The following is a 72,089-nucleotide window of genomic DNA, read 5'->3' on the forward strand; positions in this document are numbered from 1 at the left end:
TATACAAGGTCAGAGGTCATCTGCCTTTAGCCTAGAGCAAGAACCCAGACTTCGTCAAAGAAATTGGAAATACAGACATTGTCATCCTACAAGAAATATGGTATAAAGGAGATGGACCCACTGGTTGCCCTCTAGGTTACAGAGAGCTGGTAGTCCCATCCACCAAACTACCAGGTGTGAAACAGGGAAGAGACTCAGGGGTTATGCTAATTTGGTATAGAGCAGACCTAACTCACTCTATTAAATTAGTCAAAACAGGAACATTTTACATCTGGCTAGAAATGAATAAGGAAATTATCTCAACAGAGAAAAATGTCCTCATGTGTGCTACCTATATCCCCCCAATAGAATCCCCATACTTTAACGATGACAGCTTCTCCATCCTAGAGGGGGAGATCAAACATTTCCAGGCCCAAGGTCATGTACTAGTCTGTGGCAACCTAAATGCCAGAACTGGACAAGAACCTGACACCCTCAGCACACAGGGGGACAAACACCTACCTGGAGGTGACAGCATTCCCTCCCCCATATGCCCCCCTAGGCACAACTATGACAACATAACCAACAAAAACGGTTTGATGAAGAATGCAAAAACCTAAGAAAGAAATAGAGAAACCTATCCAACTAAAAACATAGAGACCCAGAAAACCTGAGCCTACACCTTCAATATGGTGAATCACTAAAACAATACAGAAATACACTACGGAGAAAGAAGGAACAGCACGTCAGAAATCAGCTCAATGTAATTGAAGAATCCATAGAATCTAACCACTTCTGGGAAAATTGGAAAACTCTAAACAAACAATAACACGAAGAGTTATTTATCCAAAACGGAGATGCATGGATAAACCACTTCTCCAATCTTTTTGGCCCTATAACAAAGAACAAAGCAAAAACATATACATGATCAAATACAAATCTTAGAATCAACTATTAAAGACTACCAGAACACACTGGATTTTCCAATTACATTGAATGAACTACAGGACAAAATACAAACCCTCCAACCCAAAAAGGCCTGTGGGGTTGATGGTATCGTCAATGAAATGATAAAATACACAGCACCACCTAGATCTTCCTTACAGATTCTGTCAGACCTGGGCCCTGACAGTAAATCTCAGTAAGACAAAAATAACTGTGTTCCAAAAAAGGTCAAGTTGCCAGGACCACAAATACAAATTCCATCTAGACACCATTGCCCTAGAGCACACAAGAAAACGATACATACCTCGGCCTAAATATCAGCGCCACAGGTTACTTCCATAAAGCTATGAACGATCTGAGAGACAAGGCAAGAAGGGCCTTCTATGCCATCAAAAGGAACATCAAATTCGACATACCAATTAAGATCTGGCTTAAAATGCTTGAATCAGTTATAAAACCCATTGCCTTTTATGGTTGTGAGGTCTGGGGTCCGCTCACCAACCAAGTATTCACAAAATGTGACAATCACCAAATTGAGACTGTATGCAGAATTCTGCAAAAATATCCTCAGTGTACAACATAAAACACCAAATAATGCATACAGAGCAGAATTTGGCCGATACCCACTAATTATCAAAATCCAGAAAAGAGCAGTTAAATTCTACAACCACCTAAAAGGAAGCGATTCCCAAACCTTCCATAACAAAGCCATCCCCTACAGAGAAATGAACCTGGAGAAGAGCCCCCTAAGCAAGCTGGTCCTGAGGCTCTGTTTACAAACACAAACAGGCCCCACAGAGCCCCAGGACAGCAACACAATTAGACCCAACCAAATCATGAGAAATCAAAAAGATAATAACTTGACACGTTGGAAAGAATTTACAAAAAAGCAGATTAAACTAGAATGCTATTTCACCCTAAACAGAAAGTACACAGTGGCAGAATACCTGACCACTGTGACTGACCCAAAATTAAGGAAAGCTTTGACTATGTACAGACTCAGTGAGCATAGCCTTGCTATGAGAGAAACACACATCTCCAGTCTTCCACATCAACATAGACAGCCTAGTCACTCATCATAATACTCTCAAAAAAGAGATCTGGGGCCTGTGACAGCATTGAACTGAACGTTCTCTTCCATTGGGTTCTGTGGATGAGAACCTCCAGGCGGTACTATACTGTTTAGTATGATATGACACTTACACTCAGGCCTGTACTGTCTGTCAGCCTGGTTCTACTTCCTACAGCTACAGTACAAAGGACATACAGAATGAAAGACACATGGAGCATCCCCTACCATGCAGCCAATGGGTGTGTGTCCACCAGGCTGCAGCTCTCTGCTCAGCCTCTCTGTTCTCATTAGAGAGGTTCTGACTGCTCTACTGTTGTTCTATAGCTGCCCTTCTCTCTCTCTCTCTCTCTCTCTCTCTCTCTCTCTCTCTCTCTCTCTCTCTCTCTCTCTCTCTCTCTCTCTCTTTCTCTCTCTCTCTCTCTCTCTCTCTCTCTCTCTCTCTCTCTCTCTCTCTCTCTCTCTCTCTCTCTCTCTCTCTCTCTCTCTCTCTCTCTCTCTCTCTCTCTCTCTCGTCTGCCTTTGGTGGCGTTTCTCAATAGCAAGGCTATGCTCACTGAGTCTGTACATAGTCAAAGATTTTCTTAATGTTGGGTCAGTCACAGTGGTCAGGTATTCTGCCACTGTGTACTCTCTGTTTAGGGCCAAATAGCATTCTAGTTTGCTGTTTTCTTGTTGATTCTTTCCAATGTGTCAAGTAATTATCTTTTTGTTTTCTCATGATTTAGTTGGGTCTAATTGTGTTGCTGTCCTGGGGCTCTGTGGGGCCTGTTTGTGTTTGTAAACAGAGCCCTAGGACCAGTTTGCTTAGGGGAGTCTTCTCCAGGTTAATCTCTATGTAGGTGATGTCTTTGTTATGGAAGGTTTGGGAATCGCTTCCTTTTAGGTGGTTGTAGAATTTAACTGCTCTTTTCTGGATTTTGATAATTAGTGGGTATCGGCCAAATTCTGCTCTGTATGCATTATTTGGTGTTTTACGTTGTACACTGAGGATATTTTTGCAGAATTCTGCATACAGTCTCAATTTGGTGATTGTCACATTTTGTGAATACTTGGTTGGTGAGCGGACCCCAGACCTCACAACCATAAAAGGCAATGGGTTTTATAACTGATTCAAGCATTTTAAGCCAGATCCTAATTGGTATGTCGAATTTGATGTTCCTTTTGATGGCATAGAAGGCCCTTCTTGTCTTGTCTCTCAGGTCATTCACAGCTAGTTACCTGTGGCGCTGATGTTTACGCCGAGGTATGTATAGTTTTTTGTGTGCTCTAGGGCAAAGGTGTCTAGATGGAATTTGTATTTGTGGTCCTGGCAACTGGACCTTTTTTGGTACACAGTTATTTTTATTTTACTGAGATTTACTGTCAGGGCCCAGGTCTGACAGAATCTATGCAGAAGATCCCTCATGCCAAATTGAGTCAAAAGCTTTTTGAAAATCAACAAAGCATGAGAAGACTTTGCCTTTGTTTTGTTTTGTTTTGTTTCTTTGTCAATTAGGGTGTGCAGGGTGGTCTGTATATTTAATAATTTCATTTAGGATACCATCAACAACATAGGCCTTTTTGGGTTGGAGGGTTTGTATTTTGTCCTGTAGTTCATTCAATGTAATTGGAGAATCCAGTGGGTTCTGAAAGTCTTTAATAGTTGATTCTAAGATTTGTATTTGATCATGTATATGTTTTTGCTGTTTGTTCTTTGTTATAGGGCTAAAAAAGTGGTTTATCCATACATCTCCATTCTGGATAGATAACTCTTCTTGTTGTTGTTTGTTTAGTGTTTTTCTATTTTCCCAGAAGTAGTTAGACTCTATGGATTCTTTAATTACATTGAGCTAATTTCTGACGTGCTGTTCCTTCTTTTTCCGTAGTGTATTTCTGTATTGTTTTAGGGATTCACCATAGTGAAGGCTCAGGTTTTCTGGGTCTCGATGTTTTGGTTGGATACGTTTCTCAATTTCTTTCTTAGGTTTTTGCGTTCTTCATCAAACCATTTTTCTTTGTTGTTAATTTGCGTAGGTTTTTAGATTTGATAGGGAAGCTGAGAGGTCAAATATACTGTTTAGGTTTTCTACTGCCAAGTTTAGACCTTCACTATTAAGGTGAAACGTTTTGTCCAGGAAGTTTTCTAAAAGCGATTAAATTTGTTGTTGCCTAATAGTTTTTTGGTAGGTTTCCACTCTACTTTCCTTCCATCTATAGCATTTCTTAATATTATTCAGTTCCTTTGGCTTTGATGCCTCATGATTGAGTATTGCTCTGTTCAAGTAGACTGTGATTTTGCTGTGATCTGATAGGGGTGTTAGTGGGCTGACTGTGAACGCTCTGAGAGACTCTGGGTTGAGGTCAGTGATAAATTAGTCTACAGTACTACTGCCAAGAGATGAGCTATAGGTGTACCACCATAGGAGTCCCCTCGAAGCCTACCATTGATTATGTACATACCCAGCATGTGACAGAGCTGCAGGAGTTGTAACCTGTTTTTGTTGGTTATGTTGTCTTAGTTGTGCCTAGGGGGGCATATGGGGGAGGGAATGCTGTCACCTCGAGGTAGGTGTTTGTCCCCCTGTGTGCTGAGGGTGTCAGGTTCTTGTCCAGTTCTGGCATTTAGGTCGCCATAGACTCGTACATATCCCTGGGCCTGGAAATGATTGATTTCCCCATCCAGGATGGAGAAGCTGTCTTCATTACATTTTGGGGATCTCTGTTGAGATAATTTCCTATTGAATTTCTAGCCAAATGTAAAATGTTCCTGTTTTGATTAATTTAATAGAGTGAGTTAGGTCTGCTCTATACCAAATTAGCATAACCCCTGAGTCTCTTCCCTGTTTCACACCTGGTAGTTTGGTGGATGGGACTACCAGCTCTCTGTAACCTAGAGGGCAACCAGTGGGTCCTTTTCCTCTATACCATGTTTCTTGTAGGATGACAATGTCTGTATTTCTGATTTCTTTGGTGAAGTCCAGGTTCCTGCTCTTTAGACCAAAGGCTGATGACCTCAGGCCCTGGATATTCCAGGATGAGATAGTGAAGGCTTTGTGTTCCATAAAGTGTCCAATGTTGTTAGACATGTGGTTTGGCCTCAGACCAGTAAGTGTGAGCAGAGCCTGCTGAGCAGGTCTGGGAGAGTGTCTCGCTGTCTGTTGATCTGTTGCTCCTGTGTGAGGTGTTGGGGCTGCGGTTGAGGGCGATGTCCTTTAGGGTCCTGCCTTGTATAGGTGTACCTCTCTCTCTCTCTCGCTCAGCTGCGTGGTGCTATTTCTGTGGCCAGATGAAAGCATGTGGAGGACCGGGGAGTTCCTCTCCTCTCTCTCAGACATGAACGAGGGATCAGTCAATGGATGTGTGAATGGATATGTACGGCTCAGTGCATCATAGGGGGGTCCGGAGAAGGGGAGGAGAGAGGAGTACATTGCGACCCCCAGGGAGGGTACTCATGGGGGTCTTTCTCTCTCTCTCCTAACAGCTCTTTGAACATCAAACAGATCGACTAAGGAAACAAACAAGTCTGCAGCCAAACACTTATAGCCCTGTAGTGTTCAGCACTGAGACTGGACTTTCCATGTGTCTTTACAGCCCAGATGGGTCATACAGAGGCTGGGAGAGCGCACTCAATGGATTCTGGGAGCTGTCTCTCCCAGTGGCTCAGATAAGTGAGGACATTAGCCATGGCCATACTGCTGATGATAGTGGTGGGCTAGTTATATGATAATAAACAGTACATTGGGTCTTATCCTAGAGCAATACACAGTCTAGCTTGAAGCATTTATAGGAAGACACAAGTACATGTGTATCACAACAGGGGTCTCTCTCTCTCTCTCTCCCTCTCTCCCACCCTCTCTCCCTCTCCCTCTCTCTCCCTCCCTTCCTCTCTCTCCCTCCCTCCCTCCCCCTCCTCCTCCTTTCTGGTGAATACAGCCAGGAAACATTTGTTACTTTCTTATGAAGGATCCAGTCTGAAGAGTGGACCACCTGCTCTCTCCTCAGCTCGGCCCAGAGATGTGGGTAAGGAAGAGCTGGGCCTGGCCAACACACACACTGTGGGGGATAAGAAATACACTGGCCACAAGTTAATCTCTACCAATTGTCTTAGGTACACTATATATACAAAGGTATGTGGACACCCCTTCAAATTAGTGGATTCGGCTATTTCAGCCACACCTGTTGCTGACAGGTGTATAGAATCGAGCACACAGCCATGCAATCTCCATAGACGAACATTGGCAGTAGAATGGCCTTACTGAAGAGCTCAGTAACTTTCAACGTGGCACCGTCATAGGATGCCACCTTTCCAACAAGTCAGTTTGTCAAATTTCTGCCCTGCTAGAGCTGCCCAGGTCAACTGTAAGTGCTGTTATTGTGAAGTGGAAACGTCTAGGAGCAACAACAGCTCAGCCGCGAAGTGGTAGGCCACACAAGCTCACAGAACGGGATTGCCGAGTGCAGAAGCGCGTAGTGCGTAAAAATCGTCTGTCCTCGGTTGCAACACTCACTACCGAGTTCCAAACTACCTCTGGAAGCAACGTCAGCACAAGAACTGTTCGTCGGGAGCGTCATGAAATTGGTTTCCATGGCCGAGCAGCCGCACACAAGCCTAAGATCACTATGCGCAATGCCATTGGACTCTGGAGCAATGGAAACGCATTCTCTGGAGTGATGAATCACGCTTCACCATCTGGCAGTCCGACTGACAAATCTGGGTTTGGCGAATGCCAGGAGAACACTACCTTCCCCAATGCATAGTGCCAACTGTAAAGTTTGGTGGAGGAGGAATAATGGTCTGGGGCTGTTTTTCATGGTTCGGGCTATGCCCCTTTAGTTCCAGTGAAGGGAAATCTTAACTATACAACATTCTAGATGATTCTGTGCTTCCAACTTTGTGGCAACAGTTGGGGGAGGCCCTTTCCTGTTTCAGCATGACAAGTCCATACAGAAATGGTTTGTCGAGATTGCTGTGGAAGAACTTGACTGGCCTGCACAGAGCCCTGACCTCAACTCCATCTAACACCTTTGGGATGAATTGGAACGCCGACTGCGAGCCAGGCCTAGTCGCCCAACATCAGTGCCCGACCTCACTTATGCTCGTGGCTGAATGGAGGCAAGTCCCTGCAGCAATGTTCCAACATCTAGTGGAAACCCTTCCCAGAAGAGTGGAGGCTGTTATAGCAGCAAAGGGGGGACCAACTCCATATTAATGCCCATGATCTTGGAATGAGGTTTGACGAGCAGGTGTCCACATACTTTTGGTAATGTGGTGTATATCTGTTTTAGCCTGTGGCTGTACAGCATTATTGGCCTGCTTAGTGAGAGTGGCTTGGTGGACTGTGTATGAACCAGACTACTGAAGTCTACAGAAAGACTAAAAGAGTCTACAAAAACAATATCCACAAAGGGAAAACGATCCACATGATAACCAGGAAATAGTTATCTGCTTTCTCTGTTTGTAGCTTTGATTACATTTTCATGTTGTTTTCTGCCTTCTCACTTTTGTTTAATGTAAACACGTTTCCCATGCCAATAAACCCCCTTTGAATTGGAAGAGAGAGAGGCAGAGAGGGAGAGATAGAGAGAGGCACAGAGAGAGAGAGAGGAAGAGAGAGAGGCACAGAGAGAGAGAGAGAGGCACAGAGAGAGAGAGAGAGAGAGAGAGAGGCACAGAGAGAGAGAGAGAGAGAGAGGCACAGAGAGAGAGAGAGAGAGGCACAGAGAGAGAGAGAGAGAGAGAGAGAGGCACAGAGAGAGAGAGAGAGAGGCAGAGAGAGAGAGAGAGAGAGAGGCAGAGAGAGAGAGAGAGAGAGAGAGAGAGAGAGGCACAGAGAGAGAGAGAAAGAGAGAGAGAGAGAGAGAGGCACAGAGAGAGAGAGAGAGAGAGAGAGGCACAGAGAGAGAGAGAGAGAGAGAGAGAGAGAGGCACAGAGAGAGAGAGAGAGAGAGAGGCACAGAGAGAGAGAGAGAGAGAGAGGCACAGAGAGAGAGAGAGAGAGAGAGAGGCAGAGAGAGAGAGAGAGAGGCAGAGAGAGAGAGAGAGAGAGAGAGAGAGAGAGAGAGAGAGAGAGAGAGAGACTAACCTCAAGGCTTGTAGTTTAGGTCCCTCAGTAGGCCCATCCTGCACTCTCCTCACCACCTCTTCCTTCTTCTCAGGGTACGAGGAACAGGTAGAGTTCACCACCTTAGGGACTGCACACACACACAGTTTAAATACACACTTACAGTGGCTTGCGAAAGTATTCACCCCCCTTGGCATTTTTCCTATTTTGTTGCCTTACAACCTGGAATTCAAATGGATTTCTTGGGGGTCTGTATCATTTGATTTCCACAACATGCCTACCACTTTGAAGATGCAAAATATTTTTGTGTGTGAAACAAACAAGAAACAAGACAAAAAAACAGAAACCTTCAAGTTGGATGGGTTCCGCTGGTGTACAGCAATATCTAAGTCATACCACAGATTCTCAATTGGATTGAGGTCTGGGCTTTGACTTGGCCATTCCAAGACATTTAAATGTTTCCCCTTAAACCACTCGAGTGTTGCTTTAGCAGTATGCTTATGGTCATTGTCCTGCTGGAAGGTGAACCTCTGTCCCAGTCTCAAATCTCTGGAAGACTGAAACAGGTTTCCCTCAAGAATTTCCCTGTATTTAGCGCCATCCATCATTCCTTCAATTCTGACCAGTTTCCCAGTCCCTGCCGATGAAAAACATCCCCACAGCATGATGCTACCACCACCATGCTTCACTGTGGGGATGGTGTTCTCGGGGTGATGAGAGGTGTTGGGTTTGCACCAGACATAACGTTTTCCTTGATGGCCAAAAAGCTCAATTTTAGTCTCATCTGACCAGAGTACCTTCTTCCATATGTTTGGGGAGTCTCCCACATGCCTTTTGGTGAACACCAAACGTGTTTGCTTATTTTTTTCTTTAAGCAATGGCTTTTTTCTGGCCACTCTTCGGTAAAGCCCAGCTCTGTGGAGTGTACGGCTTAAAGTGGTCCTATGGACAGATACTCCAATCTCCGCTGTGGAGCTTTGCTGCTCCTTCAGGGTTATCTTTGGTCTCTTTGTTGCCTCTCTGATTAATACCCTCCTTGCCTGGTCCGTGAGTTTTGGTGGGCGGCCCTCTCTTGGCAGGTTTGTTGTGGTGTCATATTCTTTCCATTTTTTAATAATAGTTTCTGATATTTTTTTATAACCCAACCCTGATCTGTACTTCTCCACAACTTTGTCCCTGACCTGTTTGGAGAGCTCCTTGGTCTTCATGGTGCCGCTTGCTTGGTGGTGCCCCTTGCTTAGTGGTGTTGCAGTCTCTGGGGCCTTTCAGAACAGGTGTATATATATACTGAGATCATGTGACAGATCATGTGACACTTAGATTGCACACAGGTGGACTTTATTTAAGTAATTATGTGACTTCTGAAGGTAATTGGTTGCACCAGATCTTATTTAGGGGCTTCATAGCAAGGGGGGTGAATACATATGCACTGTCACGAATTTAGCCGAGGCTGCTCCTCCTCCTTGCTCGGGCAGGCTTTGGCGTTCGTCGTCACCGGAGTACTAGCTGCCACCGATCTATGTTTCTGTGTTCTACTTGTTTTGTCTATATTGCACACACCTGGTTCCAATTACGATAATATGTTTCCCAATTTGATTAAACCCTTGTTCCATGTGTCTCTCCTCAGGCCAGTGGTAGCTGGTCCGCTCCAGGAGTCTGAGGTGCGGGAGGTCCCTCCGCCTCCACTGGACATCGAGGGGGCACCGGCGTGCTCGATCCGTTCCATCCTGGATTCGAGGCGTCGGGTGGGAGGCCTGCAGTATCTCGTGGAGTGGGAGGGGTACGGTCAGGAGGAACAGTGCTGGGTTCCTAGGAGGGACATCCTCGATCCCTCCCTGTTGAGGGATTTCCACCGTCGTCATCCGACTCGCCCTGCTCCGCGTCCTCCTGGCCGTCCCCGAGGCCGGTATCGGCGCACGTCAAGGGGGGGGGGGGGGGGGGGGGGGGTACTGTCACAGTTCCTCCTCCTTGCTCGGGCAGGCTTCGGCGTTCGTCGTCACGGAGTACTAGCTGCCACCGATCTATGTTTCTGTGTTCTACTTGTTTTGTCTATATTGCACACACCTGGTTCCAATTACGATAATTTGTTTCCCTATTTTACCCTCTGGTTCTCTCATGGTGTTGTGCGTGATTGTTCGTTGTTTTGTTGTCATTGACATGTGAGTCGGTATTTTCTTCCCTGTGTGGAAGATATGTTTATTTACTTTTGACAAGTAAAGTACGTCGTTGACTAAGTTCTGTGTCCTGCGCCTGACTCCATCCTACCGCTACACACTGACGCATGACATGCACGCACCACTTTTCAGTTTTTTTTTTTTTTTTTAAACAAGTTTTTTTTTTTTTCATTTCACTTCACCAATTTTGACTATTTTGTGTATGTCCATTACATGAAATCCAAATAAAAAACAATTTAAATTACAGGTTGTAATGCAACAAAATAGGAAAAACGCCAAGGGGGATGAATACGTTTGCAAGGCACTGTATTAGCACACAGCCCAACTGGGCATATCACACCCACATTAAATAAACATATTCAACATGCTATTCAACATGCAAATTAAACATATGTTCACACACATAAATGAATGTATCTCCAGTGAAACACCCAGGGGATGACATAAGCATAAAGACGGCTAAGCCTAAAATTGTTTTTCACATTCCACTGCACACAAAGCACTTCAATCAAATAGAACAATCATCTCTAAAGGGCTTTGAAGCAGAGAATACATAAATGTTAATTTCTTCAAACAATTCACGTATCAAACATTTCTAATTTCATTCAACTGTTGTTCATGCTGCTGCCTTGCACCAGCTGTTGATTCCAGCCTTTTGTTTGGCTACGTAGATTTGATTTCTTAAGCCAATTACTGTGAAGTTTGAACAATTAACTTAAAGTTGATGAGGCCAAATATGTAACCTATAGTAATAACTACATCATATGTGTCCTGTTACACTAGTCAATGAAAAAATGTAAATCAACTATCCTAAAAGATAAACAACAATTTATTTACAATGTGTGTAAATCATTTGTCACCACATCCCATTTTTTAAAAATGTTTTGGGCCTATAGCTGAGATGGTTGTATGCCCCATATACATAACATTCTGTTTGTGGCAAGAATTTTGTATAGTAATTCAAACTGAAAAACTCTAACTTTTGAATCAAGCGTTGTTTTGCGTATCAGTTCATAAACCATGTGCCACGGAATCAGCACATCGAAAATCTCTTCCCAACTATTTTTCAACCTGTATGGCGTTTTGGTCCTTAAGTAAACTGGTATATATTTTTTGTTGTCAATTTGGCTCTTTAATAAAGGGCAGACAAACAAGTTCCCTACCTCCTCCCCCCTTCCACTTGCCTCCTCAATTTTTGCGGTAATAATGCAATCAGTTGGTTGTTATTTTGGATAGAGCATACATTTCCATATATGTTTGTTAACTGCACATTTGACATAAAAAACTCCACCTTTCCTATTCATAATATCATTAACAAAGATATATATATATTTTTACCATAAATAATGTTTTTTTTTATTTTTTATGAATTAGTATATTTGAATTTAACCATTATTTGTTAGAATTGCAATCAGCTTTGTATGGCTCGTTTTAGGAAGGGCGATATTTTGGAAAAGGTACCATTTTCAATTAGGTTGTAATCTGGATAAAGGGAAAGGGCAACTTTTGAACAAGGGGTGAGCCTTTCGTATTAATCTACTGGAGAACCAGTTCGGGTTTAAGTATAAATGTTGTATGACTGATGCTTTTAGTGAGAGGTTTAATGCTTTTAAAATTAAAATAATTTAGTCCACCGAACTCGTATTCATTATTGTCACGTTCGTTTAAGGACGGGTCAGACCAAGGCGCAACGTGAAATGCGTACATGTTTATTTAAACGATAAACACACAAACAAAACAACGTAACGTGAAGTCCTCAGGCTAAACACAATACAAGCCTCTACACGGAACAAGATCCCACAACTAATGAGTGCCAACAGGCTACTTAAGTATGATCCTCAATCAGAGACAACGAGCGACAGCTGCCTCTGATTGGGAATCACACCCGGCCAAACTTAGAAATACACAACCTAGAAAGAGAACATAGAAAATACAACATAGAACTCCACACCCTGACTCAACATACTAGAGTCCCATAAGTCAGGGCGTGACAATTATATAAATAAGCACGTTTAATTTTGTCTGGCTTGCTGTTCCAAATAAAGCGAAATAATCTTTGCTCAAATAATTTCAAAGACAAATCATTCGGCATGGGCAGGGCCATAAGTAAATAGGTAAACTGGGATATGACTAAAGAATTAATCAGGGTGATTTTTCCACAAATGGAAAGGTATTTACCTTTCCATGGTATCTATTTTCTGTTGAAATTTGTTGTAGTAAGTTCCTTTATTTCTTTAGGGATATGAATACCGAGTATGTCCACTTCACCGTCAGACCATATTATTGATAAAGTACACATTAATGTGTTATTTTTTAGCGATCCAATAGAGTACCACAGTATGAGTTATAATACCCATAAAAACCTTGAGGTCAAACAGAGAAATGGTTCCAATCATTTTTCCACCATTAATTTTTCCCATAGGGGATTTTAGAAACACTTAAAATAATCAAAGGAATTGTATTTGTCACATGTGCCGAATACAACAGGTGTAGACCTTACCGTGAAATGCTTACTTACAAGCCCTTAACCAACAATGCAGTTTTAAGAAAAATAAGAGTTAAGAAAAATATTGACTAAATAAAAGAAAATAAAGTATAAAAGAAAAGAAAAGAAAAGAGCAACAATAAAATAACAATAACGAGGCTATATACAGGGGGTACGGTACCGAGTCAATGTGCAGGGGTAAAGGTTAGTCGAGGTAATAGAGGTAATATGTACATGTAGGTAGGTAGGGGTAAAGTGACTATGCATGGATAATAAACAGCGAGTTGCAGCAGGGGGGGGTCATTTGATTAGTTGTTCAGCAGTCTTATGGCTTGGGGGTAGAAGCTGTTAACCACTACGGGATCGGTGTCCCGTATACGGGACGGTTGAGCTAACGTGCGCTAATGTGATTAGCATGACTGTTGTAAGTAACAGCAAACTTTCCAGGAAATAGACATCTCTTATATGGGCAGAAAGCTTACATTCTTGTTAATCTAACTGCACTGTCCAATTTACAGTAGCTATTACAGTGAAAAAATAGCATGCTATTGTTTGAGGAGAGTGCACAACAACAAAAAACGTATCACGATTTGATACATTCACCACTGAAGGTAAATAATGTACTTACATTCAGTAATCTTTCTCTGATTTGTCATCCTAAGGGTCCCAGAGATAAAATGTAGCATTGTTTTGTTTTATCAAATCCATTTTTATAATCAAATGTAGGAACTGGGTTCTACAGTTTGAACCCCTGCTGTCTCTGGCTCCACACCCACCCCGCCCGGCCATCTAGATGTGTGAAAGTTAGTGTATAAGCTAATGATCCAACATGTATGACATTCCTGGGAGTGTGTAAACTTACATTTTGTATTACCATATCATTTTTCTATGTTCTCTATAGTTATATACTTGAAAATGTATCAATTGACCAATTCGGCACATTTGGGCAGACTTGAAACAAAATAGTCCAGTATTGCAACGCTTCACTGGATCAATCTGAAACTTTGCACACACACTGCAAAGCTGGATCAGGCACCAGTGGAGCGGACTGCTCTGGCTCCGGAGTGGAGCAGCTGACCGGTGCCGGACCAGGCACCGGTGGAACGGGCACGGGCCGTGCCGGACTGGACACACCCACCACTGGTCTGGTGCGAGGAGCAGGCACGGGCCGGACCGGACTAGGAACACGCACCACTGGCTTGGTGCGAGGAGGAGGAACTGGCCGGGCCGGACTGGCGACACGCACCACTGGCTTGGTGCGGGGAGCCGGTATGGGCCGGGCCGGACTGGGGACACGCACCACTGGCTTGGTGCGGGGAGCATGCACGGGCTGTGCCGGACTGGGAACACGCACCACTGGTCTGGTGCGAGGAGCAGGAACGGGCCGGGCCGGACTGGGAACACACACCACTGGCTTGGTGCGGGGAGCAGACACGGGCCGTACTGGACTTGGAACACGCACCACTAGTCTGGTGCGAGGAGCAGGAACGGGCCGGGCCGGACTGGGCACACGCACCAATAGCTTGGTGCGAGACGCAGGCACAAGGTGTACCGGACTGGGAACTGACATTAGAGATCTCCGACTGTACCAGTCTTTCACTCTCCACGCCCAGTCCTCCTCCCGTGAGGACTCCTCCCTGAGCCCCCACGAGTGCAGTGGTCGGGGCTCTTCTCCATCGATCCCCGACCACCCTTTTAGCCCCCCAACATTTTTTTCTTGGGGCTGTCTCTCGGGCTTCCTCCTCGGCCGGCGCCTTCTGTGTTGCCGTTGCGCCTCTCTAAACTGGGCCTCCACTGTCTCCTCCCAAGGACGGCGATCCATCCCAGCCTGAATCTCCTCCCATGTCCAGGATCCCTTTCCGTCCAGGATCTCCTCCCATGTCCAGGATGTCTGCTCCTGGGCACGCTGCTTGGTCCATTTTTGGTGGGATTTTCTGTCACGTTCGTTTAAGAATGGGTCAGACCAACGCGCAGCGTGAAATGCGTACATGTTTATTTAAACGATAAACACACGAACAAAACAACGTAACGTGAAGTCCTCAGGCTGAACACAATATAAGCCTCTACACGGAACAAGATCCCAACACTAATGAGTGCCAACAGGCTACTTAAGTATGATCCTCAATCAGAGACAACGAGCGACAGCTGCCTCTGATTGGGAATCACACCCGGCCAAATTTAGAAATACACAACCTAGAAAGAGAACATAGAAAATACAACATAGAACTCCACACCCTGACTCAACATACTAGAGTCCCATAAGTCAGGGCGTGACAATTATATAAATAAGCACGTTTAATTTTGCCTGGCTTGCTTTTCCAAATAAAGCGAAATAATCTTTGCTCAAATAATTTCAAAGACAAATCATTCGGCATGGGCAGGCCATAAGTAAATAGGTAAACTGGGATATGACTAAAGAATTAATCAGGGTGATTTTTCCACAAATTGAAAGGTATTTACCTTTCCATGGTATCTATTTTCTGTTGAAATTTGTTGTAGTAAGTTCCTTTATTTCTTTAGGGATATGAATACCGAGTATGTCCACTTCACCATCAGACCATATTATTGATAAAGTACACAGTAATGTGTTATTTTTTAGCGATCCAATAGAGTACCACAGTATGAGTTATAATACCCATAAAAACCTTGAGGTCAAACAGAGAAATGGTTCCAATCATTTTTCCACCATAAATTTTTCCCATAGGGGATTTTAGAAACATTTAAAATAATAAAAGGAATTGTATTTGTCACATGTGCCGAATACAACAGGTGTAGACCTTACCGTGAAATGCTTACTTACAAGCCCTTAACCAACAATGCAGTTTTAAGAAAAATAAGAGTTAAGAAAAATATTGACTAAATAAAATAAAATATAAAATAAAAGAGCAACAATAAAATAACAATAACGAGGCTATATACAGGGGGTACGGTACCGAGTCAATGTTCAGGTGTAAAGGTTAGTCGAGGTAATAGAGGTAATATGTACATGTAGGTAGGTAGGGGTAAAGTGACTATGCATGGATAATAAACAGCGAGTTGCAGCAGGGGGGGGTCATTTGATTAGTTGTTCAGCAGTCTTATGGCTTGGGGGTAGAAGCTGTTAACCTCTACGGGATCGGTGTCCCGTATACGGGACGGTTGAGCTAATGTGCGCTAATGTGATTAGCATGACTGTTGTAAGTAACAGCAAACTTTCCAGGACATAGACATCTCTTATATGGGCAGAAAGCTTACATTCCTGTTAATCTAACTGCACTGTCCAATTTACAGTAGCTATTACAGTGAAAAAATAGCATGCTATTGTTTGAGGAGAGTGCACAACAACAAAAAACGTATCACGATTTGATACATTCACCACTGAAGGTAAATAATGTACTTACATTCAGTAATCTTTCTCTGATTTGTCATCCTAAGGGTCCCAGAGATAAAATGTAGCATTGTTTTGTTTTATCAAATCCATTTTTATAATCAAATGTAGGAACTGGGTTCTACAGTTTGAACCCCTGCTGTCTCTGGCTCCACACCCACCCCGCCCGGCCATCTAGATGTGTGAAAGTTAGTGTATAAGCTAATGATCCAACATGTATGACATTCCTGGGAGTGTGTAAACTTACATTTTGTATTACCATATCATTTTTCTATGTTCTCTATAGTTATATACTTGAAAATGTATCAATTGACCAATTCGGCACATTTGGGCAGACTTGAAACAAAATAGTCCAGTATTGCAACGCTTCGCTGGATCAATCTGAAACTTTGCACACACACTGCTGCCATCTAGTGGCCAAAATCTAAATTGCACCTAAACTGCAATATTATATTGTGGCCTTTCTCTTGTATTTCAAAGATGATGGAACAAAAACAATAATAGAAACGCATGTTTTTTTGTTTGTATTATCTTTTACCAGATCTAATGTGTTATATTCTCCTACATTAATTTCACATTGCCACAAACTTCAAAGTGTTTCCTTTCAAATGGTATCAAGAATATGCATATCCTTGCTTCAGGTCCTGAGCTACAGGCAGTTAGATTTGGGTATGTCATTTTAGGCGAATATTGAAAAAAAGGGTCAGATCCTTTTTAAGAAGCCTTTTGGACCTAGACTCTGCGCTCCAGTACCGCTTGCCATGCAGTCTTTGACTAGGGTGGCTGGAGTCTTTGGGAATTTTTAGGGCCTTCCTCTGACACCGCCTGGTATAGAGGTCTTGGATGGCAGGAAGCTTGGCCCCAGATGTACTGGGCCATATGCACTACCCTCTGTAGCGCCTTGCGGTCGGAGGCCAAGCAGTTGCCATACCAGGTGGGGATGCAACCAGTCAGGATGCTCTCGATGGTGCAGCTGTAGAACTTTTTGAGGATCTGAGGACCCATACCAAATCTTTTCAGTCTCTTGAGGGGGAATAGGTGTTGTTGTGCCCTTTTCACGACTGTCTTGGTGTGTTTGGACCATGATAGTTTGTTGGTGAAATGGACACCAAGGAGCTTGAAGCTCTCAACCTGCTCCACTACAGCCCTGTCGAGGAGAATTGGGGCGTGCTCGGCCCTCCTTTTCCTGTAGTCCACGATCATCTCCTTTGTCTTGATCACGTTGAGCGAGAGGTTGTTGTCCTGGCACCACAATGCCAGGTCTCTGACCTCCTCCCTATAGGCTGTCTCATCATTGTCGGTGATCAGGCCTACCACAGTTGTGTCGTTGGCAAACTTAATGTTGGAGTCGTGCTTGGCCACGCAGTCAAGGGTGAACCGGGAGTACAGGAGGGGACTAAGCATGCTCCCCTGAGGCGCCCCCGTGTTGAGGATCAGCGTGGCAGATGTGTTGTTGCCTACCCTTACCACCTGGGGAGGCCCGTCAGGAAGTCCAGTATCCAGTTGCAGAGGGAGGTGTTTAGTCCCGCGGTCTTTAGCTTAGTGATGAGCTTTGAGGGCACTATGGTGTTGAACGCTGAGCTGTAGTCAATGAATAGCATTCTCACGTAGGTGTTCCTTTTGTCCAGGTCGGAAAGGGCAGTGTTGAGTGCAATAGAGATTGCGTCATCTGTGGCTCTGTTGGGGCGGTATGCAAATTGGAGTGGGTCTAGGGTTTCTGGGATGATGGTGTTGATGTGAGCCATGACCAGCATTTCAAAGCACTTCATGGCTACAGACGTGAGTGCTACGGGTCGTTAGTCATTTAGGCAGGTTACCTTGGTGTTCTTGGGCACAGGGATATGGAAATAAGGGCTGTGTTTTGTGTGATAGACCATGTGACGTTTTGATAACCGTGTAAATCTCTCTAGGACAAGGTGACTTTTATCAATTTATTCGCCTGTAATTAAATGCTAATTAGTTGCTAATGTGGCTATCATAAAGAACTACAAATGCCATGATTGTCTGGACGAGACTGCCGAATCAAGTCAAAGGTAAGAATCTCTATCTAATGTTAGCTAAATGTAGTAATGAATAAATAAGCTACATTTCTTTAAATGGACAATTCTCTGAACTGTCTTGTGCAAGTTTTAAATTGACACAATACCTGTTAGCAAAGGTATCAGCTAGAGATTACGTGCAGGAGCTTGAAGAGATTTGTAGTTTTGCATTATGTCTACTTTGATGCTAATTAGAATGTTCGAATCCGAGAGTAATTAGAACCGAATATATTGATAAAAGGCACCTTGTCCGAGGGAGATTTACAGGGTTATCAAAACTTCACATCAGGGTAAGTCTACACAAAACACAGCCCTTATTTTAAGTGTTTCTAAAATCCCCTATGGGAAAAATGATTGGTGGAAAAACAATTGGAACCATTTCCCTGTTTGACCGCTAGGTTTTATGGGTATTATGACACCACCACTGTGAGGCTCTTATCATAGTTCGGTTGTAATCCAGAGAGGTTAGAAAAATTATCTCGATCCTCTATGAGGCTGTGCAGGGATCCAGATTGCGGATTTAAGAGGACACTTGAGTCGTCAGCGTACAATGACACCTTTGTTCTTAAACCCTGGATTTCTAGCCCCTCTATATTATACAGTGGGGAAAAAAGTATTTAGTCAGCCACCAATTGTGCAAGTTCTCCCACTTAAAAAGACGAGAGAGGCCTGTAATTTTCATCATAGGTACACGTCAACTATTACAGACAAATGGAGAAAAATAAATCCAGAAAATCACATTGTAGGATTTTTAATGAATTTATTTGCAAATTATGGTGGAAAATAAGTATTTGGTCAATAACAAAAGTTTCTCAATACTTTGTTATATACCCTTTGTTGACAATGACACAGGTCAAACGTTTTCTGTATGTCTTCACAAGGTTTTCACACACTGTTGCTGGTATTTTGGCCCATTCCTCCATGCAGATCTCCTCTAGAGCAGTGATGTTTTGGGGCTGTCGCTGGGCAACACGGACTTTCAACTCACTCCAAAGATTTTCTATGGGGTTGAGATCTGGAGACTGGCTAGGCCACTCCAGGACCTTGAAATGCTTCTTACGAAGCCACTCCTTCGTTGCCCGGGCGGTGTGTTTGGGATCATTGTCATGCTGAAATACCCAGCCATGTTTAATCTTCAATGCCCTTGCTGATGGAAGGAGGTTTTCACTCAAAATCTCACGATACATGGCCCCATTCATTCTTTCCTTTACACGGATCAGTCGTCCTGGTCCCTTTGCAGAAAAACAGCCCCAAAGCATGATGTTTCCACCCCCATGCTTCACAGTAGGTATGGTGTTCTTTGGATGCAACTCAGCATTCTTTGTCCTCCAAACACGACGAGTTGAGTTTTTACCAAAAAGTTCTATTTTGGTTTCATCTGACCATATGACATTCTCCCAATCCTCTTCTGGATCATCCAAATGCACTCTAGCAAACTTCAGACGGGCCTGGACATGTACTGGCTTAAGCAGGGGGACACGTCTGGCACTGCAGGATTTGAGTCCCTGGCGGCGTAGTGTGTTACTGATGGTAGGCTTTGTTACTTTGGTCCCAGCTCTCTGCAGGTCATTCACTAGGTCCCCCCATGTGGTTCTGGGATTTTTTGCTCACCGTTCTTGTGATCATTTTGACCCCACGGGTGAGATCTTGCGTGGAGCCCCAGATCGAGGGAGATTATCAGTGGTCTTGTATGTCTTCCATTTCATAATAATTGCTCCCACAGTTGATTTCTTCAAACCAAGCTGCTTACCTATTGCAGATTCAGTCTTCCCAGCCTGGTGCAGGTCTACAATTTTGTTTCTGGTGTCCTTTGACAGCTCTTTAGTCTTGGCCATAGTGGAGTTTGGAGTGTGACTGTTTGAGGTTGTGGACAGGTGTCTTTTATACTGATAACAAGTTCAAACAGGTGCCATTAATACAGGTAACGAGTGGAGGACAGAGGAGCCTCTTAAATAAGTTGTTACAGGTCTGTGAGAGCCAGAAATCCACCATAATTTGCAAATAAATTCATTAAAAATCCTACAATATGATTTTCTGGAGAAAAAAAATCTCAATTTGTCTGTCATAGTTGACGTGTACCTATGATGAAAATTACAGGCCTCTCTCATCTTTTTAAGTGGGAGAACTTGCACAATTGGTGGCTGAATAAATACTTTTTTCCCCCACTGTAGTTGGATCTGATTTTAATAGCTAACATTTCCATGGCCTTTCCTGCCACGGCGCTCAGAGTACAGAGGCTGCTGGGAGCTGGATGGCCGGGGGGAGAACCGTGCGCTCCTGTCCATCGACTCAGCCCCGCCAGACACCGTGCCAATAGGTGGGTCGATAGCAACCTGTTGTTCATTAACGGTCCGATAGCGAGGTTCTGCCGGCTCTGGCAAAACTGTTTCAGCCCGATCAATGACCGTGTGATTAGAGAAGCTGGGCTTCCGTCTCACAAACACGCACACACACTCCCCCTAGATTAACATGATCCAGCCCACACTGAGAGTGGATACAATAAGACAATAAAGTGGAACTGACAGCTTTTTAACTACTTTGCAGATATGAAACAAACAGCAAATCATAATATCATTGAAAAATATAAAATTCCCATTTTATGCTACAAAATTAACTTTATAAGAGGTTTTAAAAATAGGTTCTATTTGACTCAAAATTCCATGACGTACAGTAAGGCTTGTTGGCAGAATAGATGGATGCAGTTCAATGCATGATTAATATAATTCACCAATACATTTCTTGGTAGTCAAATTTTTTTTGCTATCAGGTTGTAAATCACAGCTGGCCTGGTACGTCGTTTGCTGCTGTTTCAGTTTCAATTACTCAATATTTTGGACAAAAATTGACTAATGTAACTAAGGCTGGGAATGTCAATACAATCAAACTAGCAAGGGCAATGATCACAAGTCAGTCATAACGTGGCTAATAGGCTAGCATATCTATTTATGTAGCTATTTATTTAGCAAGCTAAAAATACAGAGCCTAACGTTAGCTGGGAGGATGTCATGCCATTGGAGGAGTGGGTGAGTGACCAACCTGTTCCCCTCATATAATTTTTCAGTGGCTACAGCTAGAGATGCAGGTGTAATTTGGTTAGCTAGCAAGAAATGTGAATCGCTTCGCTAGCTAGTCAGCTATGCTGAACAACGGTTATCCAGTTAGCATATCTCTTACATTTATAGATTCACTCGTAATTCACTTGTAGAATCTAGTACGATTTTAGAGCACTCTTGTCTGAGTGTGCCAGAGCGCAGAATACCTGATGAATTTACAAACGCGCAACACCCGCTGAATATTACCGTTGTCACTACTAAACGTTGGCAAAAAAAGTAATTCAATTGTTGCCAGCAGCACAGTTAGTCACTAACGCTCTAGATAACATGTAAACAGCCTAACCAGCTCTGCTAGGGAGAGTAAAATGGTCAGAGTAACTTCAGCCAGCTAGCTTGGGTGCTTGACTGCAATTGTTAGGAACGCTCGGATCAACCCTACTCCTTGGCCAGAGCGTCCAGTGTCAATAGTGCAGTGTGTGCTCTGAACGCTCAGAGAGCGAAACGCTCTGAATTTATGAACAGACAATCTAACACTCTGACACACTGGAGGCAATTTACAAACACACCCTTAGTTGTTAATCAAATGTATTTTGCATCGATCAAATGGGCAAGTTCCCATTCAGTTGTCAAAACGTGGGTTGGGACAAGCATGCATTGGCAGGCAAGCTGTAGAAGGACGAGCAGGCTAATATCCCCCATCGTTTATCAGTGCAATTTTGACAGCCAACTAGCTGAAAAGGTTTATCTAATGTTCCCTCATTAGATTTTAGCTCATCTCGCTAGCATTAGTTGGCTAGCATTAGTTGTTGATATTGTTGTTGTTGATGTGCATAACTGAGGGAGAGAGAGCCTACCTTTTCATAGTTGTTTGATCAATAGGACTATAAAGTTCCCAAATGTAAGAGGACCCCTGGTATTTACATATTTGCTGAAATCCATTCAGGTGAATTTTGTGGCTTTTGCCGACTGTGTATTAATGATCTAAAGTTGTGCTGTTGCTACTGCCTGTAAACACACAGTCAAGTACAAAGTGAATGGTGGCAGGCCCATGTGGCAAATGGCTTATTTGCATAAAGGCCTACTGTAGCTCTGATTGGCTATAGCCTACTGGAAGAGAGATGTTTTTATTCGGTTTTATTTACTGCAGTGTCCATTACTTTTCCAAACGCAAGGCTGCTTTCCCACTCTATATTGCTATAGAATTTTCACAAATGCCTTAGTCTACATCATTCCCAAATATTATATGAATTTATGAAAACATGAAAATGACCATACAGTGCTATGAAAAAGTATTTTCCCCCTTTCTAATTTTCTCTACTTCTGCATATTTGTGATACTGAATGTTATCAGATCTTCAACCAAAACCTAATATTAGATCAATTACAGGAACCATGTCGTCCAAAAAGTTATACTTTTGAATCATCTGTCCATAGAACGTTCTTCCAAGAGTCTTGATGATCATCCAGGTGCTTTTTGGCAAACTTGAGTCAACTTTTTGGACGAGATGGGTCCCATTATGCCTGGCGAAAACCAAACACTGCATTCCACAGTAAGAACATCATACCAAAGGTCAAGCGTGGTGGCGCAGTGGTCTAAGGCACTGCATTGCAGTGCTAGCTGTGCCACTAGAGATCCTGGTTCGAATGAAGGCTCTGTCGTAGCTGGCCGTGACCGGGAGACCCATGGGGCGGCGCACAATTGGCCCAGCGTCGTCCAGGGTAGGGGAGGGAATGGCCAGCAGGGATGTAGCTCAGTTGGTAGAGCATGGCGTTTGCAACGCCAGGGTTGTGGGTTCGATTCCCACGGGGGGCCAGTATGAAAAAATAAAAATAAATAAAAATATGTATGCACTCACTAACTGTAAGTCGCTCTGGATAAGAGCGTCTGCTAAATGACTAAAATGTAAATGTAAAATGTGTGATGGTTTGGGGATGCTTTGCTGCCTCAGGACCTGGACGACTTGCCTTAATAGAAGGAACCATGAATTCTGCTCTGTATCAGAGAATTCTACAGGAGAATGTCAGACCATCCGTCTGTGAGCTGAAGCTGAAGTGCAGCTGGGTCATGCAGCAAGACAATGATCCAAAACACACAATCAAGTCTACATGAAAATTGCTAAAAAGCAACAAATTGGAAGTTTTGGAATGGCCTAGTCAAAGTCCAGACCTAATCCCAATTGAGATGTTGTGGCAGGACTTGAAACGAGCAGTTCATGCTTGAAAACCCACACGTCACTGAGTTAAAGCAGTTCTGCATGGAAGAGTGGGCCAAAATTCCTCCACAGCGACGTGAGAGACTGATCAACAACTACAGGAAGCATTTGGTTGGAGTCATTGCAGCTAAAGGTGGCACAACCAGACTGTAAGGGGCAATAACTTTTTCACACAGGGGAATTGGGTGTTGCATAACTTTGCTTATGAAATAAATATGTAATTGTTGTGTTATTTGTTCACTTATGTTCCCTTTATCTAATACTAGGTTTTGGTTGAAGATCTGATGACATTCAGTATCACAAATATGCTAAAGTAGAGAAAATTAGAAAGGGGGCAAATACTTTTTCATAGCACTGTATCTAAGCGCTTGCTTGTCAAAAAAGAAAAAGAAAAAAAAAGTATAATATTCTTCCTGGGGGTGTATATAAACAGATTTTAATCAGATTTCATGTTGCTAAAATGCTGTCAGTTCCACTTTAATACTGTGTCAGAGTAATAATACACTTTGGTTGGGTTTGCTGTGTTTATTCAAGCTGGATCTCTAAACCAGCCCTGTGTGTGCATGAGGGAAAGGGCACAGCATTGGGAGGATAACAGAGTTGTTATTTGTCTCAGCTCCTGTGTAGCTCTATCTAACAGTAGAGTCATGCTGACCTGACCGGACCAGGAAACATTAACATTTCTAATTTAGATTTAGAGCCTCTCAGAGGGAAACTCTGCTGTAATTGCAGATTAGATGTGAGAGAGAGGGTGTGTGCACACAGACACGCGCACACCCACAAATAAAACACTCCCTCTCTCTGTAAGTTCACACACTCACACTTCAGGGTGTGGACGATGTCTCTCTTTTGCTGGGCCACCAGTGTGTCCAGCTTGGTCTGGGCTAGGGGTATATGCTGGAGGGTCAGTGTTGGGAAGTAGTGAACTACATGTGGTTCAACTAGTAATCTAACTATGCCTTGCAGTAGCTGGTGTAGTTAAACTAAATTCAAATATTGGTAGTGTTCTCAGTAGTTAATTACTTTTTTGCCGTGTAGCTACCTACTGGAACTACACACTAATTTTTTTGCAAAAAAATAAATATATATGGGTGAAGTAGGCATCAGACCTTCCTAATTCTGATTCGTTTTTGTGTTTAATGGGCTAAGTTACCCATTCTGTTAACACCTGACTCCAGAGTGATCTGAGCTTTCAATGTGTGGTCTATGACATTTCAGATTTAGATACCAGAATTTATCACGAAGTAGTTTGAATTTAGTGAACTAGATTTCAAAGTAACTTTAGTTAAGTAAACTATATTTTTCTTAAGGTAGCTTTAGTGTAGCTTAACTTCATCCAGTGTGAAGTAGTTGGTAGCTTCATAAACTATGTTTTCAGAGTAGCTTCCCCAACACTGTGGAGGGATAGGGATGTAGACTGGTGTAGTGTGTTGGGGTGTGTGAAGCTATACCTCCGTTCTCCTGCAGGGTGACACGGACCTGCTGGAGCCTCAGGTCACATGGGTTCAGAGACAGGAAACTCCCAGGGATCAGCTTCACGTCTGACCAGACAAACACACACACACACACACATACAGTAAGTCTGTAGCATGAACAAACCCACATTTGGGCTCAATAACATGCTCCCAAGAACACAACCATGTCGTGCCAACTGTACAAACTTATCTGGAAAGAAGCTAGCAACAGTTGACACACACACACAAATCAAATCAAATCAAGCTTTATTTATACAGCACATTTCAGACATGGAATGTGCTTTACAGGAAAAAACAAATAAAAAACAATGAAAATAAAAGCTGAAATATTTACTACACAAACGTAAGATAAAAAACTAAAGAATGACACAAACTGAACGACTAAAAAGCACCCTGAGGAAAAGCACAGCGAAAAAACTGTGTTTTAAATATGTCCACAGTTTCGGCCCCCCTCAGGTTCTATGGTAGGCTATTCCAGAGGCTGGGTGCATAATAACTAAAGGCTGCCTCTCCATTTCTCTTGATCCTAGGCTTTAGGATATTTAAAAGGCCAGTGCCAGAGGACCTGAGGTGCACAATCGTGGATTGTGGTTTGATTTAAAAACCAATTGAAGAATCTTACAATAATTATAAAACTCTCACACACACACACACACATGATCTTGCAGGCCATCTTGGCAAGGACCTCCTGTAGCTCCTCCCTCTGGGCGGGTGGGCGGTCGCCAACACAGACAGACTTTCGATTGGCTGTTGCCATGGGTATTGCCATGGGCGACCAGGGAGGCGGTATGTGACAAGGTGAGACCGGAGGAGGAGCCAGCCATAAGGATGTCCCCCTCCGAGGGAAACAGGGGGCGCACTACACATGGGCCCATACCACAAGACTTATCCTAGGGAAGGGTGGGTGAGAAGGGGTAGAGAGGGGAGGGGGAAGGAGATTGAAGGAGAGAGTGAAAGGGGGAGGGAGAGAAGGAAAGAAAAAACAGAAAAAAAGGAGAAAGCAAGAGAGAGAGTAGAGAGCGTGAGAGAGAAAGTTACCCCCAGCACGATCAGATTACTATGGAGATGTCCTTCAACCAACAGAGTCCCCCTCTAGAGATAATGCTGAATGTAGCACAACGCAACAGAGCCAGCTAATTTGACTTTCTCTAGTTAGTATCCATATCACAGTCTTTGTAGGGAAAAGAGAAAGCGAGAAGGGGAAGAGCAAGGACGTTGAGAAAGGAAGGAGAGAGAGAGAGAGAGGAGGAGAGAGGGGAAGTGATTAATTTAGCAGTGGTATTGAATGCTTAGTTGAATTTGGCTCCGTAATCAGATTTCACTGTGCTTGTGTGGCATTGCGCTCAGAGAGGCTGTGGCAGGACTAGAAATGAAAGTGAGAAGCCTAGAGCTCTGCAGCACTCCCAGAAACAAGGAAGAAGGTTTTATAGAGTGGCACAAATGGGTACTCTGTATTCACAATGGGAAGGGGAGCATATGCATAGAAAAGTTTACTTGGATTTATGGATGCAAGCTGTTGTACAGTACAGCCATAATTCTGTGCGTGTGCTAGCCTGTGTGTGTGTGTTCACAGTCCGCATTGTTCCAAAAGGTGTAGTTTTATCTCTTTTTAAAATCTGATTTTACTGCTTACATGAGTTACTTGATGTGGAATAGAGTTCCATGTAGTCATGGCTCTGTGTAGTACTGTGTGTTTCACGGAGTGTGTTCTGGACTATGGGACTGTGAAGAGACCCCAGGTGGCATGTCTTGTGGGGTATGCATGGTTGACTGGCCTGTGTGCTAGTCGTTTGAACAGACAGCTCAGTGCTTTGAACGTGTCAATACCTCTCACAAAGACAAGTAGTGATGCAGTCAATCTCTCTCTACTTTGAGTCAGGAGGGATTGACATGCATGACATTGATATTAGCTCTCTGTGTACAATTAAGGGCCAGCCATGCTGCCCTGTTCTGGGGCAACTGTAATTTTCCTATGTCCCTCATTGTGGCACTTGAACATATGACTGGGCAGTAGTCCAGGTGTGACAAAACTAGAGCCTGTAGGACTTGTTTTGTTGATAGCAATGTCAAGAAAGCTGGGCACATTATTATGGACAGACCTCTCCCCATCTTAGCTACCGTTGAATCAATATGTTTTGACCATGACAATTTACAATCCAGGGTTACACCAAGCAGTTTAGTCTCCTTGCTCAATTTCCACATTATTCATTACTAGATTTACAGTGGGGGAAAAAAGTATTTAGTCAGCCAACAATTGTGCAAGTTCTCCCACTTAAAAAGATGAGAGAGGCCTGTAATTTTCATCATAGGTACACGTCAACTATGACAGACAAATTGAGATTTTTTTTCTCCAGAAAATCACATTGTAGGATTTTTAATGAATTTATTTGCAAATTATGGTGAAAAAAAAGTATTTGGTCACCTACAAACAAGCAAGATTTCTGGCTCTCACAGACCTGTAACTTCTTCTTTAAGATGCTCCCCTGTCCTCCACTCGTTACCTGTATTAATGGCACCTGTTTGAACTTGTTATCAGTATAAAAGACACCTGTCCACAACCTCAAACAGTCACACTCCAAACTCCACTATGGCCAAGACCAAAGAGCTGTCAAAGGAACCAGAAACAAAATTGTAGACCTGCACCAGGCTGGGAAGACTGAATCTGCAATAGGTAAGCAGCTTGGTTTGAAGAAATCAACTGTGGGAGCAATTATTATGAAATGGAAGACATACAAGACCACTGATAATCTCCCTCGATCTGGGGCTCCACGCAAGATCTCACCCCGTGGGGTCAAAATGATCACAAGAACGGTGACCAAACATCCTAGAACCACACGGGGGGACCTAGTGAATGACCTGCAGAGAGCTGGGACCAAAGTAACAAAGCCTACCATCAGTAACACACTACGCCGCCAGGGACTCAAATCCTGCAGTGCCAGACGTGTCCCCCTGCTTAAGCCAGTACATGTCCAGGCCCGTCTGAAGTTTGCTAGAGTGCATTTGGATGATCCAGAAGAGGATTGGGAGAATGTCATATGGTCAGATGAAACCAAAATATAACTTTTTGGTAAAAACTCAACTCGTCGTGTTTGGAGGACAAAGAATGCTGAGTTGCATCCAAAGAACACCATACCTACTGTGAAGCATGGGGTGGAAACATCATGCTTTGGGGCTGTTTTTCTGCAAAGGGACCAGGACGACTGATCCGTGTAAAGGAAAGAATGAATGGGGCCATGTATCGTGAGATTTTGAGTGAAAACCTCCTTCCATCAGCAAGGGCATTGAAGATTAAACGTGGTTGGGTCTTTCAGCATGACAATGATCCCAAACACACCGCCCGGGCAACGAAGGAGTGGCTTTGTAAGAAGCATTTCAAGGTCCTGGAGTGGCCTAGCCAGTCTCCAGAACTCAACCCCATAGAACATCTTTGGAGGGAGTTGAAAGTCCGTGTTGCCCAGCGACAGCCCCAAAACATCACTGCTCTAGAGGAGATCTGCATGGAGGAATGGGCCAAAATCCCAGCAACAGTGTGTGAAAACCTTGTGAAGACTTACAGAAAACGTTTGACCTGTGTCATTACCAACAAAGGGTATATAACAAAGTATTGAGAAACTTTTGTTATTGACCAAATACTTATTTTCCACCATAATCTGCAAATAAATTCATAAAAAATCCTACAATGTGATTTTCTGGATTTTTTGTTTTCTCATTTTGTCTGTCATAGTTGACGTGTACCTATGATGAAAATTACAGGCCTCTCTCATCTTTTTAAGTGGGAGAACTTGCACAATTGGTGGCTGACTAAATACTTTTTTTCCCCACTGTAGTTGAGGTTTAGGGTTTAGTGAATGGATTGTCCCAAATACAATGCTTTTAGTTTTAGAAATATTTAGGACTGTCTTATTACTTGCCACCTATTCTAAAACTGACTGCAGCTCTTTGTTAAGTGTTGCAGTGATTTCACTTACTGTGGTAGCTGACGTGTATAATGTTGAGTCATCAGCATACATAGACACACAGGCTTTACTCACTGCCAGTGGCAGGTCATTAGTAAAGATTGAAAAAATGAAAGGGCCTAGACAGCTGCCCTGGGGAATGCCTGACTCTACCTGGATTATGTTGGAGAGGCTGCCATTAAAGAACACCCTCTGTGTTCTGTTAGACAGGTAACTCTAGATCCACAATATAGCAGGGGATGTAAAGCCATAACACATATGTTTTTCCAGCGAAAACAGGTTTTTAGAAAATCAGAAATACCTTATTTACATAAGTATTCAGACCCTTTGCTATGAGACTCGAAATTGAGCTCAGGTGCATCCTGTTTCCATTGATCATCCTTGAGATGTTTCTACAACTTGATTAGCGTCCACTTGTGGTGAATTCAATTGATTGGACATGATTTGGAAAGGCACACACCTGTCTACATAAGGTCCCACAGTTGACAGTGCATGTCAGAGAAAAAACCAAGCCATGAGGTCGAAGGAATTGTCCGTAGAGCTCCGAGACAGAATTGTGTCGAGGCACAGATCTGGGGAAGGGTACCAAACCATTTCTGCAGCATTGAAGGTCCCCAAGAACACAGTGGCCTCCATCATTCTTAAATGGAAGAAGTTTGGAACCATCAAGACCCTTCCTAGAGCTGGCCGCCTGGCCAAACTGAGCAATCGGGGGAGAAGGGCCTTGGTCAGGGAGGTGACCAAGAACTCGATGGTCACTCTGACAGCGCTCCAGAGTTCTTCTGTGGAGGCCTTTATGGTAGAGTGGCCAGATGGAACCCACTCCTCAGTAAAAGGCACATGACAGCCCACTTGGAGTTTGCCAAAAGGCACTTAAAGACTCTCAGACCATGAGAAACAAGATTCTCTTGTCTGATGAAACCAAGATTGAACTCTTTGGCTTGAATGCCAAGCGTCACATCTGGTGGAAACCTGACACCATCCCTACGGTGAAACAAGGTGATAGCAGCATCATGCTGTGGGGATGATTTTCAGCGGCAGGGACTGGGAGACTAGTCAGGATCGATGGAAAGATGAACTGAGAAAAGTACAGAGAGATCCTTGATGAAAACCTGCTCCAGAGCGCTCAGGACCTCAGACTGGGGAAAAGGTTCACTTTCCAACAGGATAATGACCATAAGCACACAGCCAAAACAACTCAGGAGTGGCTTCGGGACAAGTCTCTGAATGTCCTTGAGTGGCCCAGCCAGAGCCCAGACATGAACCCGATCGAACATCTCTGGAGAGACCTGAAAATAGCTGTGCAGCGACGCTCCCCATCCAACCTGACAGTGCTTGAGATGATCTGCAGAGAAGAATGGGAGAAACTCCCCAAATACAGGTGTGCCAATCTTGTAGCGTCTTACCCAAGAAGATTCAAGGCTGTAATCGCTGCCAAAGGTGCTTCAACAAAGTACTGAGTAAAGGGTCTAAAAACGTATGTAAATATGACATTTCAGTTTTTTATTTGTAATAAATTAGCAAACATTTCTAACAACCTGTTTTTGATTTGTCATTATGGGGTAATGTGTGTAGATTGATGAGGGGAAAAAACAATTGAATCAATTTTAGAATAAGGCTGTAAAGTAACAAAATGTGGGAAAAGTCAAGGGGTGTGAAGACATTCTGAATGCACCGTATGATCGATAATGTCAAAAGCTGCACTGAAGTCTAAAAAAACAGCTCCCACATGCTTCTTATTATCAATTCATAAATGCCAATCATCAGTCATTTATGTAAGTGCCGTACATGTTGAGTGCCCTTCCCTAAAAGCATGCTGAAAGTCAGTTGTTAATTTGTTTAGTGTGAAATAGCATTGTATCAGGTCAAACACATTTTTTACCAAAACGTTTACTAAGGGTTGGTAGCAGGCTGATTGGTCAGCTGTTTGAGCCAGTAAAGGGTGCTTTACTATTCTTGGGTAGCGGAATGACTTTAGCTTCCCTCCAGGCCTGAGGGCACACACTTTCCTGTAGGCTTAGATTGAAGAGATGGCAAATAGGAGTGGAAATATAGTCTGCTATCATCCTCAGTAATTATCCATCCAAGATGGAAATATTCTTTACATCTTCAACATAGGAATAACTAAAAAACCTATTGTATGATCTCTTATACACTATATTAGGCCCAGCCTTTGGAACTTTGGTTTTCCTAGATATGGCTACTATATTATGATCACTACATCCGATGGATCTGTATACTGCTTTAGAGCAGATTTCTGCAGCATTAGTAAAGATGTGATCAATACATGTGGATGATTTCATGCCTGTGCTGTTTGTAAATACCGTGGTAGGTTGACTGATAACCTGAACCAGGTTGCAGGCACGTGTTACAGTTTGAAGCTTTTTCTTGAGTGGACAGCTTGATGAAAGCCAGTCAATATTTAGGCCACCCAGAAAATATACCTCTCTGTTGATATCACATACATTATCAAGCATTTCACACATGATCTAAATACTGACTGTTAGCACTTGGTGGTCTATTTCAACTTCCCACAACAATAGACATTAGGTGAGGCAGGTGAACCTGTAGCCATATTACTTCAACAGCATTTGACATGAGATCCTCTCTATGCTTTACAGGAATACAACTCTGAATATAAACAGCAACACCTCCCCCAATGGCATTCCTGACTCTTCCGTAGATGTTAGAATCATATATTTGCTACCACTGTATCATCAAAGGAATTACTAAATTGGTTTCAGAGATGGCCAGTATATGAATGCTTTCTGTTTCTAGCAGGTTATCGATTTCATTAACCTTGTTTCTTAATATGGGCCATTTCTTTGCACTTTTCTATGATTCTTGATTGTTTTTATTGCTTTAGGTAGGATGATCAGAGGTAGAGTTGACAGTGATATTTATATTTGAGTTGATAGTGAAGGGTGAACTGCACACAGTGGGCTTCCTACTAGGGCAAACCGTCTCAGTGCTAACAGTATAACTCAGGTTCATAGGAACATGATTACTGCTGACAGTAGCTGTCGGATTGACAGAGGCATTTAGAGGAACATAAATTAGGTTACTTACATTATGACTGACAACACCCCTGGTAAAATGTACATTTGCAGCAGCACTATGACAACTCAGTGAAACAATGGTAGGGATTATCTGAACAGGGCTTGGGTCACTGAGAAGTAATTTTCTCAACGCGGCCTTGAAATGCGTGGACAGGGTCTAGGCACCAAGATGATTTGGATGGACTCCGTCATTCCTGTAGAGCATCTTCTACTTCCAAAAGGTATCAAAGTAATCTGTAAAAGTTATGCCAATGGTCAGTTTAGAATTAAGCCCTGCGATGTGTCTGAAATGGTACCTTGTCCTGGTTAACAATAGTGCACTATACAAGGAATAGGTGGAACTTCGTACACAGTCTTGCAGTACTAGCTACCTGTATGATGAGCTTATAGTCGCTATGCAGGTCAGCTTTGAGCTGGGGGGGACACACCAACATATCCACACAGTGGGGGTCCTGACAGAAGGACTGCCCCTCCAACTGCCAGACTGAATTCACCTGAGAGAATCCCCCTCACTTCAGGATGCTGCACACCTCATCAAGGCTTGGGGGAAGAGAGGAGAGGGGGAAGGAGGAAGAGGGAAAGAGGGATGACAGGGTGTGAGAGTCATTATATAGCATGTAAAATCCCTCTATGGCCTTTTAAAAGGCTTCTACCGCTGTTGTCACTTCTGGTAGTAAGTAATATGTTATGTGTTATGGTACCTTCAGGGGTGCGTGCTCAGTCCCCTCCTGTACTCCCTGTTCACCCATGACTGCATGGCCAGGCACGACTCCAACACCATCATTAAGTTTGCTGACGACACAACAGTGGTAGGCCTGATCACCGACAACGATGAGACAGCCTATAGGGAGGAGGTCAGAGACCTGGCCGTGTGGTGCCAGGATAACAACCTCTCCCTCAACGTGACCAAGACAAAGGAGATGATTGTGGACTACAGGAAAAAAAAGAGGACTGAGCACGCCCCCATTCTCATCGCTGTAGTGGAACAGGTTGAGAGCTTCAAGTTCCTTGGTGTCCACATCACCAACAAACTATCATGGTCCAAACACACCAAGACAGTCGTGAAGAGCGCACGGCAAGCGGTACCGGAGTGCCAAGTCTAGGTCCAAAAGACTTCTCAACAGTTTCTACCCCCAAGCCATAAGACTCCTGAACAGCTAATCATGGCTACCCAGACTATTTGCACTGCCCCCCCACCCCATCCTTTTTACGCTGCTGCTACTCTGTTAATTATTTATGCATAGTCACTTTAACTCTACCCACATGTACATATTACTTCAACTACCTCAACTAGCCGGTGCCCCCACACATTGACTCTGCACCGGTACCCCCCTGTATATATAGCCTCCCTACAGTTATTTTATTTTACTTCTGCTCTTTTTTTCTCAACACTTTTTTGTTGTTTTATTCTACTTTTTTATAAAAAATAAATGCACTGTTGGTTAAGGGCTGTAAGTAAGCATTTCACTGTAATGTCTGCACCTGTTGTATTCGGCGCATGTGGCCAATACAATTTGATTTGATTTGATTGTATTTGTTGTCCTGTGTGACAAACACACACACACCACAGGTGACCTCCAGAGTCCCAGGCCTTGCTGAGGGTTGTTGCAGATTGGATCTGTCCACTACAATGGGATTTACACCCCACTGAATCAGGCTGGCTGGAGCACAGCAGGAAAGCACACACACACTCTCACACACACACACACACACACACACACACACACCAACTGTGGATTAATGGGATGTCGGCAGGGCACCTGGATCATAAACAATTGGTCAACACCCACAACCTCAGAGATGTGTGGACGTGTGTGTATGTGCGCGTGCGTGTGTGTGTGCGTGTGTGTTTGCTGTGTGCCATCTGTGTGTGCAGTGTGCTGACCTGCTCTTGATTGTGTTGACCCATAAGTTGGCTCTCTCCTGTATCTTCCTCACAGCCTCGGGGAGGAGACAGTAGTTGGTCAGGAGGTCATGTTTGATCCTACAGTGAGCCAGGGTCTTGGTCTTAAACCTACAACAGGGAATCTTATTCAAGCAGTCCCTCATACCTCTCAGCCGACTAACACAACAACAACACACAGACTCTGTTTACACATACAGTACACCCCCCCCCCCCCTTCCCTGTTAGCTGAGGAGGCAGTTCTCCACCTCCCTGACTTCCTGTACAAGCTCCTCCCCCTGGTGTTCCAGAGGGAGGAACTTCCTGTCTTGGAAGCCGTAGAGAATCACCTCCACCAGACTCATCTGGTCATCAGGCTAGAGAGAGAACACAGTGTAGAGTTAGAACACATAGTTCAGACTCATCTGGTCATCAGGCTAGAGAGAGAACACAGTGTAGAGTTAGAACACATAGTTCAGACTCATCTGGTCATCAGGCTAGAGAGAGAACACAGTGTAGAGTTAGAACACATAGTTCAGACTCATCTGGTCATCAGGCTAGAGAGAGAACACAGTGTAGAGTTAGAACACATAGTTCAGACTCATCTGGTCATCAGGCTAGAGAGAGAACACAGTGTAGAGTTAGAACACATAGTTCAGACTCATCTGGTCATCAGGCTAGAGAGAGAACACAGTGTAGAGTTAGAACACATAGTTCAGACTCATCTGGTCATCAGGCTAGAGAGAGAACACAGTGTAGAGTTAGAACACATAGTTCAGACTCATCTGGTCATCAGGCTAGAGAGAGAACACAGTGTAGAGTTAGAACACATAGTTCAGACCAGGGCCGGATTTACCCCATTTGGGGCCCCGGGGCACCAACCTCCTTTTTTGGGAAGGGAAATCAGCCAACACATTTGGCCATGGTGCAGAGAGAAAAAAAATCTGTTTTATAATGCTATTCTACACATTTTGTCATGAGGCTAAGAGAAAATGTTACAGTTTTAAAACAAATGTCCTGCCATTCTAAACTTTTTTGCCATGGGGCAGAGAATTAAATGTGCTGTTTTATAGCTCATCTCTTGCACTTTTAAAGCTAATTTCCTGCCATTTTGCTATCATATGGTATCTGGGGGTCCCTCGACCTCCAGGGGGGCCCGGGGCACGTGACCTGCATACCCGTTTGGTAATCCTATCCTGGATCCGACTCATCTGGTCATCAGGCTGGAGAGAGAACACAGCATAGAGTTAGAACACATAGATCAGCCACACTTCAATAGCCAACAGAAAAGGAAAACACAGCAGAGTTGGGATGGGTAGAGAAGTTTTGCTTCAACAGTCTACCAGAAGGAGAACAGTATAGAGAGAGAGAATGGATAGAAATGTCACACTAACAGTCAACTGCCTTACACTTCAATAGCCATCTAACTGTCTATCAGCCAGAGAGAGAAAACAGCATATACAGCAAAGAATGGATAAAGCAGTTATTCTTCAAAAGTTACCTGCCTATACCAGAGGGAACATAGAGAGAGATTGAATTGACACGGTTCAACAATCAACATTCTTTACCATCAAACCCCAGAGATAGCCTAGACACAGTCAGGATAATTCACTGCTGCCATAGACAGTAACCACTGCCTTAAAGTAACTGTCCAGTGAAAATCTCAATTTTAAAAGTTCATATTCTGTTAACTCATACCCAAATAATGTTGGTGACTCGTCCTATACTCTTATTTGTGACAAAAGCATAAAATTGGAGAAAAAAACACTTCAAAAACCCCACCTCAAACTTGTGTCTCAAACAGACCGTTTAAAAAAATGCTTGCAATTTCCTCATAGAGGATGATGTCATCCTCCTGAGGAGGATGAGCTGGTCAATCAGTGGTCTACTTGCATTCATATTTTTAACAACCGGTATACGCCCCCACACCATTCTGTTGTTGGGGTACGCCCACAACATTCCATTACAGAAAAGCTGCTTTTTAACAGCTGCAATATGTAACTTTTTGGGAGACCCGACCAAATTCACATAAAAAATGTAATTATAGATCTGTCATTCTCATTGAAAGCAAGTCGAAGAAGTGGTACATCTGTTCTATGTGCACTATTGCTATGCTTCCCGGTCTTAAGTTTAGTTTTTTAGTCTTTTACTTTCGGTTTTGTACACCAGAATTTTAGGAACCAGGAAATGGCGGAGCGATTTCTGCATAGTGCATCTTTAATAAAAAATGTTGGGAAGGAAAACTATTTCACTCATATTGTAATTAATTATAGGTAAAGTTTCATAGAAATCTGGAAACACTGGACAGTTACTTTAAGATACCCTCCCTGTGCCTCATCAGATTAGCCCCTTAGGGCTCAGACACACCAATATAATTTGCTGGCACGAGAGTACTTAACACCTCTGAACAGAGTGCGAACCGAGTGCACACCGATTTTACATTTAGAATCGTGTGAAAATGTTGGCAGTCAGATATCAACAGCGGGTGGTCCCTAAAACACAGTACTGAACGATCGGGAGACGAACGTGTCTGTGAGCCTTTAGCGATATCATATCACTTTCATCTAGGGCCGGGACGATACTAGCATCACGATACTCGTTAGTATTGTGGCAAGGAAACAAAACACAAACCAGATTCAACTTCTTTAGAAAAACAGCCCTAATGTTGGAAACAAACATCATTATGTTGTCATCCAGAGTCACATGTATTTGTTTTCCAAGCTATAGCACACAATATTTTACATACAGCAGGTTTTTAAAGGACCAACGAGTTTGGTCTGTGTCGTGACTTCATTTTTGCCATGGAAAAAAACTGGTGATACTGGTCTCGTCACAGCCCTACTTTAATCTGTAATAACATCAAGGGAACAGTGAAGGCAGTTTGATGGATTTATTGATTAGGCTAAGTGATCCACAGAGCCGTGTAGCTCCTGTGGGTGTTTTGGGTAGGTACACAGCAGTCCCCACTCCTCCACTCAGAGGTATGGTGGAGCAGCTTTGGGATGTCCTGCCATGACCTGACTCCTACCTCTTAATTAAACACAGAAGGAATACACACTCCCTCTCTCTTTACCTCCCTCTAACACGTTCACACTATCTTTCCCTCACACTTTCTCTCGCTCCCGCCAGCTTCTTATCACCCTCTCTTCCTCTCCCTTGCACTTTCACGCTCCATCACTCTCCCTTTCTCTCTCTCCCTCTCTCTCCGTCAGGGCGCGAGGGACACGGATCACATTAGTGGCAGATGGTGTTGCATGGCAGTGTCATGACTCTCCCTGGGTGAGGATCAAAGGCTTCACATCAGCTTGGCAAATGGCCGACAACAACCAGACCATCTTACCCACAGGGGGCTGTGCCGGTCTTGACATGTTAATACTGCCATAAATTAGAGAGGATGAGCGTCTATCTCTGGCATTCTAGTATGGTGAAAGGAATGCCTTTGTTTCAGATACTTTTTGCCGCCCAAAAACTTCAACATCCAACAATGAACATTGGGACAATATATTTCAACATCCAAACGTTGGGAATGATGAGAAATGGAATATGGAAAATTAATGTATATTTTGTGATGTCATAAAAAATGGTATAAAGGCGTTATAAGGAAAACATTGTGACTTGAAGAGCTTTTACACTGTGTATATCAGGTTTACATCCTTTACCTTGTGTAGAAAATATCAAGGAGGAAGACAATGTTTTCGTGAAGATAGGAATGTGATTTTAGCTTTCTAACGAAATCATAGTGATGATAATACTTTTGCCTCGTAACTAGCCTCGCCCGAGGGAGCTCAGAGAGCGTGTCAGTATGATGGAAACACCCCTCTTTACCAGAGTGCATAAAAGATTGGGATAAGAATTATCAGATCAGACGGACCTCAAGCTGCAGCTTTTGTCCATATTGGTCCCGACCCTGAAAATCAACACTTGAGGTGAAGACGACAAAGTTGCCTCTACTAACAATCAATGTTACGGCTGAGTAGCTGTTCTAAGTACTGTTTCTAAGAAGGTGAATTTAAGTGGGACCATCCTGTTACTCTCTTCAAGCCATCGTCTACTACACTGCTCTCATCACCCCACAGGGGATCATCGACACGGCTGATTAGCCGTCCTCAGAAGACCACTTCCAGAACGAGTGAAAGTAAACAGATAACTAAGAAGAAGGACATTGTGACCTCTTGTGGACAATCTAAGCCTTACATCTAAAAGGCCATTCGAAAGAGAAGGCCCAATCAACCTCTTCCCACGACGGCCTGGGATTTACAGAGATACACGACGAAGACCTCCAACACGTAAATACATGCATTGCTTTTCTTCTCAAATGGGCGGCAGTTCGACTGGCGCAGTGGTCTAAGGCACTGCATCGCAGTGCTAGCTGTGCCACTAGAGATCCTGGTTTGAATCCAGGCTCTGTCGTAGCCGGCCGTGACCGGGAGACCCATGGGGTGGCGCACAATTGGCCCAGCGTCGTCCAGGGTAGGGGAGGGAATGGCCGGCAGGGATGTAGCTCAGTTGGTAGAGCATGGCGTTTGCAACGCCAGGGTTGTGGGTTCGATTCCCACAGGGGGCCAGTATGAAAGATAAAATAAAAAAATAATGTATGCACTCACTAACTGTAAGTCGCGCTGGATAAGAGCGTCTGCTAAATGACTAAAAAAAATAAAATAAAAAAGATTACTGTGAGCATAGATCCAAGTGTTTTCTCTCTCTCTCTTTCTTTAACTCACCATATTTTGTAACAAGTGTCATATTGTGTAGTCCGTTAGGGACCCGTTTTCATTGTATTAAGTTTCTAATCCCTACCTATACTGTGTACGTGTTTGTATCTTGTGTTATCATTTTTAATTAGTTAGTAAATAAATGATTAAATCAATTTGTGTGGTGCGGAATGATCAGTAAGACCTGGGTTCGTGCGGATTTAAAGAGCCTACGACTTTCAGAATGAGACTGATATGAGGTAAATGATTAATAAATGACAGTTAAATGATAAGAGATATCTAGATATCTTTAGAGTTCATTCGGGAAACGGTAACTCGTTAAACAACTTTTCCCGTGATGCACCAACTTACTAATGAGTTAATTGTTACATGACTAATTTAATCTAGTAACAATTAAACATATTAGGTAATTATTCGATAAATAATAGTCATCACAATAATGAAAGTCAGATCACGACAGCAGAAACAGATTGCCATGGCATCGCTGCAAGGCTAATGGTGCGAGACGCTACGCTAGGCTAATGCTAACGTTAGGCTAAAGAATTAGCACCAGCTCATTAGGGGCTTTTAATCCGATTTTGGAAAGGTCTATATCAGAGACAGGTACTGGGTCCATCCCTTCCCTCTCTCTCCCTCCTCCCCACACTGACTGTGATGGCTGTGATGGACAAAGTAATGCTGAAATGATGAGGTCTACAAATACAGAGGTCTCTGCTATGCATGATCTATCATCAGGAGAATTTTAGATACTGTGCCGTTTTAGGCTAAGTGTTTCAATTCATCTCCTATGCTTTGTCTCTCTGGTCTCTGCATGGTCACTTCGCTCTATTTCCAGCCTCAGTGAGATCTAAGCTACGTACATTTCTCTCCACTGCAATCAAATACAGTCCAGGCTTTAGTTCCCCTACCAGGTTTATCTCCCCTCTTCATCCTTTCCCTCTCTTTCCTTCTCTCTCTATCAAGGTTGAACTTTATAGATGCCAGGGGTATAATATGAGGTGAGAGTGAGTTTTAAGCGCCTCATTGTGTCTGGGCTTTATTGTCTCCTGGTGGGATGCAGAATAACCATCTGCTACCTCACCATAGAAATACCCATTAATTCCAGGCAAGGCCATATTTCACACAGGTACTACTGTAGGTCTGTGTGTGTGTATGAATGCATTAAATTGAGTTTACCCTCACATTACAATCTCCGACATCTTTATTTTAAAATCACACATTCACCATCCCTCTATTCCACAGAAAAACATATCTCCTCCAGTCCTCATAAGCTGGTTATTTAAACCTCCTCTATTTGAGGTTTATTGTAGTTCAACAATCACAAGGGAAACAGTTGCTGCTCTTTGTTTAGCCGGTTTCTTCAAACTAAACCGGGGCAAAAGCACACTCAAATCCCTGTCCAAATGCCCCTCTGATTTAAACGAGTAGCGAGGCATTGTTTTACAGTACCTCCAGGTTCATGGCGGTAGTGGGAGCCTTCTCTTTATGGCTACAACGTGTAGTGCTAATTTCATTGGGCTCACAGCCCAGGCAGCCGCTCCCAGAGTCAGACAGAGGAGGGATAGGCATCGACCAGAATACACTCAGCCTTGAGGCAGAGCACTGAGAGGCGAGCACACAGGCACAGCCCAGGGAAGCCCAGGACACCACGTACAGCATCCTGATCTCATCACGAATTAATGGAGTGTTTTTGTTTGAGAACAGAAATAAAGCATCAAACAACCGACTAGCCGAGTCTTCTATGTTCTCTCAGATGTGCTGCTCCAAAGGGAGTGATAGGCATTAAGGGTAGGTAACAACACATCTGCCACGCTGATCCTCAACACGGGAGCCCCTCAGGGGTGCATGCTCAGTCCCCTCCTGTACTCCCTGTACACCCATGACTGCATGGCCAGGCACGACTCCAACACCATCATTAAGTTTGCCGACGACACAACAGTGGTAGGCCTGATCACGACAATGATGAGACAGCCTATAGGGAGGAGGTCAGAGACCTGGCCGTGTGGTGCCAGGATAACAACCTCTCCCTCAACGTGACCAAGACAAAGGAGATGATTGTGGACTACAGGAAAAAAAAGAGGACTGAGCACACCCCCATTCTCATCGACGGGGCTGTAGTGGAACAGGTTGAGAGCTTCAAGTTCCTTGGTGTCCACATCACTAACGAACTATTATGGTCCAAACACACCAAGACAGTCGTGAAGAGGGCACGACAAAGCCTGTTCCCCCTCAGGAGACTGAAAAGATTTGGCATGGGTCCTCAGATTCTCAAACAATTCTACAGCTGCACCATCGAGAGCATCCTGACTGGTTGCATCACCGCCTGGTTTGGCAACTGCTTGGCCTCCGACCGCAAGGCACTATAGAGGGTAGTGCGTACGGCCCAGTACATCACTGGGGCCAAGCTTCCTGCCATCCAGGACCTCTATACCAGGCGGTGTCAGAGGAAGGCCCTCAAAATTGTCAAAGACTCCAGCCACCCTAGTCATAGACTGTTCTCTCTGCTACCGCACGGCAAGCGGTACCGGAGTGCCAAGTCTAGGTCCAAAAGACTTCTCAACAGCTTCTACCCCCAAGCCATAAGACTCCTGAACAGCTAATCATGGCTATCCGGACTATTTGCACTGCCCCCCCACCCCATCGTTTTACGCTGCTGCTACTCTGTTAATTATTTATGCATAGTCACTTTAACACTTTAACCCACATGTACATATTACTTCAACTACCTCAACTAGCCGGTGCCCCCGCACATTGACTCTGCACCGGTACCCACCTGTATATATAGCCTCCCTACTGTTATTTTATTTTACTTCTGCTCTTTTTTTCTCAACACTTTTTTGTTGTTGTTTTGTTTTACTTTTTTATTAAAAATAAATGCACTGTTGGTTAAGGGCTGTAAGTAAGCATTTCACTGTAATGTCTGCACCTGTTGTATTTGGCGCATGTGGCCAATAACATTTGATTTGATTTGATTTGATTTAATGAGGGGAGTAACTGTGACACAAAGTGCTTTGTGATGTGATGAAAGGTGTTATATTAATATAATAATTTGTATCACAGTTACAGATTAGTGGTATGAAAGGCTACTGGAGCAGGACATTAATATTGAGAGCTCTGGAGTACCGCGGTAGAGTCAGGAAGTTAGTTAGAGAAAGCCAAGCAGATTGAAACCAATCCAGAATTTCCTTCTTCCTGGGCGAACATCTGTTTTCACTCACCATTGGTTGAGAGAGGTAAAATCAGCTGTCAGTCATGATGTCCTCCAGGAGCTCTTGGTCTGTGGGGGAGGAGCAAAGAGAATGTTTCAATATCCTAACCAGGGCTTAAAATTAGAGGAAGAATGTGACAATGAATATTTCCATGATGTTGAGATAATGGTTCAGGAGGGGCTCTATCATCTCTACCTCTAATTATCTCTCCAGACCAGACTAGACCAGACTAGATCAATTGAAACAAACCTGAGAGTGGCACTTAGAATTATACACCTAACCCACTGAAATAAATGACTAGGGCTGAGACTCCATAACTAATGATCAGCTCTTGTCTGGAAAGGAGAGAGAGAGACCGCCTGCTATAGAACAAGAGTAGAGCAGTCATACCTCTCTAATGAGAACAGAGAGGCTGAGCAAAGAGCTCGAAACGATAATTCAATTAGATGGGGATTTTTTATTCATGCGATTAAACGCTCATTTAGTTTTTAATGGAGTTAATCAGAGATTTCATTTAGCTAGTTAATTTACCGCAGTTAATTTACTATGTCTGAAATTAAAACCTGATGTGACATTGATGACAATTATTAATCACACATTGCCAGTAAAGTAATCAGTGATTGTAATACCAAGATACAGCACATTCCCTGTGCATTGCTCTCATTAGGGGGTACGCAAACCTGCTAACCACTGCAGCCCCTCATGATTTTTTGTGTCTGACTCACACAGTCACACAAACATACACATACACAACCTCACACACACACAACCTCACACACACACAAACTTACACACACACACACACACACACACACGTAAACGGCCTCACACAGCCTGGTTCCCAGTCTCCCCCAGAACCACGAGTGTTAGCTTTCAACTACAGTATGGGAGAGAAAACAGCACTATACCTGTTTCTAATAGAGCACAACCTACAGTGAGGGGAAAAAGTATTTGATCCCCTGCTGATTTTGTAAGTTTGCCCACTGACAAAGAAATGATCAGTCTATAATTTTAATGCTAGGTTTATTTGAACAGTGAGAGACCGAATAACAACAAAAAAATCCAGAAAAACGCATGTCAAAAATGTTATAAATTGATTTGCATTTTAATGAGGGAAATAAGTATTTGACCCCCTCTCAATCAGAAAGATTTCTGGCTCCCAGGTGTCTTTTATACAGGTAACGAGCTGAGATTAGGAGCCCACTCTTAAAGGGAGTGCTCCTAATCTCAGTTTGTTACCTGTATAAAAGACACCTGTCCACAGAAGCAATCAATCAATCAGATTCCAAACTCTCCATCATGGCCAAGACCAAAGAGCTCTCCAAGGATGTCAGGGAGAAGATTGTAGACCTACACAAGGCTGGAATGGGCTACAAGACCATCGCCAAGCAGCTTGGTGAGAAGGTGACAACAGTTGGTGCGATTATTTGCAAATGGAAGAAACACAAAATAACTGTCAATCTCCCTCGGCCTGGGGCTCCATGCAAGATCTCACCTTGTGGAGTTGCAATGATCATGAGAACGGTGAGGAATCAGCCCAGAACTACACGGGAGGATCTTGTCAATGATCTCAAGGCAGCTGGGACCATAGTCACCAAGAAAACAATTGGTAACACACTACGCCGTGAAGGACTGCAATCCTGCAGCGCCCGCAAGGTCCCCCTGCTCAAGAAAGCCCATATACAGGGCCGTCTGAAGTTTGCCAATTAACATCTGAATGATTCAGAGGAGAACTGGGTGAAAGTGTTGTGGTCAGATGAGACCAAAATCGAGCTCTTTGGCATCAACTCAACTCGCCGTGTTTGGAGGAGTAGGAATGCTGCCTATGACCCCAAGAACACCATCCCCACCGTCAAACATGGAGGTGGAAACATTATGCTTTGGGGGTGTTTTTCTGCTAAGGGGACAGGACAACTTCACCGCATCAAAGGTACGATGGATGGGGCCATGTACCGTCAAATCTTGGGTGAGAACCTCCTTTCCTCAGCCAGGGCATTGAAAATGGGTCGTGGATGGGTATTCCAGCATGACAATGACCCAAAACACACGGCCAAGGCAACAAAGGAGTGGCTCAAGAAGAAGCACATTAAGGTCCTGGAGTGGCCTAGCCAGTCTCCAGACCTTAATCCCATAGAAAATCTGTGGAGGGAGCTGAAGGTTCGAGTTGCCAAACGTCAGCCTCGAAACCTTAATGACTTGGAGAAGATCTGCAAAGAGGAGTGGAACAAAATCCCTCCTGAGATGTGTGCAAACCTGGTGGCCAACTACAAGAAACGTCTGACCTCTGTGATTGCCAACAAGGGTTTTGCCACCAAGTACTAAGTCATGTTTTGCAGAGGGGTCAAATACTTATTTCCCTCATTAAAATGCAAATCAATTTATAACATTTTTGACATGCGTTTTTCTGTTTTTTGTTGTTGTTATTCTGTCTCTCACGGTTCAAATAAACCTACCATTAAAATTATAGATTGATCATGTCTTTGACAGTGGGCAAATGTACAAAATCAGCAGGGGATCAAATACTTTTTTCCCTCACTGTATATGTTTTTTTGCGGTCCGATATCGATTCTGATATATATACTTCAAATGTTGATTTCTTACATTGTGACAATAATGACACATCATGAGAATGGCCATGTGTACAGATAAGCATGAATATTGAATATCAGTTATCGGTGGAATTATCGTCCGATACCGATATAGCTGTAAAAGGCCAATATCGGGCCATAATATCGGTGAACCGATATATCGGTCAGGCTGTAGTTCCTAAACCCCCTTTGTGTTTGCCATGTGTATTCACTATATATTGGAAAGGAAATCACAGGAGCTTTATCCAACATGTTCCAGGTCATCTTGTTACAACAGCCTTTTCCTTCTTTTTTAAATCCTCTTCATCTCATTGAGAAGGAAAAAATTAAATGAGGCAGATGGGAAGGGATTTGAGTATATGGAAGTGTGTGTGTGTGTGTGTGTGTGTGTGTGTGTGTGTGTGTGTGTGTGTGTGTGTGTGTGTGTGTGTGTGTGTGCGCGTGTGTGTGTGTGTGTGTGTGTGTGTGTGTGTGTGTGTGTGTGTGTGTGTGTGTGTGGACGTGTTTAACTATTCTTGTGGGGACCAGAAGTCCCCACAAGAATAGTAAACTAACAAAAATTTGACCAACTGGGGACATTTTGTTAGTCCCCATGAGGTCAAATGCTATTTCTATGGGGTTTAGGGTTAAGGTTAGAATTAGTGTTAGGGTTAGAATTACGTTAAGGGTTAGGGTTAGGAGCTAGGGTTAGTTTTAGGGCTAGGGTTAGGAGCTAGGGTTAGGTTTAAGGTTAGGTTTTTGGGTTAAGGTTAGGGTAAGGGTAAGGGTAAGAGTACGGGTTAGGGTTAGGTGTTAGGGAAAATAGGATTTTGAATGGGACTGAATTGTGTGGCAACAACATGCATCGCTGTTTACCTATCATAACATCACAAATCACACCAACCGTCTGCTGAACATGGGCCAAACAGATAAAGGCTGGATAGGGTGCATTACACACACACACACACAAACACACACACTAAACACAGTGTGTGATTGTAACATTTTAATCAGGCCTTGCATAATTTACAGCAGCGTCAGGTCAATGAGTGTTTTGACCATTGGTCTTAAAGATAAGCCTAACAACATGGCTGCCTGGCCTGGCCCCAAAGTAAAGGAGGAAAGAACCAGAAGAGAGGAGATGGTGTGATGATGCGGTATGTGGAGGCCATTGTCTTCTCTGCTCTATAAACCAGCCTAGGGAAAAACACAGAATAGCTCCTGGTGTGAGAGATTTATAGGTGAATTTACTCTGTGGGGAAAGGGAACTGGGGATACCTAGTCGGTTGCACAACTGAATGCATTCAACCAAAATGTGTCTGCCGCATTTAACCCAACCCCTCTGAATCAGACAACTCGACCTGTAGCCAATGTTCCCTCTAAACTGTGCGCGTGAGCGGGGGCGCAGAAGCCCCGAGACTGCTGCGCAGCTCCCTTGGGGTATCAGCCCACCAAGAAGCACAAGATTGAACTTCAGTCAACTTTCTAGAGTTTTCCCTGTCAGTTAACACTATAAAAGTTTCCCTTTACTGTGGCAATTGTGATCTAATCAAGGTAATATTAGCCACTTTCAATGCAACATACCGAAACAAAACTAACAACGCAAGAAAAAAAATGTAGGCAGAACCCATCGGAGTAGGAATATATTGCATTGACACTCACAACTCTATGTACTCTACAGAGCAGTGTTGCCAACTAATTTTCAGGGGAAGTTCCTAGAGGCAGGTTGATTTGTTGCCAAATGACGTTGTGATGTCATTGCGTCATGATGTCTTAAGTAATAATGTAAAACTGCGTCATTGCGTAGAATACACAACAACGTTACTCAAATTGACTGGCCATCTCATTTGTTAGTTTAGATTGGTTTGTTTATTATCACATATTTTTATTTGTAAAAGTAATATAAACACAACACATTTCATATGATCAGATATTTTTATTTTTAAACACAACACATTGAATTATTGAACAATTACACATTACACATGATTGAACAATTACATTTTATTTATTTTCTTATTAACTAGTAAACCTACACATTCTGCACAATTATAGTTTTAAGCAGTGTATTGGTAGTTAATTAACATGCTACTTAACTGATCAACAATTATAGGTACAAGCTAATAACAAGGTATATATGCTATCTTTTTGAACAAGCAACTTAACTTAAATAATTATGTGTGCGCTAGGCATCTCTCTCCAGCTCTCTCCAGGTTGTTGTGCTGCTGCCTGTGCACGAGCTTAGCTCCTGCTGCTGACTTCACTCACAATGCACTTTTGCAGCCAGGCACGTGTGTTGAGACTGAGTGTGTGACAGAGAAAATCGTTTTTGTGTCATTTTGAGGGAACATTTTTGAATCACTTTTCAAAAGTTGCTAAAAGTTCCAAATACATTTTTAAAAGTAGCTAAATCTGTTGCTAGGTGCTGTTTGAAAAAAAAGTTGCCAGGGTAGTCTGAAAAGTTGCTAAATCTAGCAACAAAATTGCTAAATTGGCATCACTGCTACAGAGACCGGTGCGGCATAACCAATCAGAGCTGCAGTAGGCCTATATGCAAATAGACCATTGCCATATATGGATCTGTGCCATTTACTTTGAACTGGATTGTTTACAGCATGAGCGGTCATGAGTAGATGTGCTTGTTTTGAGATCAAAGTGAGAGGTGCATGTAGCCATTTTTTATTAGCCCAGTTATTAGCCCAGTTATAGATCATTTGTAGTCAGCAATAGGGGTGATTGCTTCCTACAAGAGCACAAAACGTGTACATTACTAGACATATTTGAAAAGCAAGTCAGGTAAAGAGCTTTTTTTTTGTCTTAAAGGGTCAGTGTTGTATTTTTAAACAGGCTTGAATAAGCTAAGTAGCCAATAGGCAGAGGGTAGCATAATTTGACAGATTCTCTGTAATAATGGTATGGGAATAATAATGCATTTAATTTTGTAAAGTGGTTTCTTGCATCAAACAACACAACATCTTCAGTCACCTCCTTGTCTAAAGGAGAAGTAGAAAATAGGCCCAGCATGTTGTTTTTTCTCTCCAAAATCTCATGGAATGTAGGCCTACATTGAACACCACACATTGGCTGCTACTGTAGGCTGAATGATAGAACAGCCATTTTCATTTTAAAATGTTATGGGATGCATTTTCTCCATTGTTTTTGATGGTGTGCCAATCAAATAGCCACAGCAGCTTACATGGCCACTGTTAAAACTATAACTTAAAGCAGGTACAGCCTCAGTGTTCACAGTAATCGCGCGCTGGAAGTTGCAAAGAATCTTCATAACATTTAAATTTGCTCAGTGCGTGTCTTCTTTTGTATTTTACCCCCTTTTTCTCCCAATTTCATTTACGATCTTGTCTCATCGCTGCAACTCCCCAACGGGCTCGGGAGAGGCGAAGGTCAAGTCATGCGTCCCCCGAAACATGACCCACCAAACCACGCTCCTTAACACCTGCCCGCTTAACCCGGAAGCGTGTCGGAGGAAACACTGTTCAACTGACGACCGAAGTCAGCCTGCAGGCACCCGGCCCGCCACAAGGAGTCGCTAGAGCGCAATGAGCCAAATAAAGCCCAGCCGGCCAAACCCTCCCCTAACCCGGATGATGCTCCCCTAACCCAATTGTGCACCGCCCTATGGGACTCCCGATCACGGCCGGTTGTGACACAGCCTGGGATCGAACCCTCTCAAGCACTGCAATGCAGTGCCTTAGACTGCTGCGCCACTCGGAAGGCAGTGTCAAAAAAACATTGAGTGAACATTGCCTGTAGGCCTTTCCTGCAGTCAAATGACCAAATCGCCCTCTAGTGGCCTCATGGGTGGAATGTTATTAATATTTTTCTTAATTCACTACCGTTCAAAAGTTTGGGATCACTTAGAAATGTCCTTGTTTTCGGAAGAAAAACTATTTTTTTGTCCATTAAAATAACATCAAATTGATCAGAAATACAGTGTAGACATTGTTAATGTTGTAAATGGCTATTGTAGCTGGAACGGCTGTTTTTTTATGGAATATCTACATAGACGTACAGAGGCCCATTATCAGCAACCATCAATCCTGTGTTCCAATGGCACGTTGGCACTTCTGTGATGTATATAAAGTGTAATATTGGGATGCAAACTCAATATTGAATGAATTTCAACTCTATATCTGACATGGTTAGGGTGTCTTCTTTTTTTAAGCCCATAACCATGTGTGTGGTGTATACTTTTGTTTAAAAGTAGATTTGTTTAAGACTACCAACAAACACTCTGTGTGACCCTGATTTAGCCCACTGCAGTAAAAGGGTAAGCTTTGGGTAGGAGTTGCCCTTAGGTACAGATCTAGGATCAGCTTACTCTCCCCAAATCCCAGCCTTAACCATAAAGGGTAAAAATAACAAACTGACCTCAGATCAGTGTCTAGGGGGGACTTCATGACGGCCTAGGATCTCATCACCAGGAGGCGCTAGTCTCTAACCAATTGTTTTGTTGTGGCTGTTGTCCAGGTAACACACGAAGGCCAGTGAGTTAGAAGCACTAGAAGGCCTGAATGCAATCCCACTTGGCCTTATTCAGCTCTTTGTCTCATAGTGTTCCAGATCTGTACACCCCATTCACATTAATCTAAAAGAAGCTCTGCCAACAAACCCCTGAGTCTCTATTCAGGCGAGCAGAGCAGAACCCTTGGACAGGATCTCAGCGGCAGATAGCTTTCACCTGCAGTGTTTGATATTTACTGAAGTCTCCCAGGGTAAAGAGCCATGCTCTTAGTCAAGGGCAGAACGGACATGTTCCCTCCTTCCCACGGTCTGAAACAAGTAGCTCTTCCCCAGGTCAAATAAACCTATTCCCTGCCTACTCCAGCCACATTTCAGCTCTGTGCTGGCTGTGACATGGACATCTGGAAATGGCTGCTGGCTACTACGGACAATGAGACAGGAGTGGTCTCGGAAGGATGGAAAATTGAGAGAGGGAGGGATGGAGGGATGGAAGAGGGAAATCATATCTCAGGCAGGTAGTCTCCCCCCCCCTCCCCAATGTTGCATACTGTATTTTTTGCCCTCTGAATTCACACATGAATTGGTTTGCATTGAGCAAATTATATTATGTGGGAGACCAGGGGACATAGAATGGAAACTAAAGGTTACGTGTGGACTTGGGACGGGCCTCTAGAAATGTGATCAACCCTTCAAGAGTCAAGGTGACGATTGGGGCAGTAGAGAAAGAGCGCCGTGAATAAGAGAGGAAAAGAGGAAGGAAAAGAGTGATGGGAAAGAGCCAGAGAGAGGGATAAAGAAAGAGGGAGGTAAAGATATACAAGTTTGAGGGAGGAGGGGGAATGAGACAGAAATACATCACTGTGATCTAGCTCTTCCACCCTGTAAATAATTTACATTTGGTTTCACACTCAGGGGTTCACAGTGGGAAAATGTATTACATTACAGTAACACACACTATCACTATCCTAAACTAAACCACCTCCATCCAATGAACATAAACCCGACTGTCTCCTCTGTGCTTCAGTTCTTTGTGTGATTGAATGGGGTGACGTAATCAGAAATCACTGTCCAACACACCAGTCCACATTACTGTAATATCGACTGCATTACAGGAACACTACACTTTGTCCTCTGTGTGTCGTTATGGGGTTTAGGGCTACTTTTGGTCTGAATGGATAAGAGTTATAATCACATGATCAATACCAGGGCTCATTGGCATTTTCCTCGGCGCGTTTTCGCTGCTTAAGGTTTTTTTCAGGTTCACAACTGACCTCAGCTTGATTTTGGATCATTGTCATTCGCCTGCTGTACGTGTAGGATGCATCCAGTGTGTGTGTGTGTGTGTGTGTGTGTGTCTTGTAGGCTTTATTGATCTCTGTGCCTGAAGTCATCCCGTTCATCGGAGGATGGGGGAGATTAGGGCTGGTTTCTCAGCTGTGTCATTTCATTGGTTAGCAATTTCTCAACACAACAAATGTGACTGAATCTGATGTGCAAGACAAATAGGTTACGTGCGTGTTCACCAAAGTAAGCAGTCTTGGCTATATAGGTCTGCATGACTGCAAGTTAGACAAAATTACAATGTAGCAATCCACTTAATTGTGTCTTTTTTAAGGTACATTCTATCGACCAACCAGAAAATGTCCTTCATTTTGCAAATGAATTCAGCAACACACATTGTAGTTACGGCCCATTATTAGCAGTGAGCCACAGTCCAAATGTAAATGACTACAATTAGGGAGTAGAACAACGTGACACATGCAGATATCTGGTGATTATTCTACTATGTTACCCAACGTCAGCCTCTGCTAGTCAATCTCCCCTTAATTTACTCTACATTTTTATCTTCATGACATTATCCCACTAACTGGCGCTCTCTAAATGAAATCATTCCAGGGATATGAGAGTAGGTAAGATGGGGAGAATCAGAATGAGGTGGAACTGATAAGAGAAGTTATTATCTGTCACTGCAATGAGCGCTAAACAAAAATTGGATTGCAATGGGAAAAAAATCAATGTATCTTTTTTTCTCTGGAAATAAGGTCTCCTAGCCAGAGGAATTAATAAAGATTTGTGCTATACTAAATGTAAAGTTAAGATAGGATCTCTGAGTCCTTCTATCCAACACTCAGTGCCCTATTTTGTTGTATGACCTTTGAACTTCTGCTCTTACAAACACTTTTACAGTTACAGGAAGGGAGTGATGGAGCTTGAGGCGATGGAACACTGAGTTAGTCTCATCGGCCTAATTGTGGGAAATGTATGCCAGGACCACAACAAGCCAGGAAAACCTAGGTGCAGTGGACAGATAGCATAGAAGGGAGAAAAATCCCTTCCTGACTACGAAGATACGACATGCCCCTCTCACACTGGGAGAGCGAGAGAAATCAATTCCATCTCTTGGCCTGCACTGACTGTCCTCTAACCGCCCCTCCCTTACTGCCATAGTGATTACGCGCCCCGTGAGTTTGGCCGCCACGGACCTGCCCCCCATTCCTGGTTTCACAGATAACAGATTATTGGACCAATTGATTTGTAGCACACACTGAATTCCCCATGGCCATTTAATGGGTTTTCTCTTGCACTTTTCCTTCCATCAATCTATCAGGATTAAATTCCATCTGTCAATTAATGTCCCTTAGGCTATTCATTCTCATTTTCAAATAGCTGTTTGTTTGCTTAGAATCAAATAGGTTTAAATTGCAATTTAGAGGACCTGGAATTAATGAAAATGGATGGGGGTTTCTGAATTGCCTTTGTTGGTTTCCTCCTGCATAAGTAGCTTGAGTTAACCTCCTCCAAGCAGTATTCAGTTAAATGGGGGTCATCACCGTGGGATATCACTATGTGAGGACATAACATGTATGAGCAAGTATGTGGCTCAGTTGGTAGAGCATGATGCTTGCAATGCCAGGGTTGTGGGTTCGATTCCCACAGGGGACCTGTACAAAACAACAAAATATGAAAATATATGCACTCAACTGTAAGTTGCTCTGGATAAAAGCGTCTGCTAAATGACTTAAATGTATGTATGGGCCGAAGGAAGAAATATGGAAAAGCTTTCAAAGTATTGATCTACCTATAGCCCTCTCAGCTGAGAACTTACATTTGAGTGTGTTGAAGGCCAGCTCATACACGCTCCGTTGGGATGTCTCAGGTAGGGGCAACCCTGCCCGCTTGCCATAACTGACCAACTGGCTTCTCCAGGTGAATGTTCTGGAAGATGGCAGGTAGATGGGGTCAGGGAAGCCCAGGTGGCCCTCATCAGGTGTGGGGGGTTCTGGAGGCAGGCTCAGCTCTTCGAGGCTGGATATTTGGGAGCGACCGGATGTCTTGGATACGGAAGACCGCCGCGAGCCTGTGCTGTGTTTCACCATCTTGTTATGGTTGTCTCCTCTCCCAAGGCTCACTTCGAGACCACACCCTAACCCCCGTCCCACCACTCAGGGACTGAAAGGACAAAAACACTCATACACAGGGGTAAAAAAACACAGCAGTTGTGAATTTAGGGTTCAAGGTATTATGTGACTGTTTAAACAAATACTAACTAGTTATGGACTCCTGATACAAACTGCAAAGTATGGTCAGACTCAGATGATAGTTAGCCTATGCATACAGCCTTGTCAAAAAACACCCCATACTATTCTCTTCATACTAAAAACACATTTGCTACATTGTCATAACATAGCATAGACTAGAAACTAGATGTATTATCCAATTGAAAAAGTTGCATTTAGCTACTGGATTAATCTGAGTGTATCAAAATAACCACTTTAAACGCAGTTGAAATGGAACACCTGACAGGCAGCACATTACAATAAATGTGTTACAATTGAATTAACATTACAAAATAACAATCTAGTATTATAAACTGGGTGGTTCGAGCCCTGAATGCTGATTGGCTGATAGCCTTGGTATATCAGACCGTATACCACAGGTATGACAAAACATTTGTTACGGCTCTAATTACATTGGTAAACAGTTGATAATAGCAATAAGGCACCTCGGGGGTTTGTGATATATGGGCAATACCACGGCTAAGGGCTGTGTCCGCATTGCGTCGTGCCTAAGAACAGCCCTTAGCCGTGGTATATTGGCCATATACCACACCCCCTCTGGCCTTATTGCTTAAATATACGGGTTGCGTTCTTTAGAAGTTCTCGCTCTCAGATATCCAGTAAGTAACCAGCACAAACCACTGTCTTTCATGATGTCCAAGCAGATGTTTAGGCTAAGTTACGGGACCAAAAAGTGAGACCGAACATGAGCACCGGCTCAATCAGGCTTCCTTCTTTTCGCGATGTGCAGACTCCGGGAGATGTTTTGTAACGTCGCAATCAAACAGCGGTAAAGAAACATGGTTGTTTTACTCTCAAAAGCTAACAGAATAGATCTACTTATTAAATTGCTAGCTAAGAAGTTAGCAGAAAACGTCCTCAAACAGCAATATTATCAAAGATTTGTATAACTAAATCTCATTGTTCTGTGATGTTATCGTGGAACACCTTGGAACAGCGAGCTTCCATCACCATGGTAACTACAGTGCATTCAGAAAGTATTCAGACTCCTTGACTTTTTCCACATGTTGTTAAGTTACAGCCTTATTCTAAAATAGATTTTTTTTAAATATATCTAAATAAAGCTACACACAATATCCCATAATGACAAAGCAAAAGCAGGTTCTTAGAAATGTTTGCAAATGTATAAAAAAAAAAAAACTGAAATGTTACATTTACATAAGTATTCAGAACTTTTACTCAGTACTTTGTTGAAGCACCTTCGGCAGTGATTACAGCCTCGAGTCTTCTTGGGTATGACGCTACAAGCTTGGCACACCTGTATTTGGAGAGTTTCTCCCATTTTTCTCTGCAGATCCTCTCAAGCTCTGTCAGGTTGGATGGGGAGCGTAGCTGCACAGCTATTTTCAGATCTCTCCAGAGATGTTCCACCGGGTTCAAGTCCGGGCTCTGGATGGGCCACTCAAGAACATTCAGAGACTTGTCCCAAAGCCACTCCTGCGTTGTCTTGGCTATGTGCTTAGGGTCATTGTCCTGTTGGAAGGTGAACCTTTGCCCCAGTCTGAGGTCCTGAGCAGGTTTTCATCAAGGATCTCGCTGTACTTTGCTCCGTTCATCTTTCCCTCGATCCTGACTAGTCTCCCAGTCCCTGCCCCTGAAAAACATCCCCACAGCATGATGCTGCCAGGCTTCCTCCAGACATGACGCTTGGCATTCAGGCCAAAGAGTTCAATCTTGGTTTCATCAGACCACAGAATCTAGTTGAGAGTCCATTAGGTGCCATTTGGCAAATTCCAAGCGGGCTGTCATGTTTCTTTTACTGAGGGGTGGCTTTCGTCTGGCCACTCTACCATAAAGACCTGACTGATCGAGTGCTGCAGAGATGGTTTTCCTTCTGGAAGGTTCTCCCATCTCCACAGAGGAACTCTGGAGTTCTGTCAGAGTGACCATCGAGTTCTTGGTCACCTCCCTGACCAAGGCCCTTCTCCCCCGATTGCTCAGTTTGGCCGGGCGGCCAGCTCTAGGAAGAGTCTGGGTGGTTCCAAACGTCTTCCATTTAAGAATGATGGAGGCCACTGTGTTCTTGGGGACCTTCAATGCTGCAGAATTTTTTTGATACCCTCCCCCAGATCTGTGCCTCGACACAATCCTGTCTCGGAGCTTTACGGCCAATTCCTTCAACCTCATAGCTTGATTTTTGCTCTGACATGTACTGTCAACTGTGGGACCTTATAGCGACAGGTGTGTGCCTTTCCAAATGATGTCCAATCAATTGAATTGACCACAGGTGGACTCCAATCAAGTTGTAGAAACATCTCAAGGATGATCAATGGAAACAGGATGCACCTGAGCTCAATTTCGAGTCTCATAGCAAAGGGTCTAAATACTTATGTAAATAAGGTATTTCTGTTTTTTATCCGTAATAAATTTGCTAAAATGTATAAAAACCTGTTTAAGCTTTGTCATTATGGGGTATTGTGTGTAGATTGATGAGGAAAAATAATAATTTGATCCATTTTAGAATAAGGCTGTAACGTAACAAAATGTGGAAAAAGGGAAGGGACCTGAATACTTTCCGAAGGCACTGTATATGCTAATTACTGGAATCCCAATTTTTATACCTGCCACAACCTCAGACGAAATAGGCCTACCACAGAACATCAACATTTCAGTAACACTAACACAACTTGAATGTTTTATTAAATAAGCTGTTCCACTCTCAGCTCCTGGACTCCTGCTGTAGTCTCATCTCTTCTGGCATTTTTTTTTTTTAGGGAAATTATAGCGGAAATAACCATTGTTTTGGGGATCTATTCTGAAAACATAGTTTACCAAGCTATCAATTACTTCACTTCACATTGGAATAAGCTAAGCTACACTAAAGCTACTGTCAAAGTCGCGTCAATTCAAATCTGGTATCAGGAACAAAAGAGGTCAACACGACTTCTAAGGTATACTAGTTATTTTAATTAATGCAAAAACCTTCAATGGTAAATATGATGTTTCGTATATACGGGCTCTCTGATATGCCTCGCAGGACATTCCAGAGAACTAACTCCTTGCTCTAGAAACAATACCCAAATACTCTGACAGAGGAAGTTTCCCACTTCTCTGCTGGCCAATTAGAGTAAAGACTTGAGCGTGGTTTACACTATCTCAGCCAATCCGTTGATGCAGTGGTTGCTCTCATCTCCTCGGCGCCATTTGTTGCACACTACAGCCAGGCACAAGATTATCACAACAACCCATCATAGTGAGAAGAGCCAGCTCCCTTAGACATCATTCCTATGTCAAAGGAAGACTTACAGCTCACAAAGAACCATTATAGTCTAGCATTTGAAGACACAATCCTTATCTTATTTTACACACTAAAACAGACCTTCACATCAATCACAGCCTCCCCAGGTGTCACAACCTACATTAGCCCAGTCAAGAATGCACTCCTTCTAAGTTAGTCATCCCATCAATCTAAGAAAATAATAAATCCCTAATACTACATTAAGAAAAATACAATTTACGTAACTAAAGTTACTTTTAAAAAACTAGTTCACTACATACAATCTACTTCGTGAAAAATTATCATATGTAAATCTGAAATGTCATAGACTACAAATTGCAAGAACAGAACACGTTTGGGTCATATGTTAACAGATTGTGTAATTTAACTTATTAAACACAAAAATAATGTTTCAAGTGAGAATTAGGCAGGTCTAATGCCGAAAAGAAAGAAAATGATTGCCTACTTCACCCATATTTGATTTTAGCAAAGAAAAGGTAGTGTGTAGTTCCAGTAGGAAGCTAAACTGCTACATGTCAAAAAAGTAATTCACTACTGAAACCACTACCTAGATTTAGTTCAACTACCACCAAGCTACTGCAAAATGTTAAAAATTACTAGTTGAACTGCAAAATTTAGTTATTTTACTAGTTGAACTACATGTAGTTCACTACTCCCCAACACTGACAATAGTATACGTAGACTAGAGTCAAGTTAAACCATGAAGAGTTGAAGAACAATTAAGAGTATAATCTCCAACATTAGACCTGTCCTTTTGAGCCATGCCTCTGCTTTGACCCAACCTTCCCACAAACTATAATAGCCCCCCTCTCCCATTGTTAAACAACAATACAAATAGGTGAAAATGTATCCTTAAACGATGCTTTCAATCTTTTTGTAATGAACCCCTTAAAACGAGTGTAAGATCACGTCTGCTCAATATTTTGACTTTTATTTTGTTTGTAAGAGCAGGCCTTTTGCCTTATCTGTTTTTATGTTCAAAGGGAATATGGGAAACGGGCGCGAGAAAGAAAACCTTTTTGTTAAGGTTGTTCAAGCGTCCAAAAAACAACGTCATGCTTAACACCTACCTGGAAAGAGAACAAGTTATTTACTGACATTCAATATTGTTTAAGAAATCTATCAAATTATTTTGAACGTGTACTGAACGGATATTTGTATTGTAGCCTAATTGATGTGCTGAGGTCTGCTAGCAATATGACGTTGTTATCTGTAGCCTAGCTGCACTGTTTGTTCTGGCTAATATTAGTTAATCTTGCGCCACATTAGCAAACTGTTTGCACATAATATAAACTATTTGGGTAGAAATCGTTATGCAAATTGATGAATTTGATGTATGAAGCACGCTAATGTGAAGTTGTGTAAAAGTGTATTGTTTGTGGACTGTATTGTTTCATATTGTAAGATACAAAAATATATATATATTCTCTTATGTTGTGTTTATGGACCGCATTAAACTTTCACAAACCATCAGTTTTAGAGTTGACCATCATTCAACTGGGGATGCTACAGTCTGCGTAGACTCAGTTTCTCATAGGCCTATCATGGGTGTTGTGAGATGATTTAATCTGGTTTGTCAAACAAATCACTTCAAAAAGTAGGCTACCTGCGCAGTTCAATCTACAATAACTAATTTACTATAATTTACTACTGGCTACTTTTACCCCTAATTTAGACAAGTTTCTGCTTGTAATTTCCGACATTTGTTGAGGCCATATAACAATTTCCGACATTTGTCAGGCCATTTTTTTGTCAACTATGTTTTGATACATGCAGGAAGGTGTTCTTAATGTTTTGTACACTTGGTGTATATCCGTGTAGCGAACATTCATGTAAACTCGCAGGATCAGGCGGCTTGTGAGGCCTTTTGTGGTCAGTGGGTAACAATATTGTAGCCTACTCAACGGAAGATCATTTGGATTTAAAGGGGCACTTCACCACTTTTCAATATCATATTCATTATCTCCAGAGCGATCCCAGTGTCTAGATGTGAACATTTAGATATTCTTGTTTTGTAGTAAATCTTTTTTTCTCACTTTTGATGATTTCATAGAAAGTACATTTGCAATAAAAAAATGAGGGTGCAGAAGGAGAAGTCCCAACCTGGTTGGACTTTAAGGACAGCTCTCCATTCTAAAGCCCATAGACATTTAGCCTGTTGGCTAATATAAGCAATCCATTGAAAGGAGAGTCTTGATTTTGCCATGTTGTCATTGCATTGATGATAACGATTATCTACCCTATCGTTCGTTGACATGACGTGAATGTTTTCTTTAATTGAAAGAAATTACTGCAATAACATATAAAACATTTTCAGAACCAATGATGCCTTACTTTGATTATACAGTATTAGCCAATAGGCACAACGTGTATAGGCTTTAGAATGGAGAGTTGTCTTTAGCGCTCAACCAGACATACTCCTTCCTTCTGCTCCATATAATAGTGGTCAAGTTCCTGCCCGACTAGATGCGCAGGCGTTGCATTGCATCAACCAATGGTTGCTTGCCACGTTATTGACTGTGCAGTCGGGCATCAGATTGCTATGTCAAATGACGTGGTTATCTGATAGTTAAACACCTATCCAAGATCTGACCTATTGAGATCTGCCAGGCATCTGCAATGTAATCGGGCAGTAACTCGACCCTTCAAAGACTACAGTCACGTTCCCCTGCCCAGACGTTGCATACATCAACCAATGGTTGCGTGCCACGTCATCGACTGTGCCGTCGGGCACCAGATTGCTATAACATGATGTGGTTAGTTGATACATAAAATACCTGTTCAGGCGTTTTAAGATCTGGCATGCGTCAGCAACGTCTGGGCAGAGGAACAGACCTAAAAGTTTCGAGGTGAAGTGGCGAGCAGGTTGGAAACTTGTTGTAGTTATTGAAAATCAAACCATTTCTGTATGGACCTTGCTTTGTGCACGGGGGCATTGTCATGCTGAAACAGGAAAGGGCCTTCCCCAAACTGTTGCCACTAAGTTGTCGGCTCTGTTTTTCTCTAGTTGGAGGTAAGCAGGAGGTAAGCTTCTCATATGGTGTTGAGTAAAGCTTAACCATGTATTAGATCGTAGGTAGGTAGTTAGCTGTAGTTAGGTATTGTATTTATTATAGGTTAGTATTGTTGTTATTGTAGCTTTCCGTAGGTAATTGTAGGTTAGTATCGAAGCACGAGGCTAGCTAGCTAGCGGGTAGCTACTGGTATCGATTAGCAACGCTGGAGAGCTGTTTCCAATGTTAATGTAGTCCTAGCCATCGTTTAATTTTTGCTGCGTTATGCGTTACGAAAGGAACTAGACACGGACTTGAATTATCTGTTTAGTGTGCTAACACACTCTTGGCAGTTTGTTGTAACCAAGTATTGATGCTAAATTGTGTGTTAATGGATGCTAGCTTGCAAGTTAGCTACAGCGTCATAGCTAGGCATCGTGGGTTGTTGTGGGTAGTTACTGTGTCTTGGCAGTGCCGGCTGTAGCACGAAGCGAGCTACCTAGCCGTTTTTTCGAACAGAGTCAGAGTCAACACAATAGCCATTGTGTGCCGGGTGTAGCACGAAGCTAGCTAGCTAGCCGTTCTTCAAACAAAGTCAACACAGTGGCCATTGCTAGCTACCAAACACGACCAGCTAGCTGTACGGTAGTAGCTAAATACAATATACTTGTCCTAGCTAGCCAACGTCTAATCATTGCTGCGTCATGAAAGGAACTTGACACAGACACGAATGATCTGTTTAGTGTGTTATCACACTATTGGTGGTTTGTTGTGACCAAGGGTTGGTGCTATACGGTGTGTTGTTGTTATTGGATGCTAGCTTGCTAGTTAGCTATGGTGTCATAGTTGAATAAAGTGGGTTGAGTCTATTCCTTTAAACATTGAACCGCTGTGGTTCACAACAATTCTGATTTCTAAAGGTGGAAGTTGGGAGAGTTTTTGTTCGGGTGGTTCAGTGAAACAATTTTAGTTTCTGAGTTAGAAGTTTTTGGTGAGGGAGGCCCTGCTCTCTCTGCTCCCAGATGCTTAGCTCATTTCATTCCGATCTCCTCTGCATTTTTGTAGCCATTTGCTACAGCCTGTCAACTATGCCTCTGCCTATCCCTGTTCTCTCCTCTCTGCACAGGCTACACAAACGCACCACACCGCGTGGCTGCTGCCTCTCTAACCTGGTGGTCCCTGCACGCACCACCCACGTGGAGTTCCAGGTCGCAGGCAGCCTCTGGAACTGCCGTTCTGCTGCCAACAAAGCTGACTTCATCCCAGCCTATGCCAACCTCCAGTCCCTCGACTTCCTGGCGCTGACGGAAACATGGATCACCACTGAAAACACTGCTACTCCTACTGCTCTCTCCTCGTCTGACCATGTGTTCTCGCATACCCCGAGAGCATCTGGTCAGAGGGGTGGTGGTACAGGAATCCTCATTTCTCCCAAGTGGACATTCTCAATTGTTCCCCTAACCCATCTGTCTATCTCCTCATTTGAATTCCATGCTGTCACAGTCACTAGCCCATTTAAGCTTAATATCCTTGTCATCTATCGCCCTCCAGGTTCCCTTGGAGAGTTCATCAATGAGCTCGACGCCTTGATAAGTTCCTTCCCTGAGGATGGCTCACCCCTCACAGTTTTGGGGGATTTCAACCTCCCTATGTCCACATTTGACTCATTTCTCTCTGCCTCCTTCTTTCCACTCCTCTCCTCTTTTGACCTCACCCTCTCACCGTCCCCCCCTACTCACAAGGCAGGCAATACGCTTGACCTCATCTTCACTAGATGCTGCTCCTCTACTAATCTCACTGCAACTCCCCTCCATGTCTCCGACCACTACTTTGTTTCCTTTTCTCTCTCGCTCTCCTCCCACACTACTCACTCTGCCCCTACACAGATGGTAATGCGCCGCCGCAACCTTCGCTCTCTCTCTCCCACTACTCTCTCCTCTTCCATCCTATCATCTCTTCCCTCTGCTCAATCCTTCTCCCTCCAATCTCCTGATTCTGCCTCCTCAACCCTCCTCTCCTCCCTTTCTGCATCCTTTGACTCTCTGTGTCCCCTATCCTCCCGGCCGGCTCGGTCCTCCCCTCCAGCTCCGTGGCTTGATGACTCATTGCGAGCTCACAGAACAGAGCTCCGGGCAGCGGAGCGGAAATGGAAGAAAACTAAACTCCCTGCCGACCTGGCATCTTTTCACTCCCTCCTCTCTACATTTTCTTCATCTGTTTCTGCTGCTAAAGCCACCTTCTACCACTCTAAATTCCAAGCATCTGCCTCTAACCCTAGGAAGCTCTTTGCCACATTTTCCTCCCTCCTGAATCCCCCCCCCCCCCCCCCCCTCCTCTCTCTCTGTGGATGACTTCGTCAACCACTTTGAAAAGAAGGTTGACGACATCCGATCCTCGTTTGTTAAGTCTAATGACACTGCTGGTCCTGCTCACACTGCCCTACCCTATGCTTTGACTTCTTTCTCCCCTCTCTCTCCAGATAAAATCCTGCGACTTGTGACTGCAGGCCGCCCAACAACCTGCCCGCTTGACCCCATCCCCTCCTCCCTTCTCCAGACCATCTCCGGTGACCTTCTCCCCTACCTCACCTCGCTGATCAACTCATCCTTGACCGCTGGCCATGTCCCTTCCGTCTTCAAGAGAGCGAGAGTTGCTCCCCTTCTCAAAAAACCAACACTCGACCCCACTGCTGTCAACAACTACAGACCAGTATCCCTTCTTTCTTTTCTTTCCAAAACTATTGAGCGTGCCGTCTTTAGCCAACTCTCTTGCTATCTCTCTCAGAATGACCTTCTTGATCCAAACCAATCAGGTTTCAGGACTGGTCATTCAACTGAGACTGCTCTTCTCTGTGTCACGGAGACTCTCCGCACTGCTAAAGCTAACTCTCTCTCCTCTGCTCTTGTCCTTCTAGACCTGTCTGCTGCCTTTGATACTGTGAACCATCAGATCCTCCTCTCCACCCTCTCCGAGCTGGGCATTTCCGGCGCGGCTCACTCCTGGATTGCGTCCTACCTGACCGGTCGCTCCTACCAAGTGGCGTGGCGAGAAGCTGTCTCCGCACCATGTGCTCTCACCACTGGTGTCCCCCAGGGCTCAGTTCTAGGCCCTCTCCTTTTCTCCCTATACACCAAGTCACTTGGCTCTGTCATATCCTCACATGGCCTTTCATATCATTGCTACGCTGACGATACACAATTAATCTTCTCCTTTCCCCCTTCTGATAACCAGGTGGCGAATCGCATCTCTGCATGTCTGGCAGACATATCAGTATGGATGACGGATCACCACCTCAAGCTGAACCCTGGCAAGACGTAGCTGCTCTTCCTCCCGGGGAAGGACTGCCCGTTCCATGATCTCGCCATCACGGTTGACAACTCCGCTGTGTCCTCCTCCCAGAGTGCGAAGAGCCTAGGCGTGACCCTGGACAACACCCTGTCGTTCTCCGCCAACATCAAGGCGGTGACCCGATCCTGCAGGTTCATGCTCTACAACATTCGGAGAGTACGACCCTGCCTTACACAGGAAGCGGCACAGGTCCTAATCCAGGCACTTGTCATCTCCCGTCTGGACTATTGCAACTCGCTGTTGGCTGGCCTCCCTGCCTGTGCCATTAAACCCCTACAACTCATCCAGAATGCCGCAGCCCGTCTGGTGTTCAACCTTCCCAAGTTCTCTCACGTCACCCCCCTCCTCCGCACACTCCACTGGCTTCCAGTTGAAGCTCGCATCCGCTACAAGACCATGGTGCTTGCCTATGGAGCAGTGAGGGGAACGGCACCTCTGTACCTTCAGGCTCTGATCAGTCCCTACACCCAAACGAGGGCATTGCGTTCATCCACCTCTGGCCTGCTGGCTCCCCTTCCTCTGCGGAAGCATAGTTCCCGCTCAGCCCAGGCAAAACTGTTCGCTGCTCTGGCACCCCAATGGTGGAACAAGCTCCCTCACGACGCCAGGACAGCGGAATCACTCACCACCTTCCGGAGACATTTGAAACCCCACCTCTTTAAGGAATACCTGGGATAGGATAAAGTAATCCTTCTAACCCCCCAAATTGTAAAGTGGTTATCCCACTGGCTATAGGGTAAACGCACCAATTTGTGAGTCGCTCTGGCTAAGAGCGTCTGCTAAATGACGTTAATGTGCCCTTGAGCAAGGCACTTAACCCTAATTGCTCCTGTAAGTCGCTCTGGATAAGAGCGTCTGCTAAATGACTAAAATGTAAAATGTAAAATGTAAGTTGGAAGCACAGAATCGTCTACAATGTCATTGTATGCTGTAGCGTTAAAATTTCCCTTCACTGGAACTAAGGGGCCTAGCCCGAACCAAGAAAAAGAGCCCCAGACCATTATTCCTCCTCCACCAAACTTTACAGTTGGCACTATGCATTCGGGCAGGAAGCATTCTCCTGGCATTCGCCAAAACCAGATTTGTCCGTTGGACTGCCAGATGGTGAAGCGTGATTCATCACTTCAAAGAATGCGTTTCCACTGCTGCAGAGTCCAATGGCCAGCGAGCTTTACACCACTCCAGCCGACACTTGGCATTGCCCATGGTGATCTTAGGCTTGTGTGCGGCTGCTCGGCCATGGAAACCCATTTCATGAAGCTCCCGACAAACAGTTATTGTGCTGACGTTGCTTCCAGAGGCAGTTTGGAACTCGGTAGTGAGTGTTGCAACCAAGGACAGACGATTGTTACGCGCTTCAGCACTCAGCGGCCCCATTCTGTGAGCTTGTGTGGCCTATCACTTCACGGCTGAGCCGTTGTTGCTCCTAGACGTTTCCACTTCACAATAACAGCACTTACAGTTGACCGGGGCAGCTCTAGCATTGCAGAAATTTGGCGAACTGACTTGTTGGAAAGGTGGCATACTATGACGGTGCCACGTTTAAAGTCACTGAGCTCTTCAGTAAGGCCATTCTACTGCCAATGTTTGTCTGTGAGATTGCATGGCTGTGTGCTCAATTTTATACACCTGTCAGCAATGGGTGTGGCTGAAATTGCCGAATCCACTAATTTGAAGGGGTGTCCACCTACTTTTGTATACAGTGCCTTCGGAAAGTATTCAGACCCCTTGACTTTTTCCACATTTTGTTATGTTACAGCCTTATTCTAAAATGGATTAAATAAATAAAAATCCTCAGCAATCTACACACAATACCCCATAATGTCAAAGCGAAAACAGGTTTTTAGACATTTTTGCAAATGTATTAAAAAATAAAACCAGAAATACCTTATTTACATATATGTATGTGTATGTGTATGTATGTGTGTGTGTATATATGTCTGTGTACCTTGGATGGAAGCTGTGCAACATTAACCGCTGGCTGAATCTGTGTTAAAACGGCATACAGTAAGTTTATCTATTGTATTTGTAAAAGTATTTTGGAGTAAAATTGAATTAAAGTTACTAAGGTTTCCAAAACTGTATCACATTTGAGGACTGTTTGACGTTTTGGCTGTCAGAGCACAGAGATCCTATTAAATTACTATATGTATTATGTGCCAGAGCAAGTTTGCCTCTAGAGATATAATTAAGCAATAACGCTAGACGGGGTGTGGTATATGGCCAATATACCACGGCTAAGGGCTGTTCTTATGCATGACACAACTTCGGAGTGCCTGGATACAGCCCTTAGCCGTGGTATATTGGCCATATACCACAAACCCCTGAGGTGCCTTATTGCTATTATAAGCTGGTTACAAACATAATTAGTTATTTTGAGTCATACGCGTGGTATATTGTCAGCATACAGGACCCAAACTACCCGGTTTATAAAAGCCTATAAGGAACTGGGACGTAATGGAGTAGAACACTCCTTTTCAATCTGTCTCGGGCAATCTGATTTCCTAATGTTCAATGGTAATTTCGATAAATGATATCCCCATTGATTTACTACTTTTATTAGGTTTATTTGACAGAGACACAGCAAGACCCGCAAGCAAGTCAGAGGGTTTTCTCCGAACACACCCCGTGACACAATGAATGGGCCGACATGTGTACCGGACCTGAAGTGCAAATCAGTCGCGGCGAGCATGGAAGCCTAGGGAACGGGTAGAGCTACCACGGGTGCAGATCTTGGTGGTAGTTGCAAATATTCAAACGAGAACTTTGAAGGCCGAAGTGGAGAAAGGTTCCATGTGAACAGCAGTTGAACATGGGTCAGTTAGTCTTAAGAGATGGGCGAACGCTGTTCATAATGGAGATTATTAACCAAACAAAGTGGCAGCAGAGTTGACCTGTTGAAATTATAGATTGTGCCTTTAAATGCAAGTTATCAAATGAAATAAAATGTTATTGGTCACATACACATATTTAGCAGATGTTATTGCGGGTGTAGCGAAATGCTTGTGTTCCTAGCTCCAACAGTGCTGTAGTATCTAACAATTCACAACAATACACACAAATTTAGTAAAATAATGGAATTAAGAGCAATGTCTGAGTGGAATTGACTAAAATAAAGTAGAATACAGTATATACAGTGGGGAGAACAAGTATTTGATACACTGCCGATTTTGCAGGTTTTCCTACTTACAAAGCATGTAGAGGTCTGTAATTTTTATCATAGGTACACTTCAACTGTGAGAGACGGAATCTAAAACAAAAATCCAGAAAATCACATTGTATGATTTTTAAGTAATTAATTTGCATTCTATTGCATGACATCACCTACCAACCAGTAAGAATTCCGGCTCTCACAGACCTGTTCGTTTTTCTTTAAGAAGCCCTCCTGTTCTCCACTCATTACCTGTATTAACTGCACCTGTTTGAACTCGTTACCTGTATAAAAGACACCTGTCCACACACTCAATCAAACAGACTCCAACCTCTCCACAATGGCCAAGACCAGAGAGCTGTGTAAGGACATCAGCGATAAAATTGTAGACCTGCACAAGGCTGGGATGGGCTACAAGACAATAGGCAAGCAGCTTGGTGAAAAGGCAACAACTGTTGGCGCAATTATTAGAAAATGGAAGAAGTTCAAGATGACGGTCAATCACCCTCGGTCTGGGGCTCCATGCAAGATCTCACCTCGTGGGGCATCAATGATCATGAGGAAGGTGAGGGATCAGCCCAGAACTACACAGCAGGACCTGGTCAATGACCTGAAGAGAGCTGGGACCACAGTCTCAAAGAAAACCATTAGTAACACACTACGCCGTCATGGATTAAAATGCTGCAGCGCACGCAAGGTCCCCCTGCTCAAGCCAGCGCATGTCCAGGCCCGTCTGAAGTTTGCCAATGACCATCTGGATGATCCAGAGGAGGAATGAGAGAAGGTAATGTGGTCTGATGAGACAAAAATATAGCTTTCTGGTCTAAACTCCACTCGCCGTGTTTGGAGGAAGAAGAAGGATGAGTATAACCCCAAGAACACCATCCCAACCGTGAAGCATGGAGGTGGAAACATCATTCTTTGGGGATGCTTTTCTGCAAAGGGGACAGGACGACTGCACCGTATTGAGGGGAGGATGGATGGGGCCATGTATCGTAAAATCTTGGCCAACAACCTCCTTCCCTCAGTAAGAGCATTGAAGATGGGTCATGGCTGGGTCTTCCAGCATGACAACGACCCGAAACACACAGCCAGGGCAACTAAGGAGTGGCTCCGTAAGAAGCATATCAAGGTTGGTCCTGGAGTGGCCTAGCCAGTCTCCAGACCTGAACCCAAAATAAAATCTTTGGAGGGAGCTGAAAGTCTGTATTGCCTAGCGACAGCCCCGAAACCTGAAGGATCTGGAGAAGATCTGTATCTCCTGAGTGGCGCAGTGGTCTAAGGCGCCGCATCGCAGTGCTAACTGTGCCACTAGAGATCCTGGTTCGAATCCAGGCTCTGTCGCAGCCGGCCGCGACCGGGAGACTCATGGGCGGCGCACAATTGGCCCAGCATCGGGTAGGGGAGGGAATGGCCGGCAGGGATGTAGCTCAGTTGATAGAGCATGGTGTTTGCAACGCCAGGGTTGTGGGTTCGATTCCCACGGGGGGCCAGTATAAAAAAATCATAAAAAATGATGTATTCACTAACTGTAAGTCGCTCTGGATAAGAGCGTCTGCTAAATGACTGTAAATGTAAAATGAGGAGTGGGCCAAAATCCCTGCTGCAGTGTGTGCAAACCTGGTCAAGACCTACAGGAAACGTATGATCTCTGTAATTGCAAACAAAGGTTTCTGTACCAAATATTAAGTTCTGCTTTTCTGATGTATCAAATACTTATGTCATGCAATAAAATGCAAATTAATTACTCAAAAATCATACAATGTGATTTTCTGGATTTTTTACAAAAACAGTATGTAAATATATTGATAATGTTTACATACTGTTTTACTCATTTCATATGTACACTGGGGAGAACAAGTATTTGATACACTGCCGATTTTGCAGGTTTTCCTACTTACAAAGCATGTAGAGGTCTGTCATTTTTATCATAGGTACACTTCAACAGTGAGTGACGGAATCTAAAACAAAAATCCAGAAAATCACATTGTATGACTAGTGTTCCATTTAAAGTGACCAGTGATTATGTTATGTAGCCTGATGAAGTATATGCTATTTTATTCCGTAAACGTTTAAACTTAGCTTAACACCTCCATATGTCATTATCATTGAGCACATCACACGCAAAAATGTGATGTAGTCTGATAACTGAATCCTATTTGCTTCCTCTTTTGGATCCCAGACCGTTTTGGAGATGGCGAGCTTACGTCTGCAACAACAGAGTTTGAAAATGTGATGTGTGGACATTAAACTCAAAGTTATTTGGAAGCACAGGCCATGCGGCTAAATATTGGCATATCTGGTACCCACAGGAGGTTGGTGGCACCTTAATTGGGGAGGACGGGCTTGTGGTATTGGCTGGAGTGACGGGCTTGTGGTATTGGCTGGAGTGAAATAGTGGAATGGTATCAAATACATCAAACACATGGTTTCCAGGTGTTTGATGCCACTCAATTTGCGCCGTTCCAGCCATTATTATGAGCCATTCTCCCCTCAGGAGCCTCCACTGCTGGTACCCTTAAACCACAGGAGGCTGCTGAGGGGAGAACGGCTCATAATAATGGCCGGAACGGAGCAAATGGAATGGCATCAAACACTTGGAAACCATGTGTTTGATGTATTTGTTACCCATCCACTAATACCACTCCAGTCATTGCCACGAGCCCGTTCTCCCCAGTTAAGGTGCCACCAACCTCCTGTGCCTTACTGTAAACAAGTGCAACAGCTGTTCAATGGTAATTGATAGGCAATAGGCATACCCCTTGATTCTTGAAGAAGAAAATGTATGTACAAACAATGTATAAACAATGTAGGACTCTAGCTTCAATATATGGTTAAACTATCTTCTGGATGTTATGGACTATCGGTCCTTGCATGTCAAGCGCAATCTATGAATTTGAGAGGGGTTGCATTTCCTAAGCCCCATCTCTCAGCAGTATACCAAAACAAGTGGAAGGGACCCCCTTTTGTTGTTTTTCAAATTGTAGGCTAGCTTTAAAGATGCTCTATGCAGAAATCGCTCCGGCATTTCCTGGTTGCTAAAATTCTAATAGTTCGCCTAATTTCAGTTTATGTGACAAAATAAGCATATATAGTGTAGAGAATCATTGTACCATCTAAACCGCTGTGAAATATATTTTCCATAAGCAAAAAATATTGTATTTTCAGCTGTTTGAAGCTGGTGTACAAAACCGAAAGTAAAAGATGCAAAGACGAAACTTAAGAACGGGAAGCATAGAAATAGTGCACATAGAACCGATCTACTGCTTCTTAGACTTGCTTTCAATCACAATTTGTGAATTTGGTCGGAAAAAGTTGGAAAATGTGTGATAGCGTTGCAGCAATGGTAACTTTCTGTGTATTATCACTCATTCATCCCTCCATCCCATACCTTTTTAAAATAGGGATTTTACCCTATGACAAACAATGTCAGTATTAGTTAATGCTCACGTATACCCTTTAATCATATATCATTGGAAAGCTAAGATTCACAGCTATCCGTCATACACATTTTCGGAATGTTCAGGTCAACATAACTCTGACCTTTGACCTCCAGGGTACATATCAGAATGACCTGTATAAATTGCTTTAAAAAGGAAACATTTTAAACTTTGACAGGTGGTTCTGAAAGTTCATGAAATTAGCTTTTAAATTATATGTAATATAATCAACTTAGAAAGCACCAGCTACAGCTATTGTTTAGAAATTGCCCATATTGTGCCATTGACATTAGAATGTTGGACGCTTACCCACTGGGCACACACTGGTTGAATAACACTGTTTCCACATCATTTCAATGAAAATACGTTGAACCAATGTGGAATAGACGTTGAATTGACATCTGTGCCCAGTGGGTAGCAATAGAATTCCATATAGTGGGGGTGCTATGTTTTTGGATTGTACTTTTTGGAACCAAATTTCACACATAGCTAGAACAGGAAAGATGTGTAGATACAGGGCCATCACAGGATTCACACATTCATCCCACAGAAGCCTTTTTCCAATATGGCTACAAAACAACTCAATGGGGTCTTATTGGATCAATTTCATATGACCATACCTATATGAAATATAATTGTAGTATGCCCAATAATATCTTACACAGTGGGGAAAAAAAGTATTTAGTCAGCCACCAATTGTGCAAGTTCTCCCACTTAAAAAGATGAGAGAGGCCTGTAATTTTCATCATAGGTACACGTCAACTATGACAGACAAATTGAGAGAGAAAAAATCCAGAAGATCACATTGTAGGATTTTTAATAAATTTATTTGCAAATTATGGTGGAAAATAAGTATTTAGTCACCTACAAACAAGCAAGATTTCTGGCTCTCACAGACCTGTAACTTCTTCTTTAAGAGGCTCCTCTGTCCTCCACTAGTTACCTGTATTAATGGCACCTGTTTGAACTTGTTATCAGTATAAAAGACACCTGTCCACAACCTCAAACAGTCACACTCCAAACTCCACTATGGCCAAGGCCAAAGAGCTGTCAAAGGACACCAGAAACAAAATTGTAGACCTGCACCAGGCTGGGAAGACTGAATCTGCAATAGGTAAGTAGCTTGGTTTGAACAAATCAACTGTGGGAGCAATTATTAGGAAATGGAAGACATACAAGACCACTGATAATCTCCCTCGATCTGGGGCTCCACGCAAGATCTCACCCCGTGGGGTCAAAATGATCACAAGAACGGTGAGCAAAAATCCCAGAACCACACGGGGGGACCTAGTGAATGACCTGCAGAGAGCTGGGACCAAAGTAACAAAACCTACCATCAGTAACACACTACGCCGCCAGGGACTCAAATCCTGCAGTGCCAGACGTGTCCCCCTGCTTAAGCCAGTACATGTCCAGGCCCGTCTGAAGTTTGCTAGAGTGCATTTGGATGATCCAGAAGAGGATTGGGAGAATGTCATATGGTCAGATGAAACCAAAATAGAACTTTTTGGTAAAAACTCAACTCGTCGTGTTTGGAGGACAAAGAATGCTGAGTTGCATCCAAAGAACACCATACCTACTGTGAAGCATGGGGGTGGAAACATCATGCTTTGGGGCTGTTTTTCTGCAAAGGGACCAGGACGACTGATCCGTGTAAAGGAAAGAATGAATGTGGCCATGTATCGTGAGATTTTGAGTGAAAACCTCCTTCCATCAGCAAGGGCATTGAAGATGAAACGTGGCTGGGTCTTTCAGCATGACAATGATCCCAAACACACCGCCCGGGCAACGAAGGAGTGGCTTCGTAAGAAGCATTTCAAGGTCCTGGAGTGGCCTATCCAGTCCCCAGATCTCAACCCCATAGAAAATCTTTGGAGGGAGTTGAAAGTCTGTGTTGCCCAGCGACAGCCCCAAAACATCACTGCTCTAGAGGAGATCTGCATGGAGGAATGGGCCAAAATACCAGCAACAGTGTGTGAAAACCTTGTGAAGACTTACAGAAAACGTTTGACCTGTGTCATTGCCAACAAAGGGTATATAACAAAGTATTGAGAAACTTTTGTTATTGACCAAATACTTAGTTTCCACCATAATTTGCAAATAAATTCATTAAAAATCCTACAATGTGATTTTCTGGATTTTTTTCTAATTTTGTCTGTCATAGTTGACGTGTACCTATGATGAAAATTACAGGCCTCTCTCATCTTTTTAAGTGGGAGAACTTGCACAATTGGTGGCTGACTAAATACTTTTTTCCCCACTGTAAATGTTCATAGTGATGTAGAATACATAACCAAATGAGCCAAGTGTGCCAGATATATAAAGATGTTAAATTATTCACAGAATTAATAATTAAGCTGTCTGATTCGTTGATTTCTGAAGACGTTATGATCAGTAATTGCAATATTTCATGATTAAACATGTAAAATGGATATACAATGTTATATTAGCTGTTTTTATAAAACAGAGGACTAGAAACTTGTTGCAAACATTACAGCAATCTAAAAAAATTTAGCTGACATGAGCTAATTGAGTGATTGCTGAACACTACCAAATTTCGAAATTGCACCTTGTGTATTTGACTATTCTAACTCCCATCAGTAAGTTGGTATCCCCGACTGAGTTCCTAAAAATTAAATATACACTACCGTTCAAAAGTTGTGGGTCACTTAGAAATGTCCTTATTTTCGAAAGAAAAGCAACAACAAAAAAATCCCATAAAAATAACATCAAATTGATCAGAAATACAGTGTAGACATTGTTAATGTTGTAAATGGCTATTGTATCTGGAAACGGCTGATTTTTAATGGAATATCTAGATAGGCGTACAGAGGCCCATTATCAGCAACTATCAGTCCTGTGTTCCAATGGCAAGTTTATAATTTTAAAAGGCTAATTGATCATTAGAAAACCCTTTTGCAATTATGTTAGCACAGCTGAAAACTGTTGTGCTGATTAAAGAAGCAATCTCTCCCCAGCCTCTCTCCTACTGTGTAAATTACATGTTTCCCACTAATCCCTGGCTCCTGGGGTGACTATAACGTGCATCGAGCCCCCGCGGACGGCTCACCGTGCACTAATAAAACCAGAGACAGGCTCCCCCGCGTGCAAATGTGAGAGACGCTTCAGCATGACAATCACTTCCCTGAAGAGGATGATGACTGCTCAGGCTGAACTCCTTCCTGAGGAGGAATAGACTGTCATTAACATGTCAGAGGAGGTTAAACAGTTAAGTATCAGTAAATATAATGTATTAATTGTTACCTAAATGCCTCATCTCTTTAACACTGGTTGATTATGACACAAGTATCCATGGCTGCGTTTACACAGACAGCCCAATTCTGATATTTTTTTTCATTAATTGGTATTTGATCAATCAGATCAGCTCTGAAAAAGATCTGGTGTGACTGGTCAAAAGATATCAGAATTGGGCTGCCTGTTTAAAAACATCCTAAGATCCTCCACGCTATATTGACTCAATACATTATAGAATGGTCATATATCCCTTTATTTGACAATCAACATTTTGTTTTTTATTGTGTAAAGTATCATAAGTGATTGTTGTAAAGTCATCTGATTTGTCCCCTAATTGAGTGAGTGTCCCTTAATTTTCATGGGTCTGTGGGGCGTCC

At 43.3% G+C, this 72,089-nt stretch overlaps 1 pseudogene across 1 annotated transcript; it reads right to left on the reverse strand.

Annotated features, from left to right (window-relative positions):
* Positions 1-2,158: 2,158 nt before the first annotated feature.
* On the reverse strand, positions 2,159-52,086 carry LOC311104600 (putative methyltransferase NSUN7; annotated as a pseudogene). The gene is made up of 10 exons: positions 51,816-52,086; positions 41,670-41,728; positions 33,989-34,116; positions 33,743-33,871; positions 32,229-32,397; positions 25,497-25,732; positions 24,819-24,908; positions 24,189-24,251; positions 8,059-8,167; positions 2,159-2,171 (listed from the first exon to the last, which is right to left on the reverse strand). The product of its transcript is annotated as a putative methyltransferase NSUN7 (transcript).
* Positions 52,087-72,089: the final 20,003 nt, after the last annotated feature.

This window comes from Coregonus lavaretus, assembly GCF_964263955.1.
Source record: "Coregonus lavaretus genome assembly, chromosome: 29".
In the NCBI taxonomy this organism is placed as follows: Eukaryota; Metazoa; Chordata; class Actinopteri; order Salmoniformes; family Salmonidae; genus Coregonus; species Coregonus lavaretus.